Genomic DNA, 54,471 nt, shown 5'->3' on the forward strand with positions numbered 1-54,471 from the left:
GGTAGTTGGAATGTGTACCTTCCATCAACATAACCAAATGCGATGTTGAATTCTTTTAAAAAATCTTGCAGCGCATGTTCCAAAGTCGATATCACAACAACTTCCTTATGCAGCTCAATAATGCTTCTGGAAGTAATATGTATAGTAGCATCGTTAGTCCGTGGAACGTTGTAGAATACATTAGAGATAGAAAGTTCATGCAGGCCGACTTCATATTCTTCATTCACTTGTAGTGGTGCACTCAGAGAAATTGTAAAGTCATTGAGACTGTTGTTTGGGTGCATATCCATACAATCATTGGATAGGGGATATGTAAAAATCAGAACTTCACGACATCTTAGGCTGGACCCCAGGAATTAAATGAGTCATCATAACCTAGCCATTTTACTTATTAATGTGTGACACCGTTTATTTTCTTTCGACTTACTATGCGTTCAATTGGGTATGGGTCGTCTTGCGATTTCATGACGCGTTGCAATTCATCGACATAGTAAGTTGCATCGTCTTCGACCCCGTCTGGACCAGCTATGTAAAACTCTGGTGGATCCGAGTTCTTGTATCGCGTGATCGTGTAGACAACTAAGGACCAGTGCCCAATGTACCCCTTGTCAAAAATTGATCTATTGGTGAGTACACGCACGTGATCACCAATATTCAATGGAAGCTTTTTTGGTTTGTTGTCATTTTTACTGTGAAGTCTATTGAATAGTTCAATCTCGTTATTTTTATCGACGTCGTTCGGGGCCATCTTGATAGTCGAGTGATATGACGAATTGTAGTCGGCGATGATCTTTGGGAGAACAGCAATGTACTTGTGATGACCTTTACTGGCGAAATAACGATAAAGTCTAGCTTTAATAGTTCTGATTGCCCGTTCGATTAAAGAACATTTGTATATAGATCTGGAGCTATAGATGTGTATTGAGTGACGTTTACAGCATGCTTTCACGTGTTTGTTGTAGAACTCTCTCCCTCTATCTACCTGCAAATGATGTGGATAGTTTTTATGGCTGTTGTACAACTTGATCAATCCTTTCTTCACATGTTCACCACGCTTGGTCTTAATGGGTGTAGCCATGAGTCGTCTTGATAAGCAGTCTATCACAATGAGTATGAATTAAAATCCTTTATTTTGTTTCTTGTACTGCAGGAATGAAATCAGGTCTGCTTGATGAAGATCGTCGATGTGCAGTGAGATGGTCTTTCTTCTCTTAAATCTACGTCTTCCTTCTTTGTAAAGTGTGTAGACGTCATCTCGCTGTAGTTCTTCGATTGCCTGTTTCTTAGAGATGTTTTGACCTCTGCAGTATCGAGCAACCCCCCCCAAACCAGCGTTTGGATCCCTATAATTCATTCTTCTTCTGTGATATATTCATCTGATGATGATGATGAACGCAACTTTGTTCTTTGGGGCGATTGATACGTTTCCCAGAGTATACGTTTCCTTGCTTTCCTCTTCTGACGTATTTGGTGTGGCTGCAAGAACTTTGCCACTTTTCGGTACCAAGCAGGCTTCCCTTTCTTGTGTCCGGACAGATGCAACCCCAATTCTTTTATATTAGAACCAGCGATTGTTTGGTTGTTATGAATTATTTCTCCCTTATCATTCCAAGTCAAGCTCCTAGGTAGCACTGAGTCTTACTTTTTTAATGTTGACATTAGTAGGAAGCGAGTTGTAATCAAATGAGCGTCCCATTGGAAGTGACTCATCGTTTTTTTCTTCCTGTACTGTGGGTGCTGGTTCTGTTTCATTAGATGGTTTCTGATGATTTTTTATAATGTAGTACATAGCAGTTAACATTCGTTTTACTTTAATATCATCGCTTTCGTTAGATTCCAGAATTGATTCGATAGGAGTCAATACCTCAACCTTTGTAGCCATTTTTTAGACACCTACCGTCTTTGCTAGAGCACGACCTGCGACACCACCGAGCACACTGGTTAATCCCGTGAGTAATAGGGGGATCAGTGGCACTAATCCACCCCTCTGACGACAAAGGAAGGATATTAGTCTTTTTGGTGATTTGTGCAGCGTTTTATATGCAGTGTATCGAATGGTGTTTTTATACTTTTCCAGCTCTTTGAACAATCTGGGCGGTAGCTTAATATTACCATTCAATATATTCTTACGGACTTCAGAAAGAGCTTCTATGCTATGAGGTGGCGCCTCCTTTAAAATCTCATCACGCTCTTTAGGAGTACACGTTGCAAGGACTTTCAGAAAAGTTAAATGATGACGCAGACATTTCATTTTGGCAAGAAAACAAACTGGCGAACGTTTCCAGTAATGCCTGTTCGCAGTCGAAATTGAGCCTGCGTCAGAGGGTGTAGGTCAATCACTAGATAACCAAATGGTTTCTCTGTTGCCTGCTCAAATGCACTGATAAAGTACGGTAATTGAGCTTTGCCGAAGATCTAGCATCCTAAAAGTTCAAGTTGCGTGCGTGACCTTAAATTATTAAATAATATTATATATGTGCTATTGTGAGATAATGTTCTATAGTTGACGTCGTTGTGAAATAATTATTGATAAAGAAAAATAATGGATGCGTTCTTATGATGTGATGCTCTCGTACAGAGATGAACCATTTCTTGCATCACATTCTTCTCAGTCATGAGATCGTCGACTATAATCAAAGTAGGCACGCTCTCATCCCATGTCTTTGGTAGCTCTTTCTGGAATGTAACATCATTTGCGAATTAATTTTGCCAGGTCGCATCATATTTGCTAATGTAAAAGATTTGCTCTGGGACTACAGTGAATACTGTAAGATTTCTTAGAATGTTAGGAATGAGATAGGTTTTACCTGACATGGAAGGACCACAAATAATAACCCTTGCAGGGTGGATAAAAGCAAACCGACCTGCGTCAGACATCACGATGCAAAAGTAAACGAGACAATGAATAAGTGATGATGTGAGAAATGGATGTATTGTATGGCTCACCAATACCCATCGATTGCATCGTCTTGACTTTTTGCGGAGCGACGCTTCATTTCTATAAGACGCTCATGTGCGAGGAACCTCCTCACAGCTTCTGCTTTTGCTTCATATATTTCTTGTTTAAGTCACCATTTTTTCTCGTCTGCCGTCTCCCCCTCATCATATTCCTTTCCAAAACATCGAGTCAAAAGCTTCCATGCAGCTCTCATCCCAGTAAACCACCGATGTCCCAAGGACGTGTACATGATGTTACCCTCAGGACGATGAAGACATCCTGAGGACATCCTGAAACATAATTTTGACGTACTTGGGACGTACTCAGAACTGCCAAAATAACATCCGCGCACGTCCCAAGGAAGTCCATCGTACGTCAATGACGACCTTTTACGGACCTCTAGTGGACCTTTTTCCCGTGCCTTAGCCAGGCTTACTGGCGTTCTCTGAACATTACATCAACACCGCACAGAAGTGCGTATCAGTGGCACAAACAAGCAACATTAGATCAAACACTTTATTTCGTATGAAACTGAGTGTCATAGCATCGTATTACCTCACCAGGTATTATATCACAGCGTAACATGACCAGCATTTTTTTCGCATTATTATTGAGAACTTACATGTCTTTGAAAACATGATGTCCATGAACACACACAGCATCGGTCCACAAGGGGAAAAACTTAAAGGTCTATGCCCGCAATGTCCGAAGTGCGACGCTGAAACATATGTTGAAGCACTGGCATAACCGACGACCATCCTGCACTGTGTTTCGTACAACTGGAGATTTGCGATGTGTCCAGCTTGCCTTTCGTGCGCAAAAATTAACGCTATCCAACTTCGGCTATATTCACTTTTCGCCACGGACTCCCTTCCCTGCCGCGTCATGTGAGGTTAACCTGCAAGAAATGTAATTTCAAAAACACTGCTACAGCAAAATGTCACTGTGAAGTACGCATCGACGTATACGCATACCTTTAGACACAGCGCCTATGGTTGCAGTCTGCAGTAGCCTAGCATTCTCCCTATCAACAGCCCTATTGCCTGCGAAGACGGGAAACGCATGGATAACCACGTAGTAGGAACGTGAATGCCTCGCACATTCACTACGTACCTTCAAAACGGGTAAAATCTTGAAAATGACGCGGGCGACGCCACTTGGAGATCCATAATTCACATTCATCCGCTACGACGTTTCCACACATCTGTAAAAGAGTCAACAAGGTGCGACACATTGTACTTCCCTGCAAATTCTTTATTAAAATCACTCAGCATTTTTTACATACAGTGGCACAGCCGTAAAGGCTTGTGCTGCCGTGGAGCACATGACGAAGTTGCACGGGTGAAGCGTATGCCCTGTTTCGCAGTAAACACAAGTCACTGAAGAGCTCTGAAACGCACTTTAGCGTAACTTCCCTGATGTCTTTCAACATTTCTGTGACCTTCCCACGTCGTGAGTGTGCTGTCCCAACCGCGTTGTTCACCGCAATGAATACGTCGAAAGTATCTGAAATTCATAGATTAGACATTAGTAACGGGGCCACTGACGATGTTGCATCTTCACCTTGAAAAGTGCTGGTAGGGTCACGAGTACACTTAGCTGAACGATAAAGCATAGGGTAATAGGAATCAAAAGGGTAATAATCACACTGCTAGCATAAAGTAATAGAACCCACACGCTAGGAATGATACCAAACAAAAGTTGCACGAATCGTACAAACATAGAACTAACCTTTAATCTAAGAAATCGCAAGGCTTCTGGACCTATCTTCCAGGGTGCACACATAAAAGCACCCCCAGGCAACACTAGTAGGGCATAAAAACACATTCACAGCAGTCCAGGGCACCAGAGCAACGACGGAACGCGAGACAACGGGAGCCAGAAAAAGGCGTGCGAACGCAACGAAGCTTGCAAGCGAAATGGACGCCGCCCGCAGCGCAGAAACGGCAGGAAGGCCACCTGCCCGCCAGGCCATGCCCCAGCGCCCAGGCGCTCCTCGGAATGTAGCAAGGGAACGGAAAGTCGCGCGAAGACGGGACCAACGCTATCGGGAAGAGGACGTTTTCCTCTTCAAAAACACATCTCAATCACCTTCCTACGCCAGCAAGAACCCGATATCGAAAAAAATGCCCCAGGCCCATGTATCAGAGAACCGCCGTTGCCACGGTGTTCTAACTCGAGAACCGAGAGGGATAGAAAGATGCAGCAAGTTTCTACGCGTTTCCCATGTCGAGTGCGTGTGCCCATTAAAAGGAAGTCGGATCCTCCGTGGGCTTCAAGCCTGAAGACAGGGACAAAAATCGGTGAACGGTGGTCGGTGTCAGGAATTTCGAGAATGACGTCTTAACCACTGGAAATCGACGGCTGGTCTCAATTGGAAAGTTGTAGAGCAGGGAACAGAGCACGCGCACACAAAATTTCGACTAAATCGGACATCGGGTAATCGACTTACGACACCGAAAAGTGGGAAGCGTTTCGGGGTAGCTCTAGCCAGCCTCGCAGCTCGTCATGCTCTTAAGCCGATATCGGGAGAACGGAACATCGCGCGCCTGCGGGACAAACGCTGTTGGAAAGAGCACATTGAGACCTTCATAACGAAGGCAAACATGACCATGTGGCAGCAACGGGAAGGCTTTTTTTGGGTGGGGGGGGGGCGGGGAAGCCGCTGGTCCCATGTATTGGGAGGAGTGTGAACGCGGAATCCTCTAACTCGAGAACTGCTAAATTTAGAGAGACGAATTTTATCACGTGCTCCGCGTCGAGAACATTGGGTTCTCCAAGTATGAACCCTGTCCGAGGCGAACTTCTTTCCAACAATGGCACTGAAGTTCGGAAAAACGAATTTTACTAACGCGTCTCCGCCTACGAGTTCGAAACCACTACAGATCAGTTCCTGTGTGATTTGCGCGATCACACAGCTAATCCAGGCCCGTTCGGACCTGAATTTTGGTCTCGATCCAACAGTCCGGGCGGGATTTACAAGACTTTGAAGGTGTCAGAAGCACCGACGGTTGCCTAGAATTTTCAAATATCTGGACAACCGCCAGGATTTCTCACAAGCCGCAAGGTGCACGCGTAGGGGGATGGAAGGGAAATTCGTCACCAGAAACAGCATCCCGATATCGCCGCTGCAGGCCAAGATATTAGACACGGGAACCCATCGCGAAACACCGCGATGTCACTCTGATGGGGTTAAACCATCACTGGATGGCTAAAAGACGCCGCGGTATCAACCGCCATCTCAAGTGGCATGTGCAGTGCTCAGTTGGAATCTCTATGCATATCTGATCTATTCTGACCGATGATGTCACTACGGTGCCGTAGGGGACCTGGGCACATTCTTCTCATTTGTCCATGCTACCAACCTTCCCGAACCGCCCTCTCTCAGATCCTTAGTCAGTTGGAATTTCACCCTTTCTATCTCTATGAAAATTGCTTGGCCCCTGGTGAAATCCAGCCCATCAACACTCTGTGATCAGAGCTTTTTTGGTCTTTTTAGACACGTCAGGACTTCGATCCTTATGGTGAAGGGGCACATTTCATCGCATTTTATGCCAGTGGGCTCGGGTATCCACACTAGCGACGAAACTCCTCATTATTAACCTTAGAAATAAAGTTGTTGTTTTATTGATACTCTAGACCAATTCCTTGAATTGGTTTCGCATTCTTTGAACTGGTGCAGTGTGTACAAAACATGTTGAATTACATTAAATCAAGTGGAAATCAGCGTTTAGCATTTATATCCATTAAGCCAATTCATTGAATTGCTTCTTTATTCCGTGGGTACGGTCTTCGCCACACAACATAGTGGAACATGATGTCGCGAAGGTTTAGCTTCTATTCAAAAACCCTGATTCTGTCAGTGAGGAACTTGTACCTGACGGCTACATAATGAACGAATTGACTGTCTGATTTGTCTTTGGATCTCGTTGGAATTGTGGCGACAATTCAATGATGTTATGTCTTCTCGTTCCGGCAGGGAAGCACATCTGGAGATGTAGTTGTGTGTGTTCCGTTCTACATGGAGATATTGCAAGAGATATCGAGGTCTTCTCGGCCTTCCCAACTACCTTTATTAGCACTACAGTAAAAGGAAACAGATGCTAGATACTGTGGTACATCTGCTAAGCTCGGACCATGTCGGGAGTTTCTTTGTAAATTCAGATGAATAATTTTTGTGTGTTGCCACTTCGGTAACACGGATAAAAATTAGTGTCACTGTTTTAGTTTCTTGCTGCACGCTGTTGAACGTTATCATAAGGATACAAAAATATAATGAGCATCGAAAGTATGTTTGTATTCTACTTCTAAATCAACATCCGATCGGGACGTCATTTCGAAGTCCCAGCGATATCATTAAAATACATCCTGGCTAGACAACGCTAAGACGTTTCGAATGACGTCTTATTTACATCATTGGGACATTTTTCGCGGATCAGGACTTCGGGATCTTTTCAGGACGTCCATGGGACATCGGTGGTTTACTGGGATCTTGTGTAGAAAGTTGATAGGTGAGTTGATCGTTGGTAAATGACGATTGAAACCCCCCGCTCGGGGATGTAATAAAAGATGTGGAAAGAGAATAAAATGTATTTTGCATGTTGATGCATGTTCAAACGCGAGAAGGAAACCCCTCTCTACGCGACGCGCGGCCGCGAAACGCGCGGGGCGGTCTTGCATATAGAACGCTGCACAAATCACCAAAAAGACTAAGATCCTTCCTCTGTCGTCAGAGGGGTGGATTAGTGCCACTGACCCCCTTATTACTCACGGGATTAACCAGTGTGCTTGGTGGTGTCGCAGGTCGTGCTCTAGCAAAGACGGTAGGTGTCTAAAAAATGGCTACAAAGGTTAAGGTATTGACTCCTATCGAATCAATTCTGGAATCTAACGAAAGCGATGATACACGGACACTGATAGTTTTATCCTAGAGTTGATGACTGACGATTATGAAGGTGAACTGAAGAAAATTGCAGATGAACATCTGGACCTGTCATCATATCCTGGAGATCATGCATTGTACAGTGACAAAAATAAGGGTAAGTTGTTTAGATTCAAGTGTGAGACTGGTGGTCGTATAATTTAGGAGGTAGTTGCACTAAAGGCTAAAATGTATTCGATAAAGTTGGTTGGTGATGATCAAATAGCTAGAGCGAAAGCCCGGCGTCGGGAACTTGGCGCCCCCATCGCCCGGCATCAGCCGCAGTAGCCTCCTCCTGCACTCACGGTTGGGTCGCCGCAGGAGGGAGACCCCCACGTATAGCTGTGCGTGGCTGTCCCGTGTCTGGGGAAAGGGTGATCCTGGTGGTTGAGTGGACCCGGAGGTTGTTTTGGACCCTCCGGGGCCCCTCCGGGAAAGCAACACACCGCTTTGGCCCCTGCTTCCCATAGTCGGGTGGTCCTGGAAGGCCCGGCCAGGACTATTCAGCTAGTCGCCATCTCGCTTTTCATTGCTTTCTCTTTATCTTCTCTCCTCCTTGTTCCTTTCCTTTTTTCACCTTCTTTGGTGGCAAGGGTCAACCTTGGGCAGTTCTTTTCACTCTCCAGAAAGCTGCACTTGGGTATCATGCAGAGGTACCTGCTACTGCGTGGTGTGCGGTCCCTTGGTTGGGCTCTGTGGTGGGCGGCAGGACGTCTGTACTGAATGTCATTTTTTTATTTCCTATGGATACAATCATTTAAAAAAAACCTGATCGGCGCCCGAAGAGGAGCCGCACCGAAGAACGTACATTGAATTTCACTGACCTAAGTTGTCCGGAACCTTGGTTTGCCAAGTTCTTGATTCTTCACTCGGATGACGAGGCTAAACAACTATCTAAAGTATCTCCTTTTCTTGTTGCTAGGGCACTCGAACACGTAATAGGAAAGTCGTTTCAGGCTAAGAAACTGAGCTCAGGAGACATTCAGGTAGAGGTCAATAATAAAGAACAAAGTACAGCAGCACTGCAATCTCTAAAGAACATCGGGGAGATACCTGTTTGAGTTACAACGCACCGAACACTGAACACCGTTAAGGGAGTCATTTCCGAAGAAGAGTTAATCGAGTGCAGCGAAACTGAAATCGAACAGGGCTTGAAAGAGCAAGGTGTCGCCTCTGCCAAACGTATAATTATGTGGAGAGATGGCAAGGAGATTCCGACAAAGCATATCATCCTGTCGTTTAAGCTGCACACACTTCCTTCTACTATTAAAGCTGGATATGTCAATTGCCATGTCAGGCCATTTATCCCAAACCCTCGTAGCTGTTTCAAATGCCAGCGATTTGGGCACAGCTCCCAAGTCTGTCGAGGACAGTTGGTGTGTCCCAGATGTGCTGGCAAAGAACATAGACCTGAGTCGTGCACAAAAGACTTCCACTGTGCTAACTGTGAGGGGGGGCACCCTGTATATTCTCGGTCCTGCCCACTGTGGAAAGAAGAAAAAGAAATATTCAAAATAAAAACAGAACAGAACTTAAACTACAAAGCTGCACGAGCACAGCTCGAGTTCAGGAAGAAAGGAAGTTTTTCCGACGTGGTGCGTAGGGGAGTGGCGCCACCGAGGTTGTCCGTGGAGACACAGACCTGTTTTTCGGGTCCTGACCCAGTAAACCACTAATATCCCTAGGATATCCCTACAAGGTCGTGAACGTCCTGAAAATCTGGACATCCATGCGATGTCTGTGGGATATCCCAAAAAAGCATTCGAGTTTGTTTTGCTTAGTAAATAACTGATGTCCCAGGGACGTCTGTAGGATATTGCACTTTGGATGTTTGAAAAGCCTGCATCCTCGAGGTATATCCATGCAAGATCTAGTATATACCAGATTTTGGGCACTGATTGAATCATTGAACATCAGTGGGATGTCGCCAGGACGTCGCCTGGAGATATACAGCAACTTTTTTCTTGCGCTAAGAGCAAGCAAAAACTTCTGTGAACCTTAACTGGATATGGGGGAACAAGTAAAACCGTTATATATCTCTGTCGCTCGCGTGCTGCTGGCCATGCAACATATTTATCTGTGCGTGACTCTAGCCGAGCAACAGAATTTGATCACTTTTACGGCTCCACTCAGCAGTTCCTCACATTATAGAGAATAGCCTGAGTTAAAAACACAATATTAGACAGGAAGGAAACTCAGAAACTTTATTGGTTATACCTTGAATCTGCACATACACGAATTAACTGCAAAGACGCACCCCCTCACCGTTAGAAATGTGTTGCGCCGCAATACTCTTATAATGAACGTGCCCCTACAACTTGTATTTCAGTATATGCTCCAGCCACTTCGGCAACAGACGCTATTGTGGATGCTGTGCTCTCTCTCCGCGAACGCGGTGGGGTGGAGGGGGGCCGCACATTGGGGGACTGCTCTTATTTTTAGGATGAGAGCACCTTTAAACACGTTTACGTTCATTAATTAACATACTATATGTAGGCTACTTTCCGTTAGTAAAACCGGGGCGTCGTCACTTCTGATGCATCTAGTAAAATAAGTGCACATTATATTGAATTTGAACAGTCACAACAATAACGGTTCATAAACGTCCCACATTTGTCTCAATATCCTGAGGTGACATCGCAGGGATATATCTGCGACGTCCAAACAGTGCCCATATCCTAGTCTCCTGTATGTCGCGTGGATATCTACGGGATACTCAGACTGCTCCCAGGGATATCCCATTATCCAAGATGGGATATCCTACAGACGTCGTCAGGACGTCCGTTGTTTGTTGAGAGTCCCCACTCTACACTCCCCAACCTGAGAAGGCTGGAGACACTCCGGTGTCTTCTGCCGTGACGGAGGCCAGCCATTCAACTGGCCACAAAGAAACACCCACGGCCTCCTCTAAGGTCGATGGCACACAGTCAGTTTGGGACGGGGTCGTAAAAGCCCCTTCCCAAAAAGGCACCCAAAGTATGGAGGTCGACGATGACGCATGTCGCAGAAGTCATCGTCGAGCCTTTCCAGCATTCCTTCACAAGGGAAGGAAAAACGAGAAAAAGGACGAGGAAGGGGTTTCAAAGGGAATGAACAACAGAAACAACCCCCGCGAAGGGTCCAACCCCCCTAAATGGCACAAGTCTTTTCTAGTTGGTGTCACCAAGTGCTGCGCTTTCTTTTCCTCCTTTTTAGTGTGACCGTTATGAACCACTTCCTCCAGTGGAACTGCCGTGGTTTACTTTCTAACTTAGACGACATTAACGATCTCTTCGACAAGTATAATGCAGCATGTTTCTGCCTCCAAGAAACATATTTAAACACACACACACCAAATCCAATCCATAGACATAATGTATTTCGAAGAGATCGAACCGACACCACTCGCGCATCTGGTGGTGTGACTATCGTCACACGAGGAACTGTTCCGTCCAAAGAAGTCCACTTAGTTACAGACTTGGAAGCCGTAGCCGTGCAGATGTGTCTGGACAGAATTGTCACCATCTGCTCGGTCTACTTGCCACCATCAGGAAGTTTTGCACAGAGGGATATAGAACACTTAATCAGCCAACTTCCAACTCCATTTATAGTCTTAGGCGACTTTAATGCCCACAATCCGCTTTGGGGCAGTGCAAGAACCGACGGCCGAGGGAAAATGTTAGAAAGAATCTTGTTATCAATCTCCATCTGTTTTTTAAATACAGAAGCCCCGATGTACGTCCACTGTTCAAGTCAGTCCTTCTCGGTATTAGATTTATCGCTTTGCAGTCCATCTCTATATCAAGATATAGAATGGAGCGTGGAAGAAAACCCACTGGGGAGTGATCACTTTCCAGTGGTCTTGAAATATATCTGTGCAGTCAATAGTCTGACAGCATGCCCCCCTAGATGGAAGCTCCAACATGCTGACTGGGACGCTTTCTCTAAAAAATGTGACCTGTCGTTAATCCCTGTGGAGAGGATGACGATTGAAGAGGCCAACAATGTAGTTACCAACGTCATCCTCGATGCTGCAACACAATCCATTCCCAAGACTTCCCGTCGTCTACCGAAACGACCCAAGCCATGGTGGAACAGCGAGTGCAAGAAAACTCGTAGACTTCAAAATCGTGCGTGGGGTACATTTCGGAGGTACTCCACATCACAAAATCTTCTTTTGTTTAAAAAGGCGAGAGCCAAGGCCAGATGGACGAGGAAACAAGCAAAGCGGTCATCTTGGCACAACTTCGTGTCTTCCCTATCTCACAGTACCCCATCCAAAGTGGTGTGGGACAGACTTCGCAAAATCAGATGAGAACACCGCAGTTATACAATCCCTCTTTTAGAAGTCAACGGGCAAGTGTGCGGAAGCCTACAAGAACAGGCGGATGCGCTCGGACAACGTTTTGAACGTATCTCTGATTCATCCCATTACACTCCCGAATTTCTCAGAGTAAAAACAAATGCTGAGAAACGGAAAATTCCAATTAGTGGTGGTGATGAGTACCTCTACAATCAGCCGTTCACGATGGTGGACCTTCAGCGCTCCCTATTTTCTGCTAAAGCCACTGCCCCGGGCCCAGACAAAGTAACCTACTCCATGCTGTGCCACCTGTCTGATGACTAAAAAAAATTGTTGCTCCTTTTCTTTAACCGCATTTGGGCAGAGGGAACATTACCATTATTATGGAAGACTGCGACTGTCATTCCCCTTCTCAAGCCAAGAAAGGAAGCATCGAATCCGGCCAGTTACAGACCTATCGCCCTTACGAGTTGTATTGGGAAGACGTTTGAGCGAATGGTCAATAACCGGCTGGTTCATCATCTGGAAGAAAATAATTGCCTCTCTGAATTTCAATGTGGTTTTCGAATGGGGTGCTCCACTATGGATCACCTTGTTCGGCTGGAAACCATTATCTGTGAAGCCTTCGTCAGAAGACAACATTGCTTATCAGTTTTCTTTGATTTAGAGAGAGCGTACGACACCGCGTGGCGACACGGTATTTTGCAGAATCTTTACTCTTTTGGCGTGAAGGGCAGACTCCTTAGATGCATTTCAAACTTCCTCCAGCACAGATCCTTTAGAGTGCGACTAGGAACCACTCTATCCCGCCCCTTCGTACAAGAGAATGGTGTCCCGCAGGGATCCGTTCTCAGTGTTGTCTTATTTATTGTGAAAATCAACTCTGTGACCAATGTCATCCCACCCTCCATATCTTTCTCCTTGTACGTGGATGACGTTCAAATATCTTGTTGCTCCACAAACCTGTCAATATGCGAACGACAGATGCAGGTGGCCGTCAACAATATGGCTAAGTGGTCTTCATAAAATGGATTTAAATTTTCAGCTGAGAAAACTGTGTGTATCCATTTCTCTAGGATTAGAGGACTGTTTTCACCACCTACACTGCAGCTTAACCGACAAGATATCCTTGTTCAACCAGAAGCTAAATTTCTTGGCATCACTTTCGACTCGAAGCTGACCTTCAAGGCTCATGTTCAAAACCTAAAGTTAAAGTGTGTCAAGTCACTAAACATTCTAAAAATTATATCTCACAGATCATGGGGTGCAGACCAGGAAACACTGCACCAAGTGTATACTGTATGTATTCGTTCCAAAATTGATTATGGGTCCTTTGTCTACGGCTCTGCTCGAGAGTCTGTGTTGAAAGCCTTAGACCCTGTCCATCACCTGGGGCTCAGGCTCGTGGTGCCTTCCGGACGTCTCCGGTACAGAGTCTGTATGTTGAATCGAAGGAATGCTCCTTGAAAAGACGGCGTTCTTACCTCGGTACGTCATACGCACTTGGAATATGTAGTCTACCCCGAAATCCAGCCTCAACTTGCGTCAAGCATACACGCTTTAAACAGCTGTTTATTAACAAGCCCTCTGTTGTCCCTCCATTCTCTTTACGAATTGCATCAGAGTTTGATTGTCACGGTTTCTCGTCCTGTGACCTACAAGTTGTAGAGTGCAGCAGAAAGATCCCACCCTGGGAAGCACCTCCAAGGTATGACACCTCCTTGGCAAAATACAAGAAACAAGACACTGCTTCATCAGTACTTCAAGAAGAGTTTGCACACTTGAAAGACAGCTTTGATAACCATACTGAGATTTACACAGATGGGTCCAAGTCTAGTGCAGGAGTGAGTTGTGCTATAATTTGTGGCACGCACACAAGGTCTCATCGTATAAAAACGTTTGCATCCATTTTGACTGCCGAGGTTTACGCCATTATCTTGGCGCTCAACTACATCCTTCAAAATTCCATAAAGTCTTCTGTTATATATACAGACTCCTTGAGCTCCATTAATGCCATCTGTAATCAGCACGTAACAAAAAACTTTCTTGTGCAGCGAGCGAGATCTTTAGCCAGTCTGATAAGAACGAAGGGCTACGCTCTCATGCTATGCTGGGTGCCCAGCCATGTAGGCATCAAAGGAAATGAGTTGGCAGATCAAGCAGCTGCAGCTGCTCTCCAAAATGACATCGCACCTTTTGATATGTCCGTGCAAGACATGAGATTGACACTCAAGAAATCACTGCACAGAATGTGGCAAGCATTTTGGAACACACGAACAAATAACAAGCTCCACTTAATTAAACCTCAAATTCAGGATACAGGAGACCGACTGGAAAACCGCCTGTTGTGTACTTTACGAGCGAGGTTGCGTATAGGTCATACTTACCTTACACACGGGTTCTTACTTCGGGGAGAGGAGCCACCTGAGTGTGCGCACTGTGGTCAGCTCCTCTCTGTTGTACACATACTCATCACATGCACACATCATGAAATCCATCGCAAATATCACTTCAAGGAATTTTATAAATACTTCGTACCTCTTCACCCAGCCCCATTGCTTGTTGAGGAGGCTCTCGTCCCTTTTACAAGCGTCTTTGATTTCCTGAGAGACGTTGGCGTTATTAGCCTTTTGTAGTCGCAGAGTAATGTTTTACACGTATACGCTCATCTTTTATTAGTCATCATGTTTACTCTTAAATAACCATAACATCACCACTGTCTCAACCATACCTCAGTTTGTGGCGCATTATGATCTTTGTTGTCAATGCGCCATTAAACTCCAATCATCATCATCATCATCAGCTAGAGCGAAAGGAGTGAAGAAGGATATACTTCGCAAGCATTTGCTTCATGATGTGTACAAAAATGTGTTGTTTAATAGTGAAAGGGTATCTCATGTGCAACGATCAATATGTAGCAAACGTCAGTGCATCTATACCTTGGAGAATACCAAGCTTGCTCTCATGCCCTATGATGGTAAACGTTATCAATTCAATGCCGTCGATTCATACCCTTATGGAAGGTGCCAAATCAAGCAAGAAAATGTGTGAGTATGTTCCATTCTCATGTTTTAATTGCCATCCTGTAGCATCTTTGTTGTCTTGTATGTTTCTTCTGTTTCAGGTGTGAAGGTTTTTCCGCTGGGGTTTTCTCCTTCACACAGATTGGCAACACAATTGCCAACATAACTGGCAATCCCCAGCACCATTGGCTTTAATTGGCATTAATAAAATATTTTCACTTGTACAAATGTGTATGTCTATTGCTTGCATGTCTTCAGGAGGAAAGTATGCTATGTTAAATGACGATTGAAACTCCCCGCTCGGGGATGTAATAAAAGATGTGGAAAGGGAATAAGATGTATTTTGCATGGTGATGCATGTTCAAACGCGAGAAGGAAACCCCTCTCTACGCGACGCGCGGCCGCGAAACGCGCGGGGCGGTCTTGGCGCGCGCTCCTCCTTGGGCGCAAACTATCCTGCTCCAAATGCCCTCCGATATCAGACGAGGAGGATAGCGATGGTCGAAACTATCCTTGGTTGCCATAATCTTGCACCGAGTACTACTATTGGTGGCCCACCATGGAGCCCTCAGTACGAAGCTATGTGTTTTTTCTGCCAGATATGCCAACACTTCAATCGTCCCACTTCTCATAATGTTGGCTTGCTAGGGCACATGCCTACAACGGACATATCTTACTTGACTTCTGCCATGGACCATGTCACCATGCCTGCCTTAGACAGTGTGCGTTATATCTTCAATGTCATTAACTACACTACCCATTACACCATTCTAGCAGCAGTGAAGTCAACAGCGGCAAGTGATGTTATTAACCTTTTTTTTTCTACCATTTTTCTACACTTTTGGGACCACCATTTGCATCTCTGATCATGGGTCAGCTTTTGAGTCGATCCAGTTCAAGCGTTTCATGCATCTTCCTAGCATTGAGCTGCACTACTGCACTGTGTAAAGACCCGAAGGCAGCGGCGTCTTAGAAAGAAGCAATGGAAAATTGGTTTCAATGCTTCGCAAACTGTGTGCAATCGAGTCTTCAACATGGCAATCGAAGCTCCTGGAGGGAGCATTTGCAGTCATCACGACAGTGAATTCCAGCACAGGCTTCGCCTCTTTCGAACTTTTGTTTGGTTATACTCGAAAGGTTCCCTTACAGCAGCACCGACCCATCGAGTAGTCTTCACTCATGGAACGTATCCTGAACCTATCGTCTAAACCCAAGCAGCACCCCAATGTCCGGCCGACATTGGCCCAATGTGCTCCTGCCGACATCCCGGACACCGGCTCAACATACACTTTGCAACAACGCCCAGAGTTGGTCCGATGTTGGTTCAGGATAATGGCCCGATGTCGTTTCGACATGCTGCGTGATGCTACCGATTTGTCACCGATGTTGCGCCAACATAATTTAGTTGTTTTTTTTTTCCTGTGTTGGCAATCGTAACTACAAAAACAACGTTAGACAGGTTATTTGCGAGGAAACAACGTTTCTGCTGTTGTTTCGTACTCGTTTCATTTTCTGATGGTTTCCTTGTTTCTCGTATTTCCCATGGCGGCAATGAGCGCGGCATACAAAAAGCAAGAAGAACAAAAGATTAAGAAACCCTGGGACCACGAAGTGCAAGAAGCTTTAGAAATGGACTGGTATATGCCAGCATTCCTTTCGAAGCGAACACAGATACTTATATATTTCAAGTGTTATGAGCTTCGGGGGGAGGGGGTGATGTAGGGGGAAGGTGCGGTGAGCCTGCTGTGGTGGTGACGACTTGGTGCAACCAGGGAAGGAAAAAGAGGGAAGGATGAAAGAGGGAGGGTAGAGATGATGGTGGCACAGGATAGGGAGGGCCATGCTAGCTCTTGCTGTGGGATTTGGGTAGTCCAAGAGGAGTACACACAACGGACTCAAGTTCGAGAGCCCTGCTCGTCTCGGAATCAAAATGGTGGAGGTGACGTGTCTCAGTTTAATTTGCTCACGCATACGAACAAGGCTCAAGTTAGGAATTGCTTAGAATATTAACTTGACATCAACGTAACGAATCTGTTTCCTACTGCTTTTAGCGCGGGACACAGGTCGATCGAAAGCCATTGTCAGCGTCACGTCGCTGGCTTCGGTCAACATAGAGCCGGCATTGCCAACTTCAGAGGGATTCGGAAGTTGGAACTGTTGGCGTCATGTCGCTGGTTTCTGTGATCGGCAAGCCGACATTGTCAGACTCCGTGGGATGTCGGTCGCAAGTTTACATGGTCAGCGTCATCTCGCTGGTGATTGTCAACATGAAGCCGACACTGTCAACTTCTGCTGCACGTCGGTCGGAAGTTGGCATTGTCGGCTACATGTCGCTTGTGTCGGTCAACATTGCCAATTTCAACGTGATATCGGTCGCAAGTTGGCAGTGTCCGGGATATGTTGGGCCGACATGCCCAACTTGCTACCGACATTGGCCCGATCTCGTGTGCTGCCTGGGAACGAAGCGAATCTGCTTCTAACTCTGAAGTAGCTCAGACATCACGCAAGCAAATCTACGACAGAACCCATCGTTCACGTAACTACTCCATTGCAGACTTCGTATAGGATCGTCGCCAAGATCCTCTTTCAAATGAAATGCTCGCTCCACGATTCAAAGGAATTTATCAACTAGTGGGACAGCTTACAGACACTACATACAAGGCCCACGTGTGTCGAGTACACACATTCTGAATCAGCCAAGGACTGTCCACGTGTCACAAATCAAGCGTTATGTTCCGCTTGTATCACCAGTAGATCACACGGTCCCCATCTACCCTGTGGATGAGCAGAGCTCCAGCGCTCCTAGCGAACAAGCCTGCGACGCACTACCTGGTGCCTCTCCAGGGCTACTGTGATGACCGCTCCCTGTAGGAACGACAGCACACGAGATAGGGGTACCTTTTGGGATAGTTTGTGGAAGGAACGAGGCCAACACCAGTAAATAATGGGCATACAATTTAATCTAAAGCAAGAGATCTGTACACAGGCTGCTGGCTCACCACAGTTGGACATTGCCCGTGGGGCACAATCTGTGACTGCACAGTGCTGGTGGAAACTGTCGAGCTGGCTGTTGAGAGGTTGCACAGTCTGAAGTCCGAGTCGGGCCTTGCGTAACCAGTTGTTGAGGGTTGCCCGTCCGAGCGATTACTTGTTGCTGCCGGCGGTTCTTTGACGAGTCGTGGTCGTCTGCCCTCACTTCTCTTTCTCCGCTGCTTATGGAGCGACTCCCCTTTTCTGGACTCTCCAGTCGCCATTCTCACTCCCATCCCCTGCTTAAGGAAAAGCCGACAAATTATGGAAACGGCTTCCTGGAATCGGCGGTTTCGTGTCAAGTCGTGATCGTCTTCCCTCTTCCCATCTCTCGCTTCAGTTTACGTACCCTGCTAGCCTCCGCATGCCACGGCTATTGCCTTCTTTTGAAAGAGCCGGGAAAACAGGGAAATTGGTAGAAAGAGAGCTTTCTCCGCACTGTTTTCGTGGTAGACGCTGGTTCGTCAACAGTTGACTTTGTCCTGGGTGGGAGCGGTCAAGACAATGTCGCGCTGTGCATTCTTTCAAACGACCGCCGTCACTCCAGGGGTGCTCTCACATATATGAAGGAGATGTTCATAGAAGTATACGTCTGGCCTGCTCGCTGGGAGAGCCCATTTAGTGATTCTAGGAACCTCGCATCCTAGGAACATCACACTACGTCTACCCTCTTCAGACCTCCCACTGCGTCATCGCAGGTTGCTAAGTCACCGATACGACTATCAACTCTACTAGACCATCAATTAGCATATTTTAGCTATTTTGAATCTTTGGCACTGTTTTTTTTTAAATAAATTTTTCTGGCGCTTCTTGACATATTTTTTTTAACCCTGTACAAACCTTTGCACTGTGCCACCAAGAGGACTTGATGTCTTCGGAGAAGGGTGGGTTGTGAGCGTAGTATCTTCTCCCCCTGCTTACCATTGGCGGCGCCCCGGTACGAAGCGTCGCCCTCTCCCCTGGTGCTAGCCAGGGTTTTATAGTTTTACAGTTTTATTAGCTTGTCCATAAACAGCGCGATGGCCTTCTAATATGGTACAATGGTCTAATATGGTACAAGGGTTGTTCCCCTGCTTTGCATCGCGTGCGGACGCACGCTCCCGTTCGCTAATAAATCAGTTGCCATTATGTAGCCCGTGACTCCAGCCTTATTAAAGGGATAGTCGCATCCGGAAGCGTGTTCCGGAACTATTATGGTCATGTTCCCTGTCGTTCATAATGTACGCCGGCAAATTTTCTCCGCACAAATCCACTTGGTTGACTCAGAAACGATTTTTAAATGTTCGTGCTTCCGGCGCGCACGGCAATCCCCGGAAGGCGCCGACACTGGATGACGTCACCCGGATAAACCAACCATCAGGAGGCGCTCCTTCCCGCCGCAGATTCTGTGTGTGTCTGAGCGTGCGTCTGACCCTTTTTCTTGTTGTCTTGTCGCGTTTGCTTTGATGTACTTTGAACCACAGCGTGTGGCCTAGGATTTCACGCCGTTGACGTGCGATGTCACAGCCAGAAAACCGGTGCTACGTGCTCGGGTGCAGAAAGACTTATAACGCGAATCCCGAGCTTACATTTCACCGACCTCCCAATGGCGAAACGAAACGAAAGTGGGAGGCAGCGATCGCCAGCCCCTACTGTGGTGTGGCCCAAGGATTGAATGTTTCACGCGTCTGTTCCTGTCATTTCGCCGACGACGCCTATTTTGATGAAGATGTATTACAAGTTCGGCTCGGGCTACGGCAGAAACAGAAGCGGCTGTAGATTGACGCCGTGCCTACCACATTCGATCAGGAACAAAGGCAGGAACCAGTAACGGAGGTAGTGACAATCTTGCGTGGTCACAGCTACGCTGCGATGAAAAATATCAGTTGTCACAGTAAATATCATCGCGAACACCTGGCCTCGCCGCCGATTGTAACGTCACAGTCACACCGGCTACTAATGTACACAAATTATTACAATGATTGCAGCATCCTGACGCAATAGTACGCGTAATCTAGAGAAAAAAGATTGGTATGTTGTTGCTGTGCTAATTGTCGCCAGTATTATGCAGGGGTAACGTAACACTCCCACATGACAGCGTTATTCCAATGTTATTGCAGCTAGTGGACGTTTCTACAGTTCATAGTGTAAGCCTGATGGCAGCATTCAGGGATGTGAAAACATCGCAATCTGTGTTTGGCTACGTCCGAGACACTTGCATCAGTATTCTACTGCAGCCTTGTTGCTAATTTCTAGCTCTATTTCAGGCGGCAGCAAGCACGTCAACGGAATCAACTGCATTTGGTATGTTTCGTCAAGCCACGAAAATATTGCAATTCTTTTTGCACGTCCCACAAAATAATGGATATGTACGAGCCCTGAAAATTGTCGAGTTCTGTGAAAGGAGTTCTGTGTGTGATGCGCCTGCCAGCGTTTATAACGTAATGTCGACAGGAAAATGACTGTGCCAGTGAAATAGGGACCGCAAAGGGGAAGATTTATTTGCATAGTCATTTTTATGTTTGTTATTGTACCCGCTAGGCCCTCAAGGTATTCTTTTGAGTGTTAACACTCAAGGCCATATTTCAGATGTGGAGGTCATGGCTGAAGCAAGTGCTGGGGACCCACTTCCCACTTCACGGCGCATCTCACACGGGGGTTGTCATCCCCTGATTCCAGGAAGAGGAAAACAATGGACACAGACTTGCATAGCGTATTAGTACACCAGATATGGATCTGCCAACATGAACCCTCCTAACATCCCTGTGGCAGCATACCTGTAACCACCCAGACTTCACACCACATTAATTTAGAACCACAGCACAACATAATAAAATAGCTTAGGTTTATTTGCCTCCCATACATAATGGGAGGCAAATAAACCTGAGCTATTTTGTTATTCCCACTCCATCATACTCCACTGTACAATAAATCGATACAATTATAGGGTCATTCTTTATTCCCGTCACTACACCCACCTCAGCACTAACTTAGTGCAGTACAGTCTGGATTTGATGCCAGAGCTAATACCGCGACGTGTAGTAGTTTTTGCTGTACAGACGGGTAGACAGTCTGTTGACTGCAACTGGAGATACAGAGTGACAAGACAAAACATCCCCCACACTGCAATGACGAAAAGACCACACCTATAGTACCTCGAAAACCTCTCATGGGAGGCAAGGGGGATGACCAAGGGCTCACTTACACGAAGTGTGCCTATGTCAGCTAAATTTTTGTCTTGCCACTACATGTCTCCAGTTCCAGCCATCAGTATGCACCAGCTTGTCTCTCTTGCCAAGACACCCTTGTTTCGATGGTCCTAACACTGATAGCCTTGATAAGACGTAGACGGGAACTCCCTCCTGATTGCTCGGACAACGCATCCAGGAACCTGTCGTCTGTTCCTTGGGCCAAGGTATCCCCAGACCCATCTTGTGAATGACGAGTATGCCGTGAACCTCAGGAAGCTGGAAAAGACAACACCACATGACATTTCTTTTTGTTTAGCATCATATCTTGTGGGCATTTGCATACCTCCCAAATCTCCAGCAGTGTTGGGAAGACAATGGCCAGAACAGAAGAACAGACACTATCCCAACCTTGGAGTTCAAAGCCTGTGCATTCATTCCTTAGTTCCAGGGTCTCCCGCATTTTGAATGTGGAAGGTTGGCAGGTGTGCAACATAGTACAACAGAAAAATGTCCGCCTCTTTCAGGATGAGCTCGATTCCAACTGTTAACTCCCTCCCAAAGCAGCTTCCCTCCAATTTCGGCAAAATCCAATTTCTCCCAAAATATGTTACTCTTACATTCTTCAGTAACATGCTTCCCCCCTTCATTGCCACCTCAAATGCTTCTGTTTTCAGACTTGCAAGACTTTCCTTCAGAGTTTAAAATTCCCACTGGATTCAATCAGTGTTTTGTGTTGCCAATCAGGGCATGGCTAACTGGCATAATTGAGAGCATGTCGAGACTAGCTGAGGCGGCTGTGTTGCTTCACTTTTCCTAATGGAATTGTTGGACCAGGATTCTCTGGATCGTTCCACGGCTGTCGTCCACGCTTATGATTTATGGGGGACAAACTTGTGTAGACCAAAAAGTTGCTGAGAATAGTCGCCCCTTTTGTATACAGCCCTTGTCCACTTTAGGTGCGACAATTTGCATAACCAACAGCACCCGATTAGCACTCGAGTTTACCCTTCCGAATCTTGATGGGGGGGGGGGGGTCATTTAAACCGAAAAATTCATTACGGTCGTAATCATATAGCAAACGAGAGAGCACTGCAGCAGGCCTACCTGTGGTCCTAGGGATTGAGTCGCCTAAAATGTTGATCGTAGCGGCAGCATTGAGGCGCGTACACCACTAGAAGCTCTCTACGGAGGCAGATGTCCCTGAGTAATGGGTGTTGTGTTATGCACTGCACGGCGGCACTGTTGCACATTTCTACCACCCTGGCAACAGAATGGCAACACAGGCGCTTGTCGGGCTCCTGTGGGTCGCAGACTCCACACAGACACCTGCCGATTTCAACATTCTAAACCGCACATCCGACGGCAACCATGCAAAGAGATACGTCACCTAAAAATGTCATCCTGCGGGTTAGCCGCAGCCACATATCGTGGATGGTCGGCGGGTTCCAGAGGCATTGGGTCCGTAGAGTATGGGTCATCATCCAGCATTAACTCGTCGCCGCTACCGCTAACATATTCGTCAGAATCTCCCTCAGACAGGGAAACATCACTCTCGTTTTCCGACTCCATGTTCGCTCCCTTCGATTCGCGATCGCCAAAAAGGTGCGCGGCTCGCATTTGCCCAGGGCGCGCGCTGATTGGCCTTATCCCTGTGACGTTTGCTCCCACTTTTAGAGAGCGAGGGCGCAAGGATTCCGGTTTCTTTTTCATCGGATTGCGCGAAAAGTATCGAAGTATCGAAGGATCGAAATCGTATTTTCGGGCCCACTTCAGTGGTCGGCAAGGAATTAGAATTCGCATTAGTTTCGAAATTGACCTCGGAGAATGCGACTGTCCCTTTAACCTTCATCCCGTCATCATTCTCATCACCACTCGATTTCCCATCATCGACCCACACTCACATTGCGCAGTCGACCCAAGGATCTCTGCCTTAGGAATCCAGCACTCGCTAGTCGTTCACACCCAAGCCAGACTGCACCCTCCGCACCGATCCTAGGCGGGGATTGAAGATTCTGGAATTCGAATCCTAGTGCCCAAAACAGCGAATCGAATCTTTGGAATCTACCAACCACATCTGTTGGTTTCTTTTCAAAATTTGCGACTCCGGAGTCGTCCGGAAGCCTGATTGGCGGGCTGGTGTTTTCGTATTTGTTTGCTTACATTGCTTTGGAATGAAGAGTTCAGGTAGGAGCTCTTACAATCAAAGTTTAAAAGTAACATGGTCTTGCCTTTGACGGTTTCTTAGTTTTATAGAAGGAATTCAGACTCGAGAGTTTCTGTAGTTCCTGTAGTCGATGAACAGCATGCTAAATAAATTATATTTAAGAAGTACATAGGTATGTTTTCTCCTAAAAGGGAACTATTATTAAGTTTGTTTTTCATTAAGCAAAGATATGAAATTGTGCTTCAAAACACTTTTCAGTAGAAGTGTTGTTCCTCCTGGCTCTTTCAACTCTTTTTTAAAGAAAAGTTTCGAAAGATTCGTGGACTCGCAGAACCTTCCTTGGATTCGGATTCGAAAAATTCTGGATTCGTCCCATCTCTAGTATAAACCTTGTCGTTGTTTCTGCACTTCGTCCGTCGGACATCTTCATTGGGAATCAGTTCCCGTCCAACGAACATCACACCGGACCCCTCCCGAAAGGGAAGCTGAAATTTTCCTCCGCCCTGCGCAGCTCACGGAACTAAGAGTTTCCGCAGTACTTTTCCTTCCAGCGATATTGTGAAGACAGACATCTGCTCGATTAGATGAATTGTGTCATCGACAGAAACTACTGGTGCCGCTTGAACGTGTGCACTGTAGCGTGATCTTATACATGGCCCTGGTTAATGTTTGTGTGATTCTATTATTCCGAAACCGCCTTGGCACTCCTGCACATACCTTGTTAGCAGAGCCGTAGCGAGGCAAGTTTGCGCCCAGGGCAGAGTAAATCTGAAGCCCCCCCCCCCCCCCCCGACTGCCGTCAGAAACCTTGTAAACAAAGAAATGAAAACGCTGACTTGCACTGCCGAGATTGTAAATTCATTTTTTTTCGTTCCCGCTTTATCCTGTCCAACCAACCTGCCAGGGCCTGCCGTTCGGCGCCCTCTCTCGCCCCCCCCCCCCCCCCCCGTGGCTACGGCTCTGCTTGTTAGGTTGACAACAGTACCTCTACATAGACTCACGGTTGGTTTGCAGGATCAGTTCTCTCGTGACGTAAACACCCAATTATTATTATTGGTTTGCAGGAATGTGACTGGTATTCTGTTTCCTCTCATGCGCACTTCAACGACACTGTTGAATCCGCAATCACTAAACGGAATTCGACACCCGTCTCTAGAAAAGCGCAAATATGACGTCGGGGGGCGACTCGAGGATGCCTGATTCCCTTTGTTTATTTGTCTTACTCTACTGTATTGGGCATATCTGACAAATGCAGCAGTGTAGTGCACTTGGCATTCCACGCTCTGACGCGCGCTTTTCTCATTGAACGTCAACTTCCTCCGCACCAGTATGTCAGCGTAAACAACAACGTTGCTGTCAGCACCACTGCACGAGCTCTTCCGTTCTTATGTGCATCGTTCACTACCTATTGTAGCTGCTGTTCTACGTCTGTTGAGGTGGTTCCTGCTAGGATGACAGTAAGTAGAGTTCACTGACACGATGTAGCAATCTGGCTGTTGCGACTGGTGTATTTTTCAATCTATTTTTTTAAGTGATAAAGCGTAAAGTGGGAAACTCTCGCTTCTCCGGTTGTCCTGTGAAATATTTGTGGCGAATACACCGAAATTATTGACAATATCTACGGCAACAGGAAAATACCAAATAGCACAAGCTATGCGAACGTCTGCTAAAAACAGTTTGATGTCCCATAGCTTGATCTAACCTTCTGCCGTTTCCTGAACGCCACTTTGAGCAGTTTCATTGCTATATCTACAGTCGAGTTCGCTCCATTGAGTACGAGTTGGTTCCATGCGGACGCGCATATCCCACGCCGTTAAAACGTGCGAAACGAAACAACAGCTATCCAAAACCCACAATGTGCATCGGAAGTCAGAAAATGGCGATGAAACTCCCCATTCAGCATCATTCAAATAAAGGCTGCGTTCCAGAACTCACCCGGGTCGACCCGAGAGTAGGGAGTAGCTACTCTCCGCGTTCCAAAACCTACTCGATGACATCGCAACCCCCGTTCCAAAAGCGGGTTGCCTACTCGAGAGTAGCTACCCGAGGTCGACTCGCTCTACCCCCTATCAGACGGGAGTAGGTAAGGGTAGTGACGTCAGAGCTGTCGTCTGCATAGAAATCTACGGTCGTCTGCTTTTGCTGCTGCTTGTCTCGGCAGCATCATAAATGATGCAGGAAAGTTCCAGTGCCGATTTTGCGGCCTGATGTTTTCTTCAGTGCAACATGCACGGAACCATACATACAACACACATCAGATCGTTGCATGTGAGGGTCGAAACCTGTTTCTATGCGTTTTAGAGCTAGCTGCGGACGAGAACAGCGCTACCCTTTCTTAGAACGTGCGGTAAATACCCCTAATTCGTGGCGTGAATGCTTTACGAACCCACGCAGGTGTCCCCATACCAAACTCAACAGCGTCACACTGAAGCGAAGCAGCCGACAGCGGTTCTTATGTCGCGGGGCCCAAGCTGTCGCCATGCTGAGAATCGTACTCGCGCCCGTTCCACAACCTGCCCGAGGGTTACCCTACCCCCATGGTCACGTGGTACAACTCTGTCACGTGACCAACTCCTGCTCGAGGGTTAGTTGTGGAACGCACCCAAAGCTGTTGTTGTCGTTATATCGGTGGTACCGATACTGATACAGAAGATATACTGGAAGTGCCACCCTTACTATAAATAACATCTGTACCGCTGTGTTTTTCTAACGAAAGAAGATGAACTGAAAGAAGGTATGTTTTTACCGAAATCAGAAATGAAATTAAGCGTCGCATGTTGTGCGAAACGTGTAAAAGTTATCGCCGGCTTCTTCAAGTAGATCCGGTATATCCGGATAGTGGCACAGTGTGATGTCCGCACCGCCTAGAGTGTGCCCGGAGGGGAGGGCTGTGCACCCCTCGGACTCCCAATCTATGTAACCCAACCTGAATTAACCTGAGGTACGCTAACTCAACCTAACGTATACCTAGTATAATGATCAGACTCCTCTGTCTTTCATAAGGTGGCAACCTCCAAATCCATTAGGCTTAGCATGACCGTGTTTCTCCTGATGTAGAGGTGATTCAGATGGTGGTGTTCAAATGCATATAAGAAAGCTTGTAGACCACACAATTGTGTAAGGTTTATATCTTTACGTATATGTCCTTCTTTCACTAACATTTGTACAGGGTGTTTCACCTAACGTGATAAAAAATTCTAACTGGAGACGTACTCGCCGGAGGAATGTGGGACTTTCGGTAATTACCTTCCGAAAACTTTTGCCACCATTGAGGAAGACCTTGGACAATTTTCAATTGAGGGAAATTTATTTTTTCAATTGAACTTTGAAAATTGCCAAGCGAACTTCACCTTTCTTACAGAAATATGAAGTCCTCCGCAGATAACCACAGCCCCAACAAAAACTATGCACAGTATCGCAACAGAAATACTCGAAAAAAATTTGTAAAAAATTACGCTTTAGCCCCGCCTACTTGATTTTCGCAAATAAGCGAGCGTGACATGTGCGTCTAGAGGAGGAAGTGTCCCCGCCTTCATTTGTTTTGCCTTCCTTGTGATAAGACGGTTATTTTCTTTTCTTTGTGATGAGACGGTAGTCACCAGCATCAAAGTCAAAGCGGGGGAAACAAAGGTAAAACAAGAGGCGGAGACACTTCCTCCTCTAGACGCACATATCGCGCGCGCGTCTTTGCGAAAATCAAGCACAGGCCAAAGTGTAATTTTCACGAAGTTTTTTCGACTATTTCTGTTGTGATACTGTGCATAGTTTTTGTTGTGTCTCGTAGAGGACTTCATATTTCTGTCAAAAAAAGTGATGTTCGCTCGGCATTTTTTAAAGTTCAATTGAAAAAAATCGATTTCCCTCAATGAAGAATTGTCGAAAGCCTTCCTAAATGGCGGCAAAAGTTTCCAGAAGGTAATTACCGAAAGTCCCACATTCCTCCGACGAGTACGTCGGCAGTTTGAATTTTTTATCACGTTAGGTGAACACCATGTATGTATAGCGAGTCATGGTCTCAGTTGTCTCGCGATGTATACCCCCAATTATTATTGTTATTGTATAGCGAAAATTTGGCACCGTCTCGTCCTTATGAAGCAACATAACTCGGGTGTATAATGCCGTATGTGAATCAGTAGAGTTTACACATAATCGCGACAGATTAAATGGAACGCAAAGCTACGGCTGCACGAATCAGTGTGGGCACACCTAAAAAGGTGGTCGGATGACGGATGTAACCATACGCGGACATAATCACATCATGTTGCACCCCCGGACGTCAGAACCAAAAGGACGTCGCTCCAGCTCTTAAAAATTATACGAATGTAAAATGGAATCGCGTAATCGTGTTCTTAAACTGTCTAGTTTGTAGCTATTTGATGTTTCTGTAGATTACAACACGTTAAGTGCCGAAGCAATATGAGCACACAGTCGGAAAAAGGCGTATACTTTATTCAGCCTTTGGGACTCTAACACACGAAAACTGGCTCGCACTTCTGAACCATGCCAGTGCTTGGCAGGAAACTGACCACACTACACTCACAAAACCATACATGACACGGAAGATTTTGAGCTTTCGTAGAACGATATATTTAGAGCACGAAGACTGTTTCGTTCACACGTTATACGTATTCTGTTGCAGCGTCCGACACGAGAGCGTCGAAGCACAAAAGAAAAGTTGGAGACGAAGACAAAGTGCGATTACATGTGCATCTGCAGATACCCGTTAACCATATGCGCCGTCGTTTGTTCGTTCGCTTTGTGCTTCCTTCTGCTATATCGCTACTTGACGACAGAAGACTTTGCCAAGAAACGTCCTTACATAGTCTGCAGTAGCGCCGCCTGCATCGAGTATGGGGTCCTTCTGAAAGCTAGTATCAACCAATCAGTGCCCCCGTGCAAGGACTTCTACACTTTCGTTTGTGATCGCTGGGATGGAGCGCACCGTACGTCGATACGTGTAGCTCACCGCAATCGATACATCCAGGAAGTAGCGAAGAACGCCAGGGAATTGAAGGCGCCTGCCCAGAATCAAAGTTTGCTGCAAAAGGCTTCCCGTTTCTTCCAGACATGTGAAAACATCGTTCTTGAGAAGAAGAATGAGTTGGCAATTCTGCGGAATGTTCTCGAAGGATTCAATATATCTTGGCCCGCGTCAAGCTCTTCCCACGGTCTGCTCAAGGTATTAGGGTATGCAGAAACCCATTTGAACGTTACGCCGTTGATCACCTTCACCAAGAAACACGAAACGGGAACTTCCAGCATACAAATCATCCCATCCACATTCATTGCAACATGGTCTTCCTTTAGAGCACGGTTCGAGAGCAAGCCGGCGTACGATCAATTAATTACGGCCGCTCTTGGTTTGATAGCAGGACCCAAACCAAATCAGTCAGTCGTTGACAACTTTAGGAAACAGGAAGAGTACATTGTCGATATTCTGTCGAAGATACCGCCCTATAGCAAGAGTTTACGGATGAAAAAATCTAAATTTGTGGCAACAATGAACAGTATCAATGTGGTGGACTGGAATGAGCTGTTCCTTGAACTTTTCAACATATCCAAGGTCGAAAACGTTGCTGTTGAGTTGTGGAACACGCATTATTTTAAGGCATTGAACAACCTCGTGCGTGAAAAGGGTCAGAAGCTCCTAGCTGACTTCTGTACTTGGGTCATATACCTTGAACTCGGGCCATTGTTCAGCGCAGAATTCTCAGAGTTACTAGCTACTGAACCAAGGAGCCTCACTTCAAGGCCGGAACGATGCTTATCTCTCACCGAATATTTCATGGGCGTGGCCTTGACAACCATGGGTGTCTACGACGGGCTCACTTGGAGTTCGCGTGAGGACATCCGGCGCATAGTAAAAATTACCGAGCAAACAACAGGGAACTACGTGAAAAATATGTCCAAGGTGGGTTTCAACTACAGCCAATTTCGGGCGTATAAAAGGAGTACCAGCCTTTTCGGACGCCTCGCTAGTCACGCAAGTGTGAAGGATGCCCAGCTCCTCAGCCAAGGTTACCCGGACATGGGCGACATTTTCGTGCACAACTACATGGCAGCAGTTTTTTCCAGCAAGATGCAACCCCCCGAAGTCCTGTCCCCCGATATCCGTTACATCGACCGAGAGAACTACTATCGATTCTTCGACAAAGCAACAGATCAGTTCCACGTCTGGCCCATCGCCGCCGCAGTGCCCTTGTACAACGAGAACGCAACGACGGGACTTCGTTATGGCAGCCTAGGCTCTCTCGTCTCCATGGGACTGTTCGAAGAGTTTTACTACAACAATGATTCAATGGACCCCAAAGGACGCGCCTTCTTGCGTCACTTCAATACGTGCGTAGAACATGCTATGATGTATGAGCCAGGAGCCACGTCATTGGAGGAAATCTTCTTCCTCTGGGCAAGTTATTATCCCTTGTGGCAAGCATTCTTGTCAGAAAACCAGCTGAGAGACAGACGAATTCTCGGCCTCGAAGAATACTCCGAAGAACAGACGTTCTTCATAATGTACTGCTACATGCACTGCAGTGGATCCGTGAACAGAACATCCGGAAACTGTAACTTACCCCTAAGGAGTATGGAGAGTTTTGCAGATGCGTTTAGCTGCCCATTAGGATCAACTATGAACCCCGGAGGCCATTGTTCAATATACTAAACGCATTTAATTGTGTGACATTAACGTGGTGAACTTGGACGCTAATGTACATACAGGGTGTTTGCTCTAACGTGTTCAGAAATGTTATTTAAAGCGAGCGATAAAAGAAAAACGAGCGCTACATTTCAGCTACTTGACTAAGAAACAGGTGCTACTAGTGAAGCAGTATACCTGTTTCTTACTCAAGTAGCAGAAAAGTACCACTTGCTTTTCTTTTATCGCTCGCTTTAAATATAATTTCTGGACACGTTAGAGCAAACACCCTGTGTAAACCTCCAGCTTCGTTTCATTTAATTTGATCCTCGAATTATTCACTTATTCATACAGTTTCAGGACGCACAGTATGTTTGTCTCACGTGCGGTTGAGATACTTCTAGCCATTATTATCGTTGACACAGTCAATTATGCCATGGAAGGAGGAGTAATCACATATATATATATATGATAAGACGCAGCTACGCAGTGTAATCAATACAGCATGGCACTGCAAAACAATGGCAGCTGAGCAACCACAAGAACAGCAATTCACAACTCAGCCGCTACGTAAACCTTAAACGATGTATCAATCAGTAAAGTTGGTTGGTTGGATGTAGATGACGGTTAGTTGTTACAGCTCTACCCATAGGCCTTAAGGCGTGATAGAAATCCCGGCGAGGTGTCGCAGTCAACCATCTCCTTAGGAAGGCTGTTCGAGTGCTTAATTGCAAACGCGAAAAAGGACTGCTTGAGGCAGTCGGATTTGGACATATACTGGATGAAAGTCTTGTTGTGCTTAATGCATATGCTTCCGCCAACGCAGTATGTACTTAGCTGCATATTAGATAACTTGGGAATTATCTCCCAAAACGTTTTCGACAATGGATTCAAACCCTTGTATACAGTCACCATCCGGCTCTTTGGATCATTCCAGGAGGAGAGTCTGAGAGCGATACATAATGCGGTCGTTTGCAAATAACTGGTGTGTTGTTGGTTATGTCATTCATTAAACCATCAATTTTTGACTTATTATTGTGTTTGCTTGTGCTATGATGAAGTCCGGAACCCGTGCTACCGCAAGTCCAGCAAGTTTGGGGAACGTGAGCCAGTGGCGTACGCGTCGCGATCACTAAAAACTCGTTACTCTCAAATGGAGAAAGAGCCTTTAACCCTAACTTGAGCCGCGGAGAAGTTTGACGAATCTCTGGTCTGCGCTGTACTTTGCAAACTGATCAGCAAACCGCTTGTCTCCCTCCTCGGTCTCCAGCAGCTGGATCAGCGACCACTAAGAATTCAGAGATTTCGCCTTGGGCTAATGAGATACGACTACAGCGTCACCTGTGTACCCGGTGCCTTCATGACAATATCTGACGGTCTTTCCCGTACTCCGCTGAAGTACACTATGTCATCGCTTACTGCCGATTAAGTTTCGGCATTCGTACGTGGAGGAATCAAGGCGGTCCTGGACTCCGACGAACTGCAAGACCATATGCGGGAAGTCCAGAAAAAAAGATCAAGTGTGCAGGAAGCTAAGAGAGTATTGCAAAATGGTAAAGCCCACAAAGGGCGAATTAACCACGCACTACGTCCTTACTATAACTTTAAAACTTTCAGTGTGTGAAGACATCCTACTGATGCGGCCAGTGTATTGTAACTCCCATGTACCTGCGTGAAGAGATGTTGGGCCGCATACACGAGGGCCACCAAGGAATTGTTCGATGCAGACAGAAAGCGGAGGAGTCTACCTGGTGACCGGGTACCAGCAAGGAGCTGGCGGACCTCGTTAGAGCCTGTTCCGTCTGCGAGGAGCACTGATTTCAGCCGTCGGAACCTATGATTCCAACGTAGACACCTCCCCTCCATTGGAAAGGTCGGAGTGGACCTATTGCACCTATGGGGAATCGAATACGTCCTGGCAGTGGGTTATCTGTCCAGATACCCAGAAGTACTACCTGTATCGAATGACTGCTCTTCACGAGCTGGTGTTCTACGCTTAAAAAGCATCTTCGCGAGGCACGGTATTCCCCAAGAAGTGGTAACGGAAAACGGTCCTCAGTTTTCAAGCGAAGAATTCAGGAACTTTGGACGATATTACAGATTTAAGCACAGCACATTCTGTCCATATTTCTCACAATCTAATGGACAAGTGGAAAGAAATGTCAGGACTGTCAAACGCCTGATTCAAATGTCCGAGGACCCCTATCTCGCGTTGCTCAGTTACAGGAATGCACCTGGACCTTCCTGGGAAAGCCCACCACAGCTTCTTGTGGGGTGACGCTTGAGTAGCAGGGTACCACAACCTCAACAGCTGAAAACTGATGTTCAGCACTGTGAGTGGAAAGACCGAGACACCCACGAACAGAAGAAATAGAGGACGAACTTTAAACGGAGACATCGCGCTCGTACTTTGTTGCCTCTTCTGAAGGGGGGAATCCGTCTGGTTATCACAGCTAAAAATTCAAGGAACTGTCGTGTATATTGGTCGCACTACACGGTCCTATCGGGTGGGGACTAACAAGGGCCTGCTACGTCGAAACCGCAGACATATGATACGCAGGGCTAACGCTCCTTCCGAAAACGGGCTCCCAAAACAAGGGCTACCATTACCCGGACTATCAACTATAGTCGACAAGAATGAGTGGTGTGCTGAGCGGCTTATCCAAAGCATTGCGGGCGTGTGCCCCTCCGTTGAAGCCGTGCACGTGACCTTTGTCAGCACGTGATTGCCGCAGACCAAGCGGGTTTTCGTTGAACTACGACAACAAGCTCAGTCTCCATGCACTTGTGTGGGTATTTTCGAAGTAATAGTTTTTTCGAAGCAGCCTGCTTGTCTAGATACTGAACAGTTTTATTCACCGTCAGGTATTTGTACTCAAGCCGCGTGACACTCGAGGCTGTCACGTTACCTAGTCTGCCTAGTCTGCTGAGAAAATAAGTGCAGATGGCCAAAAGGCCATGCATGTTGAGTGGACGCTCCCTTTCAAGGAACCCCACTGTGAGGTACGGCGACGGTCGTCCTCGGCTGTAACCTGAGCCGACCCAGAGCAATATCATTTCTCCTCTCACGCTTTCCCACTTTTTTCCCGGTTTCTCTGTAAATAAAGTTAGTTGCATTTTTGTTCTCAAACTGACTGTCTCGTCGCCTTCTTTCTTCGAGTTTTCAGCGAAACCCATCGAGCGCTTTAACTGTAGAGAGGGAGATCTTCAATTTGTGCTACTTTCTCATAATTTCTACTACAAGTCTATGTTCGCTGCTGCCAGTGAAAGACACGGGAATAGCACAGCGCATGTGATCTCGCGGGCGCGGTGGCCGCTCATCTTTATCAGTGGGATGGTAAACAGCTGTCTATCGAACGGGCACGCTATACATTGCGTAGCTGAAGTTTACTGTAATGGCTGTAGCGTTCGCGCCCTTGCAACTTATTTTCTACAGAAGTCGTGAGTACAGGCCACACCGCGACGCCTTGGATCTCGCATATCACGCATTTAGACAGCAATATCGTATGTCAAAGCCCGTCATCAGATCAATGTGCGACGGACTTCGCGAGGACCCCGCCTTGAAAAGGCGAATGCATCATGGAATGGTAATGACCACTGAGCAGCAAGTTCTCTCTGCTCTGCGGTTCTTTGCGACTGGAAGTTTCTAGGGCGTCGTGGCTAGTGATGAGAACGTTGCTGTTCACAAAACGACTGTAAGTAATGCCATTCGAGCAGTGTTCACAGCTATCGTCAGACGCCTCGGAGGAGGAGATAGATGGATCGCCTTTCCTGACTCGCCTGACGCAAGGGCTTCTGTGAAACGCGGTTCTCGAAGACACGGATTTTCTGATGTCGTGGGCCGTATCGACAGCACATTAATCCGCATTATGGGGCCACCGAAGAATGATTCAACAACGAACAAGGCACATTACTGGTGCAGTAAACAGCATTACGCCCTTAACGTGATGCTGGTAAGATTGCCTATATATTACCCAGAGTATTTCTAGAGTTGCGTAGTGGTACATATACACTGATGAATAAACGTGCAGGTTTGCGACGCAGACATGAGATTTTTGTGCATTGACCCAAGGTTTCCCGGTTCTTCCCACGATTCTTTCGTCTGGCAGGCGTCATGGTTGCGGAGAAAATTTGAAGATGGTTCTCTTCTTACAAATGGAGAGTTCCTGCTAGATAAGCATCAGCACATGCATCTCACAAGAACCTAATAGTTTTTACATAATGCGAAAGTGATAGCGGCTATTCCACAAGCCGTGGCTACTAACACCAGTACCTGGCCACCCGTCAATACATACACCCGAAGGAACATACATCAAAGCCCATTCCTCGGCAAGAAGTGTTGTGGAACGCTGCATTGGCTTGCTCAAAAACAGATTCTGCTGTCTGCAAAGATAGAAAGTTGAACTACCGGCCAGTGACTGCTTCTACAATAATAACGGCATGCGCAGCGCTCCATAATATTTACATTTATTCAGGCGAACCTGAGCCAATGAGTGAGGAAGACGCATCTGACTCTGACTCTGAGGATGACAACAATTCCTCAATTGATCAATCAAGTGGAAGTGTACCACACTCAAGAAGGCTGTATGCACAAGGGAATGTCCTGCGTAATAGACATATCAGACTTTTGCGGGTGCACCGTAGCAGACGTCACTATACAAGGTACCTACACAGTGTTTTCAGAGGGGTCTCAAGGCGATTCCTTACCCATCTGCTAGAAATGCACAAAATAAAGCCAACATAGTGCTCTTGCAATCCTTACTTTACTTTAATCCAGGGGTACAGTCTGCGCAGTTTTCTACAAAAATGCGATCATAAAATTGTGTTGGCTGTGTTCTGCTCTCTCATACATATCTGTAACATCTCTGTAAGGGCCTCGATTTGCTGCTGAGTGGCTGCTATAAGACTGCTGAGAGCATGGGCCAGCAAATTCATGAATTCTTTGTGCTGCAGCACCAGAGCAATACATTGTAAGTTGCTGAAAAGACACTATGTTATGTCCGTAACAAGCGAGAGACTCTGGTGTCTGAACAACTATTTATTGGCTGGAACGTTCCGACGTTCAACAGGAAAACTCGGTGGGCGTGCCTGCTCATCTTGTTCCGAGCAGCTGCAGCCTTTTATCAGTGTTACGATATCTATCACTTCTCCCCCTTTATATAACGTTAAATACATGCATTAATACAACAGTACAACTGCAGTAACACAACACTAATTATGTCATATTTAGAACTTAATACAAGGAAAATGTTCAAGTTGGCTGGTAGAAGTCCGGTTGACGTCTTTCACGAAGGGGGTATCTTCGCGTGACACTTGGGGCTTGTTCCGATCCGTTGACGTGGTTGTCCACGGTGCTGTGTGTCACGCTCTTAGTAGCGTCCCACCACAGATCCTCGCCTGGTTCAGGGTGTCGATTGGGCTCGCCACGATTTGCTTGCAGGTCTTGGTGTCTTCTCCAGGCATAGGTACCGGTACTTGACGAAATCTTCACCTGGAAAGAGACTGGACCAGATTGTTTCACGATGATTCCCGAAAGCCACTTTGGCGGTCTTCGATAATTACGGACGAGGACTCCCACACAAAATGTTCTAGAACAGGAACGTTTGTAAACAGTTGCCCTGAACTGTTTGTGTCGAATTTCAGAAGATAGGGATGGCTTCACCAGACGTGAGCGTAGCCTTCTTCCCATCATAAGTGCTGCAGGAGCTTCCTCCGTTGTCGCGTGCGACGTGTTTCGGTACGTCAATAAGAAATTGTACATGCATAAATGGAATGGATGAACGTTACTTTTCTGTAGTCCTTGCTTGAGTGACTGCACGAACCTCTCGGCGATGCCATTCGTGGAGGGATGATAAGGTGCAGATAATACGTGACGGATTCCATTGCTGCGTAGAAAAATTCTGAACTCTTCGAATGTAAATTGTGCACCATTATCCGAAACGAGCGTTTCTGGGAGTCCGTACCTGCTGAAAGCGTCTCTTAGTTTTTCAATGGTGGCTCTCGATGTTGTTGAATACATTTCCCATACTTCCGGCCATTTCGAGTGTGCACACACTAACACAACAAACATTTTGTTTATGAACGGTCCTGCCAAGTCTACGTGCACTCTTTGCCAAGGTATCGTAGGCCATACCCACGGATGTACGGGTTTGTTGCTCAAACGTCGCCATGCCAGCACTAGACAACTGTTTCGGCCTTCTTTTGCCTCTTCAGCAGTGCTCAGGCAGGTAACGTTTGAGCGGGAGGCGTAAGAAGGTCACGTAGCACGTGATATCCTCCCGTGAGGGTGAGAGACTCACCACTGAAAGCTCAGTGCAAAGACAGTGAAAGTCCAACCGGGACTTTCTGTCACCTGAGTGTACAAATGGCTCGCGCTACTTCTTTTTGGCCATTTTCACACGCGACAGGCCTCCGCGTTCACCACGTGGTGGTCCAAAGTTTGTGCAAAACAGAAGACACGCGCTGGACAAGGTGGCCGACAACGAGGTGAGCGCGTACATCGAACAGCGAATTGTCATGAACTTTCTCGTGAATGAAGGCGTAAAGTCATCTGAAATTCACGGAAGACTTCAGGCTCAGTATGGCCACGATACACTTAGCCCCAGCAAGGCGTTTGAGTGGTGCAAACGGTTCCGAGACGGCCGTACGTCAGTGCAGGACGATCCCGGCCGGGGCGGCTCAGAGCCCAGTTTCAGAGTTTCTGAGAACATCCAACTTGTGGAACGCCTGATCCTCAAGGACGATGGATAACATGTCTCGATATCAATAGTGCATATAGTGCGATCAATAGTGAATATTACTGCCAGGCTCTCAGGGATGTGCATAAGGCGCTGAAGCAAAAGCGGCCGGGCCTCATCACCAAAGGAGTCATCCTCCTACAGGACAATGCACGCCCGCATACCGCGCATCTCACGACACGCACCTCACAGAAACTTGGCTGGTAGTTGCTGCCACATCCCCCTTATAGTCCAGACCTCGCCCCCAGCGATTTCCATCTCTTCGGGCCACTGAGGGCGTTCCTTGGGGGCCGCCACTTCAGCTGCGACGACGAGGTCAAGAATGCGGTCCGATCATGGCTACTACGCGCCGGTAAGGATTTCTACGCTGCTGGCATCCAAGCCCTCGTGCAATGCTGGGACAAGTGCATTAGTGCAGCTGGAGATTACGTTGACAAACAAAACCAATTTCTCGCATGTAAGTTCCTTTTACTTTTGCGAAAAATGAAAAGTCCCGGTTTGACTTGAACACCACTCGCATATACAGAAAAGGTAGCCAGACCTCTTTGGCTGCACGTAGTGTATGTGTTTGTTGCTCAAACGTCGCCATGCAGGCACTGGACAGCTGTTTCGGCCTTCTTGGGCCTCTTCAGCAGTGCACAGGCACGCAACGTTTGAGCGGGTGGCGTAAGAAGGTCACGTAGTACGTGATACTCTCCCGTCAGGATGAGAGACTCACCACTGAAGGCCCAGTGCAAAGCCAGTGAATATGTATATACAGAAAATGTAGCCAGACCTCTTTGGCTGCACGTAGTGTATGTGTTTTTGCTCAAACGTCGCCATGTCAGCACTGGATAGCTGTTTCGGCCTTCTTGGGCCTCTTCAGCAGTGCACAGGCAGGCAAAGTTTGAGCGAGTGGCGTAAGAAGGTCACGTAGCACGTGATAGCCCACCGTCAGGATGAGAGGCTTATTACTGAAAGCCCAGTGCAAAGACAGTGAAATATGTATATACAGAAAAAAGTAGCCAGAATTCTTTGGCTGCACGAAGTGTATGTGTTCGTTGCTCAAACGTCGCCATGCCAGCACTGGACAGCTGTTTCGGCCTTGTTGGGCCTCGTCAGCAGTGCACAGGCAGGCAACGTTTGAGCGGGTGGCATAAGAAGGTCATGTAGCACGTGATATGCTCCCGTCAGGGTGAGAGACTCACGACTGAAAGACCAGTACAGAGACAGTGAAATATTTATATACAGAAAAAAGTAGCCAGATCTCTTTGGCTGCACGTAGTTTATGTGTTTGTTGCTCAAACGTCGCCATGCCAGTATTGGACATCTGTTTCGGCTTTCTTTGGCATGTTGTCTTCCGACATGGTAGAAAGCGCCCAAAAACACGGACTAGAAGAAGTCCGTGTTTTCTAGTTCGTGTTTTTGTGCGCTTTCTACCGTGTCGTATGCTTACCAACTAGCCCAACGTCGTTTGTTATTGCTGTTGTCTTCGGCAGTGCTCAGGCAGGCAACGTTTGAGCGGGTGGCGTAAGAAGGTCACGTAGCACGTGGGGTATATATATATTATTTTTTTTTTTGAAGCGACGAAACTCCCTACTCATCGTCTTAAAATAAAGTTGTTGTATATATTTTGAAGCATGTAGCTTGGTAGCAACGAGATAGGTTTGTAAAGTTGCACAGGTGAGGCATCGTTTTTCTTGGGAATGGAATCTGCTTTCGTTATTTTCCAGTCGCATAGAATCTGACCACTTTCATGAGTCACCTCGAAAAGTATTTGAAGGTAACGCGCAGGCCATTCCACGTAACGTTGCAAGAACGCATTATCTATAGCGTCGTGCCCTGAGCTTTGTCGTGTGTCAATTGTTAAGAGGAAAGCTACGATGCCTTGAAACGAAAATACTACATCAGCGACTTGAGGTATGTCTGTTGTAATCAAGGACTCCGTGCAGACACTATTATCGTGTGTAAACACGGACGGGAAATTGCAACATATTGCTTGCACTGAAATATTCTGCAATATAATCGCCGTCAGAAGCTGTGATTGAATAATCAGTGCAAGTCTCGGGCGCTATCTACCACCAGAATTTATTTGGTGATGACCTTAGAAAATTAGGAGGCGTTGAACTAAACAAAGTTGTCTTATTCCTTCGCATGAGATTCATGAATTCTCCACGCAATCCAGACAACCTGGTGAAATAGCGTTTATTTCCTGCCCGTCTCTTTTGGATGAGGTTAGTTCTACGCTTGAGATGAATTAGTGCCCGAGAAATTCATGGCTTCCCCTTCCAGAAGATAGCGGTGTCTATGTGCCAAAATCCTCCTCGCCTTCCTGCTCCAGAGAGGAGGAAAAGAGAGTTAGTGGTGCGCGCGAAGGTGTCGAAATGGCAAGCGGCGCTAGAGAGCGTTATCTGCTTGCAGGGCAGTGATATCAAAAGGAAGAACACATTCGGTAGTTTTAACACATCGGAAGCGTTCCACGGAAACAACACACACACACACACACACACACACACACAAAGCTGGCAAGTCAAGTCCAAGACCAGCAATGTGATGTCAGCCACTGCAAAGGAATCAGGTGCTTAGTGTACCCTGTTTACCGAACTGTTATCGTAAAGACGTTCAAATCTGCAAAATCTCTTGTAATCCTCCTAAACCTCCCTACTGAGCCGGTGCCACGATAATTAAACAAACGATGGTGTTCAGTGTGACGCCACTTCAGGTGTGGATTCGGCGCTCTATTGTGCAATCATGCACGGTGGAGGCCAATGCAGTATTCAGGGATCATGTCTTTAATAACCTTGAAGGAGAGCTGAGATGCAGGCTAGCTGGTTGTACATAATGGCAGGGAACCCCTAGACAAGAAAAAGACGTAATTCCACCTCCAACTCCAACGTACGAAGAGACGATGTGTTCCTAGCTATGTACCCGCTCCCCATTCATCATTTCAAACTAAAGTTGTTGCTGTTGTTCCTTGCTTCGGAGTTCCCCCCTTCCAGTATTAATCACAAAAATAAGTATATCACTGTGCTCTTTGGTGCACTGTCTAACGCGTACGAAATTCGATAGTATTATAGGGGGCGAAGGGTGGTCCTTACGCCGCATGATTTGCGTACGGTACAACCGCAATCATTTTTCAGACCATATGCACTATGCAGGCTGTTTCACCTAACGTGATAAAAAATTTTAACTGGGGACGTACTCGCCGGAAGACTGTGGGTTTTTCGTCAGTTACCTTCTGGAAACTTTGAAAACTGCCAAGGGTACCCAACTTTTTTTACACAAATATAAAGTCCTCCACGGATAACCACAGACCCAACAAAAAGTTTGCACAGTATCACAACAGAAATCGTCAAAAAAATAGTAAAAATTACGCTTTAGCCGCTCCTGCTTGATTGTCGCAAAGAACAGCGCACGGAAGATGCGCGGAGAGGAGGAAGTGTTCCCTCCTCTTTTGTTTACCTTTCTTTCTCCTGCTTTCACGGTAGTGGTGGTGCTGGTGAAAGGGATCGCCGTTGTCGGCCTCACGGAGGTGCTGGTGACAACCGTCTTATCACAAAGAAGGCAAAACAAATTAAGGCGGGGACACTTCCTCCTCTAGACACGCATGTAGTGGCCGGAAGTGAGGACGACGGCGACCGGCCCGCCTGCTGTTCGCTGGATGGCGCGAGGCTGCGCCTGGTTTGAAAAAGGAACTCGTGCTTCGCACTTCTTTGGGTTAGTTCCAAAGCGCTGGAATGAACGCCTTGACCCCAGCTCTGGCTTAGTCCGCTTCGCTATGGTGACCCGAACGTGATACCAGTAGAGAGGGGCCGAGAAAGAATCTCTCATTCGGGCACTACACACATTTCGCGCGCGGTTCTTTGCGCAAATCAAGCAGGCGAGGCTAAAGCGTACTTTTTGCTTTTTTTTTTTTTACTATTTCTGTTGCACAATACAAAAAGCAACACTGAAGCTTCCTTAGTTTAATATATGCAAGCTTTCGCGTGGGGGACCACGCTTCATCAGGTACAAGGTGTGAAGTTCGCCTATAAAAGTATATATAGAGTTTACCATCCACACACACTAGATCTGTTGCGATACTGTGCATAGTTTTTTTTGGGGGGTCTGCAGTTATCCGTGGAGGACTTCATATTTCTGTAAAAAAGTGGGGTTCGCTTGGCAATTTTCAAAGTTCAATTGACAAAAATTAATTTCCCGCAATTAAAAACCGTCCAAAGCATTCCTCAATAGTGGCAAAAGTTTTCAGAAGGTAATTGCCGAAAGTCCCACAATCCTCCGGTGAGTACGTCGCCAGTTAGAATTTTTTCTCACGTTAGGTGAAACACCCTGTATAAATAGACTGTAGATTTTAAGTAGGTATGTACTGTAATGGAGAAACCAGTTTGAAACATGTCGAAAACTGTGTCCAGTGTTAATCACCCTTGTACAAACATATCACAAACATCTTAGAAAGAAATTTGCGGACCGTCACGGCAAGTTTTGTGACATTTATTTTTCTTTGGGAATGGAACGAAATGAACGGCACAAAATTGAACAGTACGCTTAAACAATGTCCAAAGTTCATGCTACCTGCACTTCATCAAAATCAACAAAAGTACCGTACTTATTTGCAAGGTGATCGGTAATGGCTGTGTTGTCAGCATTGTAGTTTCTGAAATTAATGTAGAAGTGCTTTTTAGGATGAAGAGGCAGTGAGTGCAAGGAAAGAATATTCGTTTTGTGATCAGACAAACCGTCTGCAAGTTGGTGGGTAGTGGGATGGTATTGTCTATTAACGAGCTTAATATCATGAGATCCAACAGTGATGAGGCATTCGCTTGGCTTTTTGTGGGTTCGTTAACAACTTGTACTAAATTAAAATCTAACAGGGTATCTATAAGAATAATGAATGTACCCTAAAAATTCTGCTGTCAGGGTTTTCGCTGGACAGCCCGATTTGGAAAGGCAAGCATCAACGCTATGTCACGTACCCGCATCACGACATCATAGAACGCACACGACAAAACGCGTAAAGCTGAAGCTGTCTCAAACCGAAGCGGAAGAGCTCTCAACGTGATGCAACGACGTTTTCAATTTACTCCCAACAGTCCCGTGGGGAGGGTGTTAGATGGGAGGAGCAGGGTATCAGATTCATAAACTGTAGAAGAGAGATACAACCATACTGAAGGTGCAAGAGCAGTGAGAGGAAGACAGAAGACACAACACGAAGCGCTTGGTGAACATCACTGAGCGCTTCGCGTTGTGTCTTCTGGCTTCCGTCGATTGCTCAGGCACATTCAGAAGGGAGTTCATCCACGAGCTCGGCTGCATCTATGTCATTTTGTAGTTATCAATTAAAACGGGATCGTCCTGGAGGATATAATGGTTTTAAGAGGAGGTAGCTCGGCGGTAAGCAACATAGTCATCCGCGCCCAGATGTATAGTTGACTGAATTGTTTGAGGTAGATTGTTAATGAACAACAAGAACGAGATAGGACCAAATTTTCTACCCTGTGCAACGCCGGATGCTACTGTATGAAACCCTGAACATACGTCGTTGGCAAACGCTGACTTAGATTGTATGTTCAAGAAGGCAAAAATCCATGATAATGACGTAGATTCTGTTTTGAGCGGGCCTAGCTCAGTCAACCATGGGGAACGCGATCGATGGCGCCAGAGAGGTCAATATATATTCACATATTTGGAAGCGCTTATCAAGGTTAGCGTGGCGTCACGAGTGAAGGATGCAAAGTTGTGTCTCGCAAGGAGAATATTTGCGGAAACCATGCTTGCGCGGAGAAATAAGGGAATTGGTCTCCAGGAAGGGCACTACGTTAGAGTGAATATAGGGTGTTTATTTTTATCCTTTACAGAATTTTTATTAAAAAGTTATGTGAGCAGCACAGATGTCGTTTTTGCAGTTGAGTTATGCGGCCAGGCGGACACCCTCTGGAAGAGGACGTGTAACTACAAGAGGACTAATTACCTAAAATTCATTAATTAACTTTTTAATTAGGGAATTTTGGGCAAAAGCGAGATAGCCGAGCAGGAGACTATCTACGTTGAAAGCCATTCTGTCTCTTAAAAATTAAGAAAAGAGCGCGTGCCGTGAAATATCCATTGCTGAATATCTGTATGCAAGCGAGCCGAAACCGAAAAAGCGCGCCTCAAGAGCGCATCATCTACGCCGATGGAGTGTATCTGGGCCGAAAAGCGGATTATCTGTCCAGCAGATCGGCAACTACTCCAATCATCTTCATCGCTCCAAATCACGTGACCCTGTGACGTGGACTGAGCGCTGTGCTCCCTGTGTTCCCGGTCGCAGCGGTTTCGGTTCATTTGCATTTGCATTCATAATCTCACAATAAAGTTGTTGTTGTTGTTGTTTAGGTAATTAGTCATCTTTTAGCTGCATACTTTTTTGGAGAGGATATCCGCCTGGCCGTATAACTCAATCGCAAAAAAGACATATGTGCTGTTCGCATAGCTTTTTAATAAGAATTCTGTAAATGATAAAAATAAACACCCTGTATAATCTTCTCAATAATTTTAGATAACACCCTCGTTAGTGATATGGTCCGGTAATACGACAACAACAACATTTTTATTTTGGTGATGATGATTGGGATGTTTGGTCGCTTGATTGCCAGAGGCGATACTCTACCCCATTGCTCGCGATAATTTGGTTGATGGGCCTCACTGGGAGGACCCAAGTCGCACGTTGTCCAAAAAGGTTAGGAGTGATTTTAGGGCAGAGATTGGGCGGTAATTAACAGCATCCGTGACCTTTCTTGTGGATTGGGATGACTTTGCCAAAGCACCAATCATCTGGTACTTTAGCAATTAGTACTGATTAGGAACTTTTGGGAATCAGCACCGATGATGCCGAAATGTGCTTAGTACTTTTAAAATGTTTAGGAGTGACACCGTCCAAACGACAAGCTGACAAAATTGGGAGAGAGTGACGAGATTGGGACGGTTACCACCATCGGATATCTCAATGGAATCCGTGGACGAACATGAGGCATACGAGTACTCTGGTAATAGCCTCTGCGAAAGTTTGAAAGTACTTCAGGACATTGAACTAATGGGACGGCGTCCCTGCCATCGCGAAGCGATATAATGCGTACGAAGCCTATTATGAGGGCACTCACGGGTGAGGCCCTGTCGCGCATGAGGCGTATACTGCAGTCACTCACGGATGAGGCTTCGCCCTGCACGAGGCCCATTGTGAAGACACTCACTGGGGAGACCTTGCCGCACATGAGGTGCATAATGAGGTAACTCACGAAGGAAGCTTCGTCCTGCGTGAGGACTATTGTGGGGGCACTCACGGGTGAGTCCTTGCCGTGCATGAGGCCTGTTGTGGGGGCACCCATGAATGAGGCCTCGCCCCGCATGACGCCTTTTGGGAGTGCACTCTCGGGTGAGGCCTTGCCCTGCATGGCGCCAATTGTCAGTCTCACGGGTGAAACATTTCAGCTTGGCCAATGTGAGAGCCTAAGTGAGGTGGCAGAAGTGTAATTAGACAATCCTGGTTGACAGCCATTCTATTTCTTGAAATCCTGAACAGAGCACATACCTTGAAAGATCCATCGCCGAATTCAGCAACGCAAAAATGTCGAAATCTGAAACCGCGTGCCTCAGGAGCGCATGACCTTCGACATCGGAGGCTTATCTTGTCAGCAAAGCGGTTGATCTGGCCAGAAGATCAGCGCTTACTCCAATCATTTCGATCGCTCCAAAGCACGTGGCCATCTGTCGTGGAACGAGCGCTGCCCTCTCTTCGCTCCTGATTCACGCGGTTTCGGTCCTGGCTCATTTGCATAGCAAAATTCGGCTGTGGCTATTTCAACGTACGTGCTGGTTTCATGACTTTAAAAAAAATGGAATGGCTTTCAACCAGGACTTACTTTTGCCCGAGAGGCCGCAATTAAAAAGTCCATTAATGAATTTTAGGTATGTAATTAGTCATATCTGGTAGGTATCTTTTCGACAGTACAGTCACTACATACGCTTTCCCCCCCCCCCCCCCCCATTCACCTCGCCGCCGACAGTGGCCATTGGCCTTGAGGAATCACGTGGTGCGCAGCGTGCCGTCATCTTGGGGCTCTTTTTGCGCAGACGTGACTGTTCTCTTCCCGAGTTGTGTTTTGCGTCCAGAAAGCCGCAAAAGCTGCAATATGCCGTGCTGCGCGGCGCTATATTGTAAAAGCAGCACTGCCAAGGGCCATATGAGGTGCACAGACTTCCTCTCGGAAACAAGGAAGAATATTGTGTCGCGGCGTGGCTCCACATCGTGAATTGCAAATCCTTTTGCTTTCCACAGAAGCCCTGCAGCGTGTTTGAAAACCCGGATGGAAGCCCCAAGACAGATACGATCATTGAAATTTCAGAAACAATAAAGCTTTTTCTCGCAGTCACAGAGCGCTCTTCAGTGGGTATTGAAAGCAATGTTCATTGAAAATCACATATGTGATGCCATTTCCCCGGGGAAATATCAAGTCAAATGGTAGAGTGCACATGCTTTTTGCAGTGTGGGCGGTTTATCAACGTGTGTGTGTTTCACTGGCCGTTCAAAACATCGCCGTATGAGCAGTCAAATACTAGACACGCGAACAGAAAAGCAGTTGCATGCACTGCAGACTATTAGGAATAAATAGAAGTAAATATAGTAAAACTTCCATAGTCGGACACCTCGCTACCTCGGATAACCCCCCATGTCGGACAAGATTTCATTGCACCGACGGGCTCACATTGAAAATGCATGGGGACGAAATTCTCTATGTCGGACACCTCCCTATCCCGGAAGTATAGGACAGGGTTTTCCCTGCTAAGTCGAACAGAAGCCTGGCCAAATTGTCTCAATCTCAGCCTATCTTCGCACCGAAAATACCCAAAAAGAGCCAATGTCCTTGACTTTCACCTTTTTTCTTTCCTATACTGGTATCTCCATTTTGTTGTTTTAGTTTTTGGAGTCCAAAATGGGGTACTGTCAGTCTACATTGTAACTATTCTTTAGTGTGAGCACTTGTATTCGGTATGTCTAGAGCTGTACGTGCACTGCACCAAGGCAATTAAAAGTGGGCTGACGCTTCAGAGACAAGTCCTTGAGCTTAATTCCAAGTGGGTTTAAACTCTTAAGCAAGCGGCATGCTGCTCGAAAAGCTCCATAGGTAATGCCATTGAGTGGAATCCGCACGGAATTGAATCTACCAAAATCAGCAATAGTTATCAGTGAAGAGTGGGTAAGAGGCCATGGCCATGAATTGAAGAGGGGGGACATTTCTCGCAACACAGCTATGTTCTTTTCAATTTTTTGTTTCTCTTATATGTTGTTTCCCTTCGCGGGTGTCCAAGATAGGGAGGTTTCACTGTAGTATTAATTAGTAGTATAAATAATAGTAAACAGAGTAAGTAGTATTTGTCGGTATGGCGCAGTGTTTGCGTACGCTTATTGAAGTCCTAACATCAACGCTCGCGTTTGCAACGGCAGCTTAGTCGCTCCGTAAAAATTAGGTTATATCAGCTGTCGTGTGCGCACACTACGCAGTGGAATTCGGTAACATGAAGTTTGACATACAGAAGGAACGGCGTAAAGTTCGCGCGGAACGATGATAGCTCGTACTTTGACAAATTTCAATGTCGAGACGATTCCTTACGACGATTGTACACGTATCTTTCACCGTAAGTATTTTCAGCATTAAATGAAGCCTAATACACAGGTAACAGCATCGCGTATGAGTAATGAACTTCCTACACACAGCGACGAAATGAAGCAACGTCACCGCGCAGCAAACCGAAAGTGGAGCTGCGCCGCGGCGCTGGGAGACGTACGCTACAAAATGGCCGCCGTGTTTGCCCGCGTTCCTCAGGGAGCGTTTTCTTATTCAACTCTGGCAGCTCCGAGTTACTCTAAGCGGGCAAAAAATTCGCGTTTTTCACCAAATCAACGCCGCACAGCGGTGAAACTCGGGACTAGCCGATCCAGGTATGCACGGCCGGCCCCGCGTTCTTCTTGCAGAGAAGTTGCCGCTTTTCACATGGGTCGCTGAGCTGCACCTGTATTTTGCTGTGAAATCATGGATGAAGGAAACAGACAACGACCAGCAAACCAAACGACTTTTGTTCTGTGCCACAATGCGACTCTGCGCGCCGAAGGGGCAGCAGTTTGTCTCTCCGCGTTTTCTTCTTTCCACACATGGAATACCGCTTACTTCGACGCATCCTCGGAGGAGATGGGTTGAGCGACTCAATATCAGCAAACCTGTTACACCAGCACTGATTGCGTGTATATGGCAGAGCTCTTGGAACTGTACTACCTGCGTATCTGATGAACGTCCTTTCTTTCTCTTTCTTATTATATTATTATTATTTATTTATTTTTTTTTTGTGAAGCACACTTCTGTGCAGCTCACGTCAGGAAGGGAAGCAAAACATTGTCTAGGCAAAACAGAAGAAGTTTGTTTCAAACTTGAGTAGCTATTAAGTGTAAGAAAGTGCAAGGGATACCGCGAAAACGTATACCAATTCACGTTTGCAACTGTGCATTTGAATCAGCGCGCCAAATCACTTGGGAAAGAATGCAGAAAGAATGCGACGTTTCGCTAACGTTTCCCAAAAACATGCGCACCAGTGACACACGGGTGTCGCAATATTACCCTGTAGATTCTAAATTACATTCGTACACGCGCTACACATTTAGAAGATCGTATCCATAAGAGAGCATCAGCACAGATGTCGTGTGCCTGCATGTCTCTGACTTTCCTGCAGTACAGGACACTCGCTGCTTGCTATTTCGGCCTCGCAACCGGTAAACGTGAAATTCACCTTCACGAAGTGTGGTTGATCCAACACACCGGAACTTCGCAAATAATATGCTACAACTATAGCATTCTCTTTGGACAACTCGGTTACGCTACAAGCAGTATATGAGCAGCGTTTAATACTCCTTCGCCTTCAACGCATGAAGAATCAACATTGCAGTTTACAAATCTCAAAATCGAAACTAAGCGACAACCTGGACACGTCCGCCATGTTGGAGTTTAGATGCGCCACCTACAGGTCATGCAAAATGCGAATAGCCCGAGTAGGCCAGGGTAGCAGAAATGAGGTCATAACTCTGCTGGGAAAAATAGACAGGGTTGACCCTGGTAACAACCCTTCTCGACTCTGCTACAAAGCAGAATAAGCTAGGGTTGTGACGTCACGCGCGTGTGGCCTTGTCGTCTGCTACACACGACAGTTGGTCTTCTTTAGCTTGGTCATAACAGAGATTTGAAAGCTTTTCGTTTAGCAAAAAATTTTCCAGCGTTATCTCTGTGACCGACCTACTGGAAGATTACTGCCAAGATAGAAATTTGAATACGAAATGTAGAGCACTTTCAAACCGTGCACAGCGTACCCGCATCTGCATTAAATAGGGCCTGTTTTTTGTTCAACTGGAATTGCAACTACTTTGCAATACTGTAGGCTAGGTTATACAGCAAGTGGTTCTTATTCATACGCTATGATTATTTTTGAGGACCTGATCTCACAGAAATTCACGGCCTTTATGCTTAGCAGGGCGGACGCGCCGGCACAGTATGTTGGAGTTTATTAACATATTAGTTCAAGTTGGGTGTTTGCGTTTGTTATCCAGGTTAGTCTGAGATCGCTGTTGGCAATTTCCCTGGCGTGACTGCATTTTCGGCGGCTTATTTTACAATCGGAGGACCACAAAACATTTATGTCCAGCAGTTTATTTTGCAACAGAGATATCGACCACAGACTTTTTCTAACCAAAGAAAATGACCAGGTAAACAATTATAGAATTATTGCAGAATTGTTACAGTTGGTTACAAAATGAACATCATATGGTTGTGTGAAACACATAAAAAATAACTTTTATCGCCGATTTCTTCAACGTGATCCGCCATGTGTGCTTAGGAGGTGTCATGGTCGTCTGCCATCTCACTCCAAAATAGGGCAACAGACCGTAGTCTTGCTCTCCCGAAGTGTTGGGCGAAAAGTGTATGTGTGGGAGGATTCTGTTTATAGAGGACATTGTACAAGTGATCCAGAGTCTTGGGCTTACGGTTGTCAGAATCAATAACTCAGGTGGACTTGGGCCGACCGTGGGATTGTTTAAGAGAACAGCACGTTGTCCCTGTGTGTATCCACTATATCTTCCCCAGGTGCGTAATGGGAACCTATCTGCGCGCTCTATGTCTTCCTCCCCCGAGGAACATAATAAGAAGCCTGTAGACGCTAAGGCGCCACACATGGAGCAAGTGCTAAAAACAAAGAGGGAGAAAGAAAAGAAAACCTCGGGGGGTGTATAGGGGGATTGACATTGAGATGGTAGTTGGCAAGGTGTGGCCGCGAACTAAGGACGGCTGAGGTCGTAGTGCCGACTCCGGACTTTGTGTGTGAGAACTCTGCGATGCGATGGGCTGAGTGAGAACATCGCACTGGAGCCGTGTGCGGCTGTGGACTTTACAGTCATCAAAGAAACCGCCAGCGCAAGAGTGCCGTGACCCGTCATCGTCGACCGTTCCACTGGAGGGACCCAGCACCCGACTTCACAGGAGTCCGACAGATATGTATCATACCAGTACCGTTGCACTGATGTCGTTGTTAACATTTGTTATATTTCCCAGTAAAATGTTGCAAATGTCGACTCTTTGCTAGCATCCCAATTTTCTTCTTACCGAGGTCCAAATTACCTGCATGATGTGGCGTCACTGCCGGGAAACTTAAACTAAGAGCGGACTGGTCTGTTCCTATACTACGCCATCCCCTTCGGAGTTCGTGACGAACCTGACCACATTCGTGACAGGAGGCAAAGACACTTCGGCGGTACAGTCTGGTGCCGGCGAGACTATATCGTCCCCCCCCCCAAAAAAAAAAGCGACCTGACCCAACCTAGTCTAACCTTACCGAGGTGCGCTAACCTAATCTAACTTGACGCTTCCTATATTTCACAAGATCGCAACCTCCAAATCCGTTAGGCTCAGCAAGGCCGCGGTTCTCCTGCTGTAGAAGTGATTCAGGTTGTGTTATTCAAACGCATATAAGAAAAGTTCTAGACCACATAATTTTATGATTCTTATATTTCCTCTTTCACTCGCATATATGCGGTATTTACCTTTCAAACGCTTTCATTCATTTTTAAAACCTAATGGTCCCGATAACGAACTACACCCTCGACTAATACTCGAGGAATGCAGGATTGACCACCATGTACATGCAACTTTTACTGAGGACTGCTTGCTGCACAGCAAGTAAAGAAACGGCACACACAGAACAAACGACAACACCTAAGTCCTAATAACACCCGATTTCATCTCGAATTCCAGAGAAAACAGAGACATATTGTTGTCCCCATTGGACCTTTTTCACGATGGCCTATGCGCATGCGTATGACCTTGAGACGCCGGAGAGGATTATCTCCGTCTTCACTAGATGGCGCACTATGGGGACGACAGAAGTGAGGACCAGTGGGGAGATCGCACGAATGGCGCGACCTTGTCGGCCCCACTATGGTTGCTAGAATATGTACCTGGTGTGAAGAGTGACCGCCATTCCTCATTACAGCATGCGAGCCTCGCTTGGAAGACGACCGCTTGGTGCGTTGACAGTCATAGCAATGCTAAGATGGAGCGACGCTGCTATTTGTATACGTTGTTGACGTGACAGGTTTCTCGACGACTTTAGCTTTTCTTTGCCGTATTCGTGCTTGTGCAAGACAAGGACGCCTAAGGCGGGCAGACCGTGCTCCACATGAACGAAGCAAACAAGAAATACCGCGCAAGGCACTGTTTTGTGACTGCTTCCACAAGTGGATACCGATCTGCAAAGGAAAAGCGTGCGTTGACAGTCATAGCAATGCTAAGATGGAGCGACGCTGCTATTTGTATACGTTGTTGACGTGACAGGTTTCTCGACGACTTTAGCTTTTCTTTGCCGTATTCGTGCTTGTGCAAGACAAGGACGCCTAAGGCGGGCAGACCGTGCTCCACATGAACGAAGCAAACAAGAAATACGGCGCAAGGCACTGTTTTGTGACTGCTTCCACAAGTGGATACCGATCTGCAAAGGAAAAGCGTGCGTTGTTTTCGGTGCCAAAAGACAGCGAGCTATTTGCCCAATGGCAGTGAAAGATTCCATGCAAAGACAAGGAACTGGAGCCCAATTCTGTGGTATGTGAACTACACTTTGACGAGCGTTTCATCGACAGGCATTACGTAGGACGTGTTGTGATAAACGGTGTTGTGCAAATTGGGAGGGAACGTCTCCGGCTTAAACCAGATGCCGTGCCCACGATTTTTTTCAAATTGTCCCTCTTACCTCTCTAAGAAGCTTCCACAAAAGCGTAAGGAACGTAACTCAGAGGTCTGTGATAAACAACCGCTCTGCAAAAGGCAACGCACCGACAACACTGTTGACATCGCCACTGTGCCCTCAGTGCATTTGAACAGAGGGAACTACGATGAAACGGATGTGCCTGACGAAACAAGTAACCGAACATCAGTGAACGTTGACGTAGCTGCATTAAAACTTCCATCTGATGCATGGATGCGACACAATTTTGGAGAAACCACTGTGCTCTCCACCTCCCTGTGTTGAACAAATCATGTACGATCTTCTAACCGAGAAACTCCTGATCATCAAGACAAGCTCTCCTGAGAAGACTATACAGTGCGCGAGGTATATGAAAGGGAAGCTTCATGACAATTGTGACATACACACCATAGAAGAGCTGCAGAATCTTCTCAACACGACACATGCACTGACGCTTTGCATGGATGTGGTGCAGTAGATGAGTTTGCCCCTGTCAATGTCAACAACTCAACCACTGTGAGTTTCAGAGACGGTCAAGCAATCAGCAAGAAATGCAGCCGGATTGTTGGAGAAAAAGGTAATATTCACCTGCCACTGAGGTTACACATTACGTTAAATTACACATTGCTATTGCTTACAGGAAGTGCATGTCTTCATTGCAAGTATGCAAGAAAGCTGCTGTTCACACAAAGGTGCAAAGCAGGAGGAAAAGTTGCACGTGAAGGCGTCACTCTTAGGATGATGAGGCAGCGCCTTATGCGTAGGGACAAGAAAGTACAAGGCGGCCATCGACACGGTCCCTCTGAGCGGCACGCTGGAAGACGAGCGCATTTTCTGGGACACCGTGACCAACGCTGTACAGGCGGCTACGACGGCTTTCCGTATACCTGCGCAGTTCTCTGCGGTGGACAGCGAATACGCTAGACTCCGTGCTCTACGTCGCCGTGCTGAGAGACGAGCCCGTCGCACCCAACTCCCTGCATACCAGCAAGACGCGCGTCGAATCCAGAAGGCCGTCCAGCTCCAGTTACGCAAGCTTGCGCGGGGCCGCTGGCGAAATTTTGCGTCCTCTCTCTCTCCCTGCACCCCATGACCCGGATCTGGAACGTAATGAAGGAACTCTCTTCTCCTGTCACACTCCGGCACCCATTCCGTGCCCTGTCCCTAGCCACTGCACGCACGGAGTTGGATATTGCTACGGAATATTGCGCTCGCCTCGCAGCCGATCCCTCAGCCGACCAACTATCGGCCCGCGGCATTCCAGTTGCTTTGCGTCGTCCGCAGAGCTGGCTTTGGATCTTCCATTCTCGTTTCTCGAGATGGACTCTGCGCTGCGGGACTCCCCCCAGCACACATCCCCCGGGCCGGACCAAGTCACGTATATAGCACTTCGGAACCTTCCGGATTCATGTCTCGGATTCATGTCGTGCTTGCCTCCTGCGGATGCTCAACGCCAGCTTGCAAAGGGGCGACGTCCCTCAAGTTTGGAAGACCGCTATGGTGGTCCTCCTTCTCAAGCCTGGCCAATCACCCCGCAACATTGACTCCTTCCGTCCGATTGCCCTTACTAGCTGCGTGGGCAAGACGTTGGAACGCATGGTGTTCCGCCGCCGGAGTTGGTACCTCGAGACCGTGCAATTCTTCCCCGAAGTAATGCAAGGCTTTCGGCAGGCTCGGTCGGCGATAGATAATGTTATCGACCTAGAGCTGAGACGCAGCAGGCAAGAGCTGAAGATCGCATGACTGGTGCCGTCTTCCTGGATGTAAAGAAAGTGTACGATAGCGTTTTCCATAGTGCCATCATCGCGACACTACAAGAAATGGTATCGAAGGCGCTCCCCTTCTCTGGATCCAGGACTTCCTGAGCGACCGCTTCTTGTTTATTCGGACCACTGAGGGGGACACTGACCCCCACCCTGTTAGCCGAGGCGTTCCTCAAGGAAGTGTGCTCAGCCCCCTGCTCTTCATTGTCATCATGGCCTCGCTTCCTGCAGTGCAGCCCCACCACACGCGTCTCACGCTATATGCCGACGACATCTGCTTATGGACATCTGCCGCTCGCCGCGACACCATTCAGCATCGACTGCAGGGAGGCTTAGATACTATTGTGCATTGGAAACACAGCCGAATGGGTTTCTTCGCTTCCGGTCGCGCTTCTAGGCATCCGCACGGCCCTGCATGCCGAACTCAATTGTTCCCCCGCCGAATTAGTCTATGGCACCACGCTTCGCTTGCCGTCGGAGTTCTACGCTTCCCAGACCACGCCTTCCCCAGGTGACTCGGCAGCCTACCTCGTTAAGCTGCAGCAAGCCTTCCGCTGCCTTCGACCTTCCCCGCCTCGCGAGCGGCACAACCAGTCTCCCTACGTCAGCCCCGACCTCATGAACTCCTCCCACGTGTTCCTGCGGACCGACGCCGTACGCAGGTCTCTGCAACCGCCATACACTGGGCCTCATCCCGTTCTCTCGAGAACCCCCAAGACCTCGATCATCAGGGTCAACGGCAGAGAGGAGACTGTCTCTAACGACAGACTAAAGCCGGCCCATGTTCTGAATCCGGACCTCTCTGCTGAAGCCTTGGCGAGTTTCTCTCCACCCTCGCATCCCCCATCCAGCCCTTCACCCAAGACAGTCACTTGGAGACTATAGCTCTCCTCCAGCGGAGGGGCTATGTAGCATCATCGTCATCGCCGCGCACCGAGCTTAGCACGGTCCCCGTGCGCTGCGAATAAATCACTTTCGATTGACCTTCCGAGGCTCCCGGTTGTCCCTTCTTGGATCGCGCTACACTGGTGACCCGGACAAAGAACATCACGTCCGGGTCACCAGTGTAGCGCGATCCAAGAAGGGACAACCGGGAGCCTCGGAAGGTCAATCGAAAGTGATTTATTCGCAGCGCACGGGGACCGTGCTAAGCTCGGTGCGCGGCGATGACGATGATGCTACACTATCGTCGCGTATCTCGCCGACCGCGGTCTCTCCGTTTCACCCAGCAAGACTGTAGCCATGGTGTTCACTCGTCGATCATTCACGAGGTTCCCGCTCGTCATTGAAGGTTCACCACTGCCATTTGTCCCGTATTGCAAGTACCTGGGCGTGGTACTCGACCGTGACCTTTCCTGGTCTCGCCAGGATTTCCTCTCTTAAGACTTTCACTTAAGATCAAGACTTTAAGACTCTCACCACCAAGATCAACAGCTACGTGACGGTTCTTCGTTGTCTCGCTTAACGAAGTTCTATATCATAACCAAGCTGCACTTCTATGCAAAATGTGTAAATCAAACGCG

General features: G+C 47.0%; 2 protein-coding genes, 1 long non-coding RNA gene and 1 pseudogene across 3 annotated transcripts; 3 read left to right on the forward strand and 1 right to left on the reverse strand.

Annotated features, from left to right (window-relative positions):
- Positions 1–4,359: 4,359 nt before the first annotated feature.
- On the reverse strand, positions 4,360–4,970 carry LOC135383518 (uncharacterized). Its single transcript, XR_010419920.1, has 3 exons — positions 4,670–4,970; positions 4,502–4,537; positions 4,360–4,444 (listed from the first exon to the last, which is right to left on the reverse strand). It is a non-coding gene; the product is annotated as an uncharacterized LOC135383518 (long non-coding RNA).
- Positions 4,971–24,865: 19,895 nt separating this feature from the next.
- On the forward strand, positions 24,866–31,145 carry LOC135383519 (endothelin-converting enzyme 2-like). Its single transcript, XM_064612943.1, has 2 exons — positions 24,866–24,985; positions 28,168–31,145. Exons 1-2 carry the CDS (start codon positions 24,980–24,982, stop codon positions 30,187–30,189), a joined length of 2,028 nt encoding a protein of 675 aa, XP_064469013.1. The 5' UTR covers positions 24,866–24,979; the 3' UTR covers positions 30,190–31,145.
- A 2,607-nt stretch (positions 31,146–33,752) lies between these two features.
- On the forward strand, positions 33,753–36,912 carry LOC135384667 (putative nuclease HARBI1; annotated as a pseudogene).
- A 15,770-nt stretch (positions 36,913–52,682) lies between these two features.
- LOC135384668 (uncharacterized) lies at positions 52,683–53,833 on the forward strand. Its single transcript, XM_064613859.1, has 2 exons — positions 52,683–52,800; positions 53,346–53,833. Exons 1-2 carry the CDS (start codon positions 52,683–52,685, stop codon positions 53,831–53,833), a joined length of 606 nt encoding a protein of 201 aa, XP_064469929.1.
- The last annotated feature ends 638 nt before the right edge of the window (positions 53,834–54,471 follow it).

This window comes from Ornithodoros turicata, chromosome 2, assembly GCF_037126465.1.
Source record: "Ornithodoros turicata isolate Travis chromosome 2, ASM3712646v1, whole genome shotgun sequence".
Taxonomy (NCBI): domain Eukaryota; kingdom Metazoa; phylum Arthropoda; class Arachnida; order Ixodida; family Argasidae; genus Ornithodoros; species Ornithodoros turicata.

Bases quoted from the DNA above. Each gene is read 5' to 3' on its own strand.
- LOC135384668 (XM_064613859.1), top strand. From the start codon at position 52,683: ATGGTGGTCCTCCTTCTCAAGCCTGGCCAATCACCCCGCAACATTGAC. The intron at 52,801-53,345 runs GTTGGTACCTCG...TCGCGCTTCTAG, and splicing joins CATGGTGTTCCGCCGCCGGA to GCATCCGCACGGCCCTGCAT.